The sequence below is a fragment of the Prosopis cineraria genome, unplaced genomic scaffold (genome assembly GCF_029017545.1).
Source record: "Prosopis cineraria cultivar Desert tree isolate PC_DT_omini unplaced genomic scaffold, ASM2901754v1 PC11, whole genome shotgun sequence".
Classification (NCBI taxonomy): Eukaryota; Viridiplantae; Streptophyta; class Magnoliopsida; order Fabales; family Fabaceae; genus Prosopis; species Prosopis cineraria.
This window is the reverse complement of record NW_026555342.1, coordinates 5,745,627-5,806,574: the sequence shown is the minus strand read 5'-3', so window position 1 is coordinate 5,806,574 and position 60,948 is coordinate 5,745,627. Positions and strand designations below refer to the sequence as shown.

Sequence of the window (60,948 nt, the reverse complement as noted above, 5' to 3'; positions counted from 1 at the left end):
AAATTACTTCAGTTATCGATTCAACTTTAATTTCTGACTCAATAACAACTTAACTCCGATCCAATCCAATTCAATTATAAAAATAATTTTTTAATTCAAATTGAGTAATTAACAATTTCAATCACATGTCCGACTGTCTAATTCAGTCTAATTTTTTAATTATTACTAAAATCTTTTCATATGATATAATTACTGTTGAATTTTGTTTGTCCATGCTGCTGGGTTATATGTAATAAATGTTAAGAGTTAACATTCTCCCATTCTCAAGTCTGTGATGCTTTTCGGAGCCCTACTTAGCTTTCGTATATGGCTAGATGTCCTGCCACTAGACAGAAAACGAGTCAAGGGGAAGAGCCTGTAAAGTTGTAATTTTCTCTTTGCTTGGGCAGACGCCACAAGACAAACTCACAAAAGAGAGGCTCCAAGATAATCGCATAAAAGTTTAAAAGAAAAAAAATAGCACAAAAGAAAAAACAGAGGGAAAAAAAAAACGTTAGACACGTAAGGCTTGTTGATTGGCCAATCCCAATTGACATTGTAAAGCTGGAAGCAAGGGAAATTGAGGATTATTATTGTTGTGTTTTATTATTATTATTGTTAAAATTATTATTATATGTTATATGAGATATTAAGCCTTAGATTTAAGTGAATGAATTAAGGATTAGTGCATTTTTAATTAAATTATATTATTTTATAAAGACCGGTCTGATTTCAGGTTGACCTCCAATTCTACCTTGGTTGAACTTTTGACTCCTAATATTGATCAATTCAATAATCAATCTGGTTTTCAATACCTTGCATAAAACATCAAGCATAAAATTTTCTTGTCAGCAATTTTGCACTGTCAAATTACCAGAGACAACCAACATGCTTATTTGAACGAGTACAGCATGACAACAACGCTTTGTCTATGAAAAAAAAGCATGAAAATATATCAAAAACGGGCACCTATATATATGTGGACAGTTGATAATAAATCATAACACTGTTTTATCTTTTTAGACTAGCATATGAATGGCAGAACATATAATTAAGATTGTCAGAACTCAACTGAGAACTAACAGCCACAAGAACATTGAACACGAGAAACTCAGCTGTCAACATGCAAAACTTAAGAGAAGAGAAAGTTCAAGAGAGTTAAACGTGTTAGAAAACCAACCCGGCGCAAATGATGAGTCAATTCCCAGCAGAAAGAGGCAGCAAAACTCCCAAAGGAACAGATAATCTGCTCCGTGAAGAACCTTCGCACTGTGATGCTGCTCTTCAATGGATGTGGAAGAAACTCCACCAAATTAGTAAAAAATATATAAGGCACAAAGCTTTTACTAATTTTGAAACTCAGAATTTAACACACATAAACTCCAGTTCGCATTCTTTTAATCCTAAGTCGAGCAGTCCATCTTCTAAACTCGCAGCATTAACTTCTTGCAGCCTTTTTTGAGTGAAAATATTAATAAGAACACAAAGCTACAACCAAGGGGAACAAAGAAAAGAGAGACAAAATTTACAGGAAAAAAACATCAGTCATTTTCCCCAAACCTATCATTGACGCTCATAGATATGACAAACACTATTCAAGTTAAAAGCACAAATAGCCTAAGCTTCCACTTCTTTCATATCCTCCCTATATACAAAGCCTAATTTGCAACGTTCCAATTCTGGCTCAAGAGGTGCCTCGCGTCTTCAACGATATCAAAACAAGGGTGTCTACTAAGATAGTCTCTAGCAACCATGCTGATAGTAGTTGCTCATCCTATCTTAGGCTGGAAATCTGAGCCTCTTTTCCCAGCAGAGTTGAAGTCCACGCTGGATAGCTTCAATCTTGGTGATCATTGGAGGTAAAGGGACACTTTTACCACAAATGCCCACCATCCATCTAGCTTCCCCATTTTTCAAACTTCCACCGCATAAGCAAATTTTTTCATGAAATGACCATAATGCTCCTAAAGATAAAGGACGACTTCAAAGTAGCAAATAACTACTTTCATTAATGTCATATATGAGCAAATACAGCTTTTCAAGGTAAATTTTTTGTGAACAATCTCTGAGCCTCTCTTTTCGCATTCCACTCAAACCAACTAATACCTTGTGAACTGCAGAACTGCTCCCACAGTTCCGGTGAGACAATCTTCTTCGATCTCTCTTTAACATGATGAATCCTGAACTAAATGAATGATGTCCTCCTCTTCTCCACAACCCCAAGGGCTTCGGACAATTTCAAGAGGTTGAAAGAATTTCTCACAGCAAGCACCGTGCTTCTCTATCCATCACTCTAATCCAAGAATAGTGGCTTAGAAGCACTTACAGTGTTGCATGTTAGAAAAACTGAATTCAAGATCAGAAGAGTCTCACGCCTCTGGACTTAAAACCAGAGGTGAGGATCAAGAAAAGAATCTATTCTTGGGAATGGAAGTGCAATCCATTCAACAAAATCTTGTATGTCTTATCATTCATTGAAATGTCTCTCTTCCTCCATTCATCGAGTAATTCTAAGGCCTCATTGCCTCTCCCTTCTCGACATAATCCTTCCAAAACAGTCTTGTAAGTCAAATGATCAGGGGACCTAGAATTACCCAACATGTCAAACACAATCTCAATAGCATCCTCAAACCTCCTCTCCAAAGCAAGACTACAAATGATTATCATATACGTACTGGTGCTTGGCACCAAACACTTGCTTCTCATTTCCTTAAAAAACCCTAAGCCTTGATTCACCCTCCCTTTCTCACACAGACCCTTTGCAATATAACCATAAGTATAAGCATTAGGCTCGCACCCATATAATCCCATTTCACGGAAAACCCTGATGGCCTCGTCAACTTCCAAACACTTCGCATAAGCTTTTATGATCATATTCAACACAAAAGTGTCGGGAATAACCCCAGACGCCTTCATCTGCCTGGTCATTGATCTAACGGCATGTAAATACACATAACACACATTCAATTTATTAAACCTCCTGAGAAGCGAATTGAGCAACAAAGAGTAAGTTTCGAGTGTGGGCTTACAATCCTCGGACTTCAACATTTTCTTGTACACATCGAATGCGCGATTAAAAAGGAACTTCCGACCACAACAGAATCTAATAATAGAGTTGTATAAAGGAACACTCGCACCACAAGCACCGGCAATTACCTCCTCAACCAGGGTTTCTGCGTGTCGATACCGCCTACCTGCGATGAGTTGCTTGATCATCGTGAGATACGTGACATTGGTATGCTTATACCCGCGTTGCTGGGCAGTCCACCGGAAGATGTCGAGCGCGAGATCAACGTCCGATTGAGCACGCAAGGCTTCGTCGACATCAGAAGGAGTAAATCCGGGTTTGAGCTTCTGAACCCATGTCTCGAATTGCTTCTCCAATGGTGTTCTGGTACGAGGGTTAGGGTTTGTGAATCGGGGTTCGAGGTTTTGATCTTGCTGGGGCGAGGAGGAAACTGAGCGAGCACACAGGAACGAGCATGCTAGAGAACGAGAAGGTTGTGGGTATAGGAGACGAGGGGAAGAAGAAGCAGATAGGATGTGGAAGCTTCTGGAAATGGAAGAAAGAAAGCGTTTCGAAGGCACATGCATAGTTTCTTCCACAAAAGAGACGAAGTAGCAGAAGCAGCTGGCTATCAAATGAGCTGAGACCAGTCGGAAATCGAATCTCTATTACCACATACGGTGCTTCCTCTCTGCATCCGGATCAAAAACGACGTCACGTGGAATCAATGTATTAAGTTTAGCAGTATTTAAAGGTCTAATTTCAGATCATTCATGTAGCAATTAAATGATATTAAAAAAAAGCAGCAAAGAGAAATGGAAAATCGAAGAAGCCATTAGTTGGTATAAAAAGATGAAGCAAAAGCAAGAGAAAAATCAAAGACAGAGTTAGATGGTATCAAATCAGATCAATTCAAATTTCAATTCGGAAGAAAAGATCAGTTCAGATATCCAGAACAAGCTATTCAGCATTCGGGGTTAACTTAACCGCACCTACCACCTGCATATTTCGATTGAAGAATCAAATCTTCAACGTCAAGTTCCGAACCAAGATCTAAGCCTCAGCCTCAAATGCAGCCTTCATGCACCGTCGTCGAAGTCGAACCCACGCCTCTGCTCATCCTCCGTCGAAGGCTTCCGTTCGTCGGCCATCGAGGAGAGGATGAGTGCTTGATTTCGTGGGGTTGAAGACAACGGTTAGGATTGAAGATTCTCATTCAACGATTCAGATTTGGATTTGGATTATATTAGCTAAACGGTGCGTTCTATATCAGGTTCCAGCCGACTAGGCGGTTGCCTCAATTTGACCGTGGTGATTACCAAAGTTAATAAATTTAGAGAAAATTAATATTCTAATTTTAACTCATTTACAGTCTCTTCCCATACCACTCAGCCTCTAAATTTTTAATTCACTTAAAATTTGGTCTCTAATTTTTTAACCATTTGTAATTTTGTCTTCTCACCATCACTCATTCTACATAGCACAATTTTTTCTTAAATCAGTTAAAATTGCTCCTGTGGCTTTCACCTCAACTATTTGTGGATTTTATAAAAATTTCCCCGGGGGGTGGTGGAGCTGTTTCCAACATTGACTTCAAATAAAAAAGTTGACAAAAAAAGGTAAAAATGTTTTGTTTTGATAATGTCAAGGGCAAAATTGTTTCAACAAGATGCTAGTAAAATTTTTATAAAAAATTATGATATGATCCTATGTGACAACTTAGTTAACATCCAAGATGTCATCCTATTTGGCAATCTAGTTTTAGATTACAGTATATGTGACAACAAAGTTCTAGGTGGCATCCTGCATCATCTAGTTACCCAAAGTCATGCCATTCAAGTAGAAGAAATATAACATCTTAAAAATTTTAAGACTCAAATTTATTTTAAAAAATAAAATAAAATATCTATAATTAAATTAAAATTAGAATAATTTAATAGAGGCCCAGAGTTTGAGTTTTACTAAGTAAAAGTTTGGTTTTATTTAATTTTTAACTATGAGAAAAATTACCAAAGTGACCCGGGCTTTTGTGCAATAATAAAAAATATTGGGCCATTTATTGTAATTGTCCCCAAACTTTTGGACTAGCTTTTATAAAGAGAAAACAGACGTAGAAATGTAGAGAAAGGAAACGCACGAGAGGGAGAGAGGAAGAAGAGAAGATAAAGGGAGGGAGTTAGGCTTGAATCTAGGAGTCTTTGCAATCGTTGCGAGCTCGGTTACATGATAGGTAAACTCCCTACTTCAATCCTCTTCTCGTTCTCTTGATTTTCTTCAATTTTTGGAAGAGGAGATTTTTGAATTTTGATTCCAAAGGCTTTATTCTTGTAAGCTTTTGTTTCTTTGGATCCTAGGAAGCATGTTTTAAGTTTCTATATAGTGATCTAATGTTTTGAGTGGATAATTGGATGAAAAGAGGTGTTTTGGGCACAAAATAAATCCTAAGAAATTGGGTTTTTGCTCTTCAATGGTTTAAGCTTATTGATTTAGTTATAATTTTGCTATTTAAGCCCAATAAGATTTAAATTAAGGTTTAGTTTTTATTATAAGGGCTAATGGTGAAAGTTGGTGGCACTAAGTAAAGGTTTTTAATTGATTAAAAATTATATAAATTGGAAATTTAACCTAGTGATGGCTAATAAATGGTTTTGGTGGTTAAGTGATACTATGTGAATGGTTGGTTAAATATATGGACCATTGGGATGGATTATGGCTTATAGATCCAAGTTGTGTGGTATGAGTTATAGTCTTCATTAATGCTATTTGACATGATAAGTGATGTGGATCACTTATACATTATAGGAATTATTGATGGAATTTGTTCGAAAGTTAAGGAATAAGCCAAGTTCTATTTTGTACAAAAGGAACCCTTTTGGTACCAAAGGGTCGAGGTAACAGGGGAAATTTATATTTTTTATTACTCTGTTTTAGCTATTTTTGAATAAATATTACTAGCTATCATGCATTACATGTTTTAAAAGATTAAATGTGCTTTATAAGGGATTATGGGGTACTAATTTGATTATAGTGCAAATATGTTTTCTAATTATTTAATAACAATGTTTTTATGGAAACGTGATTTGTTTACATCTATTTTAATCATAAGGAATAAAAGTTGCACTTAAGGAAGTGTAACTAAGTAAGGTACCTTAGATAGGCTAAGGAATCGTTTAAGGGAGATTTATAAATGTTATACTACCTTAGAGTGTTGAATTGGTCAATACTCGGGAAAGGTAGACAAGAGTAAAAAGCATGATCTCGATGGGAGTTCACCAATGAGAAGGTGTGAATTTTTGATATTCTATGACACACTGTCAGTACTCAGTGTTGTCTTACGTATTATGGGCTCAGTGCACTAAAGTGGTTAGTGTATTGAGTGTTCGACACAAGGTACGTAAAACCGGACCGGTCATTAAACCGGTCATAGTACTGGGTCACGGGTTAGTGGTTCAATCAGGGTTGAACCGGAGGTTGAACCGGTGGCAAACCGGTCATGATTAAAATAATACAATTTAAATAAAAAGACATTAATTATAAAAACATTCAACCAAATCCAACCACTCAAAAGTCTAACAATAATAAAATACTATATTTTTAGACTTAGCATGCTCTATCTCTAATTTTTTATTTTTTGACTTCAATTTTACTTTTTTTTGTTATTTTTTTCCGAACTCAGAGCTCTGAAAAATTAAAAATGAAAAAAAAAATCAAAAACGACGTCGTTTTGGGGTAAAAGTCTGAAAAAATATTAACCCGGTTAACCCAGTCAACCCACCGGGTTATCCGGGTTATACCGGGTTGAACCCGGGTTGACCGGGTTACACCGGTTCACTCCCTCACCGGGTTAAGTGCAAACCCAGACCGGACAGGGGACCGGTTCACCGGTTTCCGGGTTGACCCGGCCGGTCCGGTCCGGTTTTCAATACCATGGTTCGACACCTCTCAGTGGGGGAGGGAATCTGACATATGAAGTGTGAGGTTGAGTGCCTAGGCTAAGATAGCCCTCACATGGAGAGTAAATCAAGCTGGCTCTGGGAGGGAGTTAGCTTTGACTGCTCAGGATTCACGTCGAAGGGGCATAGGCAGTTCGGTGGATTAGATCATGTCTTAGATTATGTTTTGTGCCTGTGGAGGTACAAGTAGGTATAAGGTTTACCTGCGAGTTAAAGAGTGTCAGGGGGCATTCTGTTGGTCATGAAAGGCCATACCGGCCTAGGTCATGCATTCATACATTTTAAATGGCTAGATTATATACTATGTTGAATTTATTATTCGTTTATTTGATTATGGCTTACTTTGTAATAATCAATGTAGATTTCTCTGTTATTGAGACTATGGTTGTCTCACCCCTTTCTTTTCAATATTCTAGGTCCAGGTGAAGGATCCAGTGGTGGACGGGAAAAGGAGCAAAGCTAGGGGTTTGCTTGTGATTTGTAAAGAACTGCAACCCCTTTCTTTTGAGCAAATATATTGTAATGTATTTAGAATTAGGGTGCTAGTAGGATATGATTATGTATGTGTGTTTGAATATGTGTGGATTGTGTGCTTGTGTATGAATTTTTGTTTGTTTACAGACTTGTGGCTAAGAAACTTGGTTATGGTGTGTGGTTTTGATGGATTTACTTAGTAGACCAAGTTTCTATTACAAATAGATATTTATTTTGATATATATATATATATATATATATGATTATACAAGCAAATACAAAGTGGTTGCATTGCAAATGGTGTACTATGGGCAAACATATACCTTGGATAGAGAGAGTGGGTGCGTAGGCCCCACAAGGAGCTCTAAGCCAAGTGAAAATGTTTAACATATGTATTTATATAAATACATGGTATTTGGATTGATTTGTGACCACTCTTGTATGATTTATGCATTTTGGGGGTTTAGGGTCCATTTTGGGAAATGACACCTGAGTGGTCAAATTTTGATGTATGGGGGTTTTTCATCATTTGAATGTTCTATCAGGTGTTTTTAGTCTTATTTGATGTGTCCAAAATGTTCTCACATGTTTGTAACCATTAGGATGAGATTTGGACAATTTTGAAAATGGTTTTTTTTTAAAAAGCTGTACTTTTACATTTGAGTGTTCAAATCTTAATCCAACCGTTGGATTTCTCTAAAATTTGGGTCACAAGTAAAACCTTTTATAAGCTTCGTGTGAGATTTGGAATTATGTCGATTGGATATCAGATGGAGAAACGGCGCACTCCAGAATTTGGTCTGGAGGTGCTGTCACAATGCTGTCATGACAGCTACAATAATTATATCATAACCTGCACAAAATTCAATCTGTCTGTTAGATATTTTTCAAATTTGGTATGCTAATAGTATTCTTAAAAAGTGATATGTGGGCTTTGGAATCACTCCGATCGGAGGTCGGGTGATGAAATGGTACACTCCGGAAGTTGGTCCGGAAGTGCTGTCATGACAGCTTTAGCAAAAGTAACCAAATTTGTAACATGTCAAATTTTTAATCCGACCATTGGATTTTTTTGAAATTTGGTACACTTATAGTACCTTTTGAATGTAATGTGTGAGCTTTAAAATTTCTTTGATCGGAGATTGAAAGACAGAACGGTGTCTCCCTGAAGTTGATTTAGGAGAGCTGTCATGACAACAATTTAATGCTCATGACAGTATATTTTTACCCTTCTTTCGTCTAACTTGCTTCCGTGCGCTATAGGTAGAACCTATAAAAATTTTTAAAGGCTTTAAATGTTTAATTTGCAATTGTGTATTTGCTTAGTGATTTAAATGGTTTGTTTCCTAAGTTGATTTTAGGATTAATTCCTCAACCACACTTAGTTTATTTGAATTATGTGATTTTTGGATAACACTCGGGGCAAGTGTTACAAGAAAGCTCAAGCAAAGAAATTCATAATTAAAAAGCTATAACATATATGGAGAGCCCAAATCAATACATTAAAGTCCAATACATAAGTATACACCTGGAGGAGGTAAATTTGACCATAATCTTACTTTAAACCTAAACACATATTCTACGTCTTATTCTTTTTTGAGGTAAAGGTTTCAATTGAAGGGAGAAATGAGCAATATGATAAGTGAGCTAACAAAAGGCACAAAAATGTTGTCTCTGAGCCTAAAGATTAGGTTTGAGTACATCTCAGGCATGAGAGATTTCTAAGTATGAGGAAGATAAAGTTGCATCCAAAAGGCAATGAACCTTTTCAAGTGCTAGAATAAATTAATAATAATGCCTACAAGATAGATCTTCCTAGCTCATATGGAAATGTGTCAGTTATATTCAACGTTACAAACCTTTCTTTATTTGATACGTATGGTTCAAGGGCGAATCCTCTTTAAGAGAGAGTGAATGATTGGAATCAAGGGGTCAAACTTCAACATTTAGTATCTTTGATTTGTTGCAAGATATCGGAGGATTAATGACTAGATCCAAAGCTAAAAAGATAAAAGTAGCCATAAATTTATTAATCAGGGATGTTCTAAATGATCATTGAGTCATAAAGGCAATCGGAGTTTTAGAAGACCTAAAAAAAACTTTTAACATATTGGATATCACTCAAGATACTCAAGCTCATGAGTTCATTTATTTTAGTTAATATTGTTTTTTTAATTTAAGAAATTAGTTTATCTTATTTTATTTTAATATTCAAGTCTAGAAAAATTAGTTTATTTCGTTTTAAATTCAAATAAGGATAACATATATCCATTTGAATATGATTTATCCATTTGGAACCTTAGATTAACTAAGAATGTGTCATTTGAGTTCTTAGAACTCTATTTAAATAGTTTAACCCTTTTTATTTTGAGAATATTTGATTGAATTTATGAATTAATTTTTTTTTCAATTGTAAGACTTATTTGAATAGTGTTATTCTCAGTGAGATAACACATTGTAAAATTTTGAATTATTATGAGCTATCACTTAATTATTTTGTGTTAAATTGTGATGGAGGTTTAAGCATTAGATTCCACACAAGCCTCTTTCTAAATGCATGAACCCCCTTTTTTTTTTAAGAAGCACAGACACTTTTGAGTTTCACGAATAAGAAGTTATGAAAAATGTGGTCCTCTGATCGCTTCAACTTCTTTGGCATCAGTCTAAAAGCAGTGAGTTTTTTAAGCTCAAGCATTTATGGGTTTTCTCGATTTCTCCTTCGATTTCCCTTTGCCACTCATGGATTTCAACAAAATCAAGCACTAAATCATAGCGCATAGACTTCCTTGACTTTTGGGTTGCTTCTTCAACTTCGTCCGCTTGGCCTTCTTCACTACCTCTACTTTCCCATTCTCTAGGTGCACAGACATTGGCTGCCCTTTGTGCTTCAAGAATTCTCTAGCGTCGATCCTCCAATTGTTACTCGAATGATTGGAAAACATAATAAATGCCAGAGTTGCAAGTGGGCTTCGACATTTGGTCTTCCTCTATTGCTTTGTGTATTGCTAAATGGGCATATTTTCAATTCAAGGAAAAAAAAGAGGGTGAATGATCACCTAAGCATGCTCATCTAGGCACAGCTAAGTCAATTAATGGTCAAACACATACATTTATTAAAATTGTACGATATTGTTATGTTTTAAAAAAGTCAGACAAAATATTACACTTTTTAAAAGTTAAGAATATCAATTGTGACTTATAAAAAACATTTAGGGGTAAATACAAATTTTAGCTCAATTTATTAAACACAATAAAATAATTTCAAGCAAAATTATGAAAAAAATAGTTAAGCTATCCTCTCATGCCAATAAAACTAAAAAAAAAAAAAAGCATGGCAACAAAATTCAACCCATATTCTTTCTGCCTCATAAATATTTTAAATTTTATTTTTTAAAAAAGGGAAGAAGAAAGTTAAATGAATTTGTTAGTTGGGCATTTAACCTACTAATATACACAATTTGAATTGGGTTGGATTTTAAGTTGATTTTTCTCTTTAATCCACATGAGCTAAACTATGACGTGATTCGGGATGGCCTATATTCTCTAATCTCACCTCTAAATTGCTCTTTTCGTGTTATTGTCATATTCTCTAATCTCACCTCTAAATTGCTCTTTTCGTGTTATTGTCACATATGTTTTGTACAGTATTTATTCTTTTATTAGTATTAAAATTATAATTGAGTGGAAGTGTGAAGCCGATGTCCATGGCTTTCTTTAAAACCCCAACAAGAGTATCGTTTCCCTCCTGAAGCTCCAAGATCAGACGCACCCCGTTTCAAACTTTGCCGAAAAATGTCATCTTCAACACCAGACATGCTCATTAAGAATCGCTTTCTGGGATTCTTAATCTGGCAATCGATCCCCTCTACCGTGGTCTACTTCTTCCTTAAAGCCTTTATCTCAACTATTGCCAATTCCATTGCTGGTACTGATACCCCCAACTTATACACGTCAAGCAGTTTCAGAAAAAGCTCGTTATTTTGGGCTTTTGTACCTTCATTCAGGGGTTTTATCTCATTCATCACATTCCATTTCTCTCAGCTCCTTTTCTCCTCCACGCTCTCCGTCATCGCTTCTCCGCATCCTGAGCGACCAGCCTCCATGTTTGAGCTTGCAACTGGGCTTATTCGCCTCCTATATGTTCCCGGAGGCGGCAGGGGGTTTCCGGCGGCTGATTCTGACGATTTTCGCCGTCGAGCAAAGGTTTCTTTGAGCTTTGTATTGTTTGTGGCAGCATCAGCAGCTTCGGGTTTCACAGCATCGGTGTCGCTTTGTGGAGTGAGAGCAATCAGAGAGCATGATGATGGGTTTTGGATGATTGGACGACTGGGTTTAAGGGGCTTCTTCGTGGGTTTACTTTTTGGGTTGCATTATGTTTATAAACGCTTGTGGGTTTTGGAGTTTCCTATTATTCAGGTCAGTCTGCGATTTTTTTTCTTACTATATGTTTGTCACAAACATTTGTTTTGTGCTATTTAAGTTTTCTGGGCAGTCTTCCTGGCCTGTTCTAAATGCACAAGTAATAATTAATGCAATGTTATCTCTTGCTTGGGGTGGAATTGATAAAACTACTTCACGACATACCCACTGTGTTACCCCTGGCTCTTAACCTAGATGGATACTGCAAATTTTAATCATGGGAAGATGATTTCTTCATAAAACACCAAAAACGTGTACGGAAGTAACGTGTTAATGGGTTGCTGGAAATATATCAGTTATAATTGTGTTATTAACATGCCATCTAGATATATCTGGGTTCTAAAAGGGAGGGCAATTGGATGTTCTCGGATGTGAATCAAATGTATAGATTTGTTCTGATGGTAGGTCATGATAATACTATTTATTTTTCTTCGTGGAAGATGCGTTAATTCAGTTGACTTGAAGCAAAATGTGTCTAATAAACCATTGCTGCCATCGGCATCTTTGTTTCTTCCTAAGCAATGCTTTTTTTCAGTCTGGTCTAACTTATATTTGGTCTGTAACTGCTCTTCCCATATTCTGGGGCTTTGCTGTTCGATTTTCTAGTTTGTTCTATATTCAAGACTGTAACATGTCCTTACTTCCACTGTGATGTGCATTCACTCCAAGAAGTTCTCTATTTTCTGAACAGTCTTCTAGGGGCTTTTTCACTATTTCCCTAACAAGGTTACGCTATCAAGCTCCACTTGTTTTTTCTGAACTATACTGATTTCCATAAATTATGGAATTTACATTTGTGCATGAAAAAATTGATTTATTACCTTTTCTTCTCGGTAATCATAAGCGCCAACTTCAATTGCTTGCATGAGCAGCGTCTTCCTTACTTCAGCTTCAAAATGGGACTTCCTTCAGCTGCTAGACAAGCTTTGAAGCTTTCCTTTGTGGCTTTCATATTTTCAACTACTTTGGTTGAGTTTCTTCCACATCCATTGAAGACCAGCATCACAATGCGAAGGTTTTTCATGGAGCAGATTATCTGTTTCATTGGGAGCTTTGCTGTCCTTATCTGCTGGGAATTGACTCATCATTTGCACCGGGTTGGTTTTCTAACATGCTTAACTTCGTTGAACTTTCACTGCTCTTAAGTTTTGCATATTGACAGCTGAGTTTCTCATGTTCAACATTCTTATGGTTGTTAGTTCTCAGTTGAGTTTTGACAATCTTAATAATATGTTCTGCCATTCATATGCTAATCCAAAAAATAGAACAGTGTTATGATGTATTATCAACTGTCACATATATGTAGGCGCATGTTTTTCTTATATTTCCATGCTTTTTTTAGACAAAACGTTGTTGTCCAGCTGTGCTCGTTCAAATAAGCATGTTGGTTGTCTCTTGTTAGTGCACAATTGTTGAAATGAATATTTTTATGCTAGATGTTTTATTTCACAATTGTTAGATTTAATTGAGTACTTCCGTAGTTATGATAGCAAGATGACATGAAATGCAAAAATGGCATATGTATTATGAATATCTGCATGGACTAATAGAGTACATGTACTTCTTTGGCAATGAACCCTGTATATATGATACTTTGTATTATCAATAGCAACATATACAATGATGAATATCTGGAGTTTGACATCTTTTTCCTTTTAACCCATGGACTAAACATTTGGAGGGCAATTGTTACCTACTGAATGAATTTTCTATTGATTGAATATGATATGTAGGTTTTACTGGTACTTAAAAGGTTATGTTTGCACCCCCTAAAGGGTGAAGCTTGGGCAGCAAAAACAGACTCACGACTAGATATGAAGTACTCAGAACCACTAAATAACTTAAAGGTATGGACATACTTTTGATCCTTTTATACTTTTACAATTAATTAATAGATTTCAAACTTCATTGCTTGGACCAAGTTGTGGGGATTCATGTCTTAAACTAATTTTATATTCTATTCTGTATGTAAATCATCTTACACTGATGAGAGACAAAATATGTAAGGTCTATCCATAGGCTGGAAATTCTATAACTTCAGAAGTTAGTTATCTAGAACTCTGCTAGGCTTCTGACATTAGCATCACAATTGTGTTTTCAATTCCTTTAAAAGAGTGCTAAGATGGGGTATAGGAAATCCCCCAGAACAAACGTTCGAGGAGAAACAAAGAAAAGAAAATCTGTTAATGTGTGGATTCCATAAAGAAGCTAGTTGCTTTCTTGTTTTCACCATTTGAACTTTGTTTTTTTTTCGTTCAAGTGAAATTTATTGAATTGCAAATCCAGCATGGCCCACTCTGCATGAAGTGTACAAAGAAATGTGCCACTTCAGAAAGAAACAAGACATACTTAGGAACAAGATTAATGAGTTTAAAATCTGAAGAAACTCTAAGAAAAACTTACTGCAATGCAACAACTGCTGGATCAGATAATCCCAGAAAGTGTATGTAAAACGCTGGTGTTTGAAACGCCATGAAAGCTTCTCCTAGCATTTTATAGTGTTGCTTGCTCACCCGCACACATGACATATTCATTTTCTTGTACTTTTTGTTTGTACTTAAGTGATTTGCATAGTAATAGAATATATATTAAGGTTTTGTTGGAATATTTGTACAGTTTTCACAATCAAATTCATGGGTTGTCATAGATGTATGCCTCTGCTATGTATGTTCCTAGTCTTGGCTGCATATATGGACAACTGTAAAGTGTATTCATCTATAAAGATGGCATAACTAGTGTTTATGTTCACTTAGAATGTCAATTCTTGAACATGAATATTTGCAGAAACTGACTGAGCACACCTGAAATAGTTTTTCCTATAGCTCATGTTATCTTATGAATGCACGTGAAGTTAAATGAAAATAGAAAACAATGAAAGGGTCATTTTGGGTGAAAGCTTTTCAGACCCTTTTCTACAAGCGGCTGTTAGTCCTGGCTCTCCATCATCTTTTTGTGTGTGCGTGTGCTTGCGTCTTTTTATTTGACTGAAATTTAGCAGGGGAGTCAGATATGCACAGCACTCATACTCATAACTAATCATTCTGGGCCAAGAAGAAGCCAGATCTTTCTTAATGAATTGCCTTATTTATTGATTATTGATGATTGGGTTAAGGGTACTTTTAAAGCGTTGACCTGAGGTCTCGAAGTCATTCTCTGCTTTCTTATATCGTAGCATCTGATTGCAGTTCCTCTATGATGACTCTGTCCACCTTATGTTTTGGGCAAATGCTTGTACGTTGCATTGATTTGATTATAGTATATCTGTTTCCACATCTGAATCAAGATAGAAAAGCTTTGTGCTCTCAAATTCTGCTATGATTTCTATTTCCCTAAGCAGAATTTGGACTGTAAGGAGTTCTGCTTCAAGATCAACTAAGGTCAATGCAGGAGTTTGTCCCGAGAAATTCTTTCTTTTTTTGCCTTGGGTTCCACCCTGAGACCTAGTTTTCTGTAGCTTTTCAGCTTGATTGGACAATACTTGTAGACTTTGAAATGAAAAGTCATTTCAGAAGTTTGGCAATAGGCAGACAATTGTGAAGGAATTTTTTGGATGAGCTAGCATCCGTGAACAAAAAACCCCGCCAGCATGAATTCGTTTTGACTTGGTAAAACTATTTTGAATTAGTATTTGACATATTAGTAGCTACTGGTTTGCTTGTATGCAGCTTTATACGTGGTGTTCCAAGACTGTTGCCTCACTGACTTCCTGCTCACACAGAGAGGATAAGTTCGGAGTTGCTCAGCTTTCCGGGAGTAACGCAGCTGTCGTGTCGACGTTGATATCTTGCCTTCTTGCAGTTGAAACATTCATGGGAAAGAAAACGAATCTACAATCTTCGAATCAGCTGTTAGGACCTGCCAATATCCGGTGGCTGCCAGCAAATAGTGGAAGAGCTGGTGTTACAACTGTTAAAGGAGGAGTGGGCCTGAAATTCAAAAGCTTATGCTGTTGCTGATGTCCTCAAGACCTCAATCTACCAGATTGTCTCCACGTTCCATGATGAGATGTTGGCCAGTGCTAAAGCTGGTCTTCTTGAGAAGGACTGGATCACTAGTGGGAAACCCTTTTTCGGTACCCACGAGCTCATCATACAAAAATTTGCGCCTATTCCTCGATTTCCGAGCCACGTAGCTGGAATTTTCAGGTTTTGGTGCTACTTTCCTCAATTCCTTATCAACCTATTGGTGAGATATCCTTTGATCTACCAACATGGTTTCAGACATTATAATTACACACAGGTTGTTTGCTTGAGGAGGAGAGGATCAATTTTGCTGTCTGAATATTGAGATGAATGGTATGAATCCCTTGCTGTTTTCTTGAATGCACTCGGTTTGGCAGTTGAATTCATAGCAACAAGATTTGGTAGGATTGATCTTTGGCTGACCTGACTATCGAGTATGAGTATAATTTTTATAGCCTTATTCTGTTCTTTGGTCTTCAAATTATTCTTGTTTTAGCTTTCGCTTGTGCTGTAAGGCAAGTGCTTTTATGGGCAAAAATTCACTCGGATCATCTAAAACCAATGGTTAATTGATGGATATGACAAAACCGTTTTAATTTGATTGGCTATTATTTGAACTATTTTTTTGGGCTATTATTTTTACTAATTAATCCATTGATTAAATTGGATTTGGTTGAGTGGTTGGTTTTCTTTTTCGAAGAATTGCTTGCAATATACTTTAAAATTTTATATTTGTATAATATTAATTAATTTTATGATGATATTTTACATATTTGTTTGTGAAAAAACATTAGAAATTACCCTAGAGAGTGGAAAATTTATGAGAAAGTGTGTACTATATACTCCATTCCTTAATAAAAATTTAGGGCATTTTAATTGAATTTTATTTTAATAAATAATACTTATTTTAACATGATTTTATTTTTTTTATATTTATCCTTTATTTAATAAAGTATTTTATTTTAAAAAATATAAATAATTTATTGAGTACTTTTGGAGAAAAAAAAGTGTTGATTGTATATGAAAAGATTTAAAATGTTTTATATTTTTAATATTTAATTTTTAAAAAATATTTTATATTTTTAACAGAAAAAAAATATTTTTTAACGGAAAGGGTATAATATAATTAATATAATGCATGTTTGTATGTCTCTAATCGAATGTCCTAGAGCTTGTAAACGTGTTGTCTATGAGCATTGAAGTTGAAATTTGGAGCTTGAACTAAACGAGGGTTTCATATTTTGTAGGGATTGATAAATAAGTATTATCCATGACTTATGTTATACTCCAAACTTTAAAAATATAAAGTATTTTTAAAAAGTTGAATGTTAAAAAATATAAGGTATTTTTAATCTTTTGAGGTGTAATCATTGTTTTTTTTTAAGTGCTCTTATTGATAATAATTTTATATTTATTGTAGAGTGTTTAATAATATAAAAAAATATAATTAATTAAAAATAAATAATTATTTTATTAGAGGATAAAATTTAATTAAAAATATTTTATATTATTAATAAAAGAAGTATTAAATAAATAAAGATATCTAAAAATGTGGAAAGAACCAATCACTGATGTGAACATTGGCCCGAGACAAACATTACATCTTTTTACAATCAATCTATTTCTCAAGATTTAATAACAGCATTCCAATTTCTTTATTTATTCTGAAAATGTTTATATACTTAATTAAGATATATTTTTTTAATTAAATTAAGATATAGGTATATTTTATTATTAATATTATTCACGTATTAAAATTCATATGCTTTAATTTAATTAGATAAATATATTAAATATGTAAAATTAAGTGTATAAATTTTGCCCATATTTTAAACCTCAGCCATTATTTTTTGTCATGAATAGATGAACGTTTGAGGCATATTTATGTATTGTTTTTCTGTAATGAATTGATCAAACCAAAATTGTTAAATTCAACCTAAGAAGTACAGAGGAACTGGCTGGGTCTCAAAATAACAGCAGACGGCAGTATCGACGCCTGACATGGCGATAGCGTCCTTCTCCGTCGACGGCAACGCCTCCAAGATCCAATAGAAGGAATTCAAGCCCCTGAGGATCCGATTCTGATAGTGCGCCACATTATTCCCAGAATCCCAGGGCGAATAGAAGGATCAACAGTACACCACGAAAATCACACACGACGTCGCCAGCAACGTCGGGAACGAAGACAAATCCATCTCGAAGGCCCTAATTCACCTTCTTCAACAGAATGATTCAAATGTGGTTGATCGAGACAGAATTTTGGCGAATCAAGTATTGTTCTTTATTATTATTATTATTATTTTTGGGGGGGGGGGGGGGATTCGTCCAAATTCTAGTAAGTTGTTGAGGTACAACTGAGGGACGCATGGACGTGCCTGTTTGATCTCAATTATAAACTCCACAAGGGGAATCAAATTACGCGCCCGTTTGATGGCCTAGCTGCTTCTGCTACTTCGTCTCTTTTGTGGAAGAAACTATGCATGTGCCTTCGAAACGCTTTCTTTCTTCCATTTCCGGAAGCTTCCACATCCTATCTTCTTCTTCTTCCCCTCGTCTCCTATACCCACAACCCTCTCGTTCTCTAGCATGCTCGTTCCTTTGTGCTCGCTCAGTTTCCTCCTTGCCCCACCAAGATAAAAACCTCGAATCCCGATTCAATTCGAGACATGGGTTCAGAAGCTCAAACCCGAGTTTCCTCCTTCTGATGTCTACGAAGCCTTTCGTGCTCAATCGGACCCTGATCTCGCGCTCGACATCTTCCGGTGGATTGCTCAGCAACGTGGGTATAAGCATAACAATGTCACGTATCTCACGATGATCAAGCAACTCATCGCAGGTAGGCGGTATGGACACGCAGAAACCCTCGTTGAGGAGGTAATTGCCAGTGGCTGTGGTGCTAGTGTTCCTCTATACAACTCTATTATTAGATTCTGTTGTGGCGGAAGTTCCTTTTTAATCGCGCATTCGATGTGTACAAGAAAATGTTGAAGTCCGAGGATTGTAAGCCCACACTCGAAACTTACTCTTTGTTGCTCAATTCGCTTCTCAGGAGGTTTAATAAATTGAATGCGTGTTATGTGTATTTACATGCCGTTAGATCAATGACTAGGCAGATGAAGGCGTCTGGGGTTATTCCCGACATTTATGTGTTGACGATGATCATAAAAGCTTATGCGAAGTGTTTGGAAGTTGACGAGGCCATCAGGGGTTTTCCGTGAAATGGGATTATATGGGTGCGAGCCTAATGCTTATACTTATGGTTATATTGCAAAGGGTCTGTGTGAGGAAGGGAGGGTGAATCAAGGTTTAGGGCTTTTTTAAGTAGATAAGGACCAAGCGTTTGGTGCCAAGCACCAGTACGTATATGATAATCATTTGTAGTCTTGCTTTGGAGAGGAGGTTTGAGGATGCTATTGAGATTGTGTTTGACATGTTGGTAATTCTAGGTGCCCTGATCATTTGACTGACAAGACTGTTTTGGAAGGATTATGTCGAGAACGGAGAGGGAATGAAGCCTTTGAATTACTCGATGAATGGAGGAAGAGAAACATTTCAATGAATGATAAGACATACAAGATTTTGTTGAATGGATTGCATTTCCATTCTCAGCAATAGATTCTTTTCTTGATCCTCACCTTTGGTTTTAAGTCCAGATGCGTGAGGCTTTTCTGATCTGGAATTCAGTTTTTCTAACAAGCAAAACTTGTTGATGCTTCTAAGCCCTGGTTGTGTTGTATCAGTTGATACTATTCGTTGATAAGAGTGACGGATACAGATAAATGGAAGCACTGTGCTTGTTGTGAGAAATTCTTTCAACCTCTTTTTGAAATTGTCTTCAGAGGGTAGTATTCCATAGAGTGGGAACGAGAGTTATTTAGTTTCTTTACAACTGAATATCCCCATTCTCTCGCATAAAATTTGATCTTGCCTCCACGGACGAAGAGTGTCCTTTGTTTTGAAATGCACCATGGGTTGCAAGAAATAAGAACCTTTATGATCAAACACGAGGAGGCCGCATTACAGTCCCGTTGAAGTAGATACAGGTGAACAATTTTTTCCCTATATCACAGAGGCAGAACCTTTCAAACCTGGCTTGCGGATGACTTGTTGGATGGGCAATTCTACCAAATAACCAGCTCAAGCTGCACAGAGGTCATCTGATTGTTGTTTTTTCCCTGGTATTTACCCCCATGAATTCATCTGAAAATGGTTGTGGTGTCGACACTTGTCAACTTGCTGTTGAAGTGACAAACTTTCATCTTCAGCTTCGTATCTCCATTGTTTGGACATCCCAGCTTGTGTTGGTGGCATGAGGAGTGATACTTGAGGATTAATCATCTGAAGATGGCTGAGCAAAGGCATCTGATGTCTGATGATAGAATTGCCAATTTTTCTGGTGGTAATCATGTTTACAAAATGAAATTGTGTATTTTAGGTACATTCTGTATTTGTTATTCTTAAGCTCCACGACCACATGATGAGTGGTGAGAGGTTTCTTACCTGAAGGGAAAGAAAACATGCTTGACAACATACTACAAAAATTGGAGCTGGCTGGAAGCTAGAAGGAAAATAATGGCTTCAAACGCTCTCATTTTCTAGGGCATGGAGAAGGCACAAAAAGGCAATGGTGGCACACGAATACACTTTGCCAGTTTCATTTATTCAACGAATAAGTGTGAACATGTCAAGGTTTAATATGTTCAATTCTATTACAGATTACAGGATAATATCAGACTTTGGGACCAATCTAAGCTTGGCTACCCTAGACGGCAAATCACCAGATTCTCGACCTTGTAGTCACATATGTGAAATCACTTTTGGCTGAGTCAAAAGGGTCATATTCCTTCAGCGGAAACACCTAAATCAAAAGAGGGGATATATGTTCTGGTATAGATTTTTCAACAGAATCAAATAAGATCATTTTCCATCTGTGTACACACCTAAAACAAAAGAGGAAAAAAAAAATGGATACATGTTACAATGTGCGTATAAAGCTTAAGTTTTATATCCACACATAAAGCTTAAGCTTTCGTACCCGCTTGCAAAAGATTAAGCAGCGCCAACAGGTTGAAAATCGAGACCTTGTATTTGAAGCGTGCAAGAAAATGAAGTTCTCCTTTTGGTAATTGAGCATGGTTATACTCATCCCTATCCACAGTCCACAACTATCAACAAATCTCATGGCCTACAATTTGCACACCAACTTGAGAACGTTTGCGCTTAAAATATTTTCAAGCCACCAATCTTACATGACTGTATGTAATAATGTCACAACTTACAAGATGCACAAACAATCAACAAACTTGGTTCCTAATGCCTATTATCAACAATTAATCATTAACCAGCAAAATACAAAATGAAAACATCACTATTCACAACAACATTACAATTACCAAATAAACGCAGATATGTAATTAACATAAATTACACACATCAGACAAACGATGTTGATCTTGAAACCTGGGACAGAGCATCATCAAAATGATCATCATCAACCTTGTCAGAACTCAAGCTTGGTGGAATGAATGATCTGAAAATCTGCTCCAAGTTTGGTTGCTCCTTCAGACTATGGGCTGCGACCTCAAGTGTAGGATGCTGAAATGCGGGGTAGAATTTCTTGGCACAGACGAAACCGAAGATTAACGACAAGATAGGAAGAGGAATTAGCAATGGTGTGTAAACGAATTTCTGCACCCCGAAGTAACCAGCCATGGTAACTTGGAAAAGTACTAAAGATGCCAGTACACGGTTGTTAATGTGGGGCCACATTCTTCCATAACTTTCATACGATGGAACATACACTTTCAGTGCCTGTTGATACAGGGATAAGAACTGAATGTTAAAAACTAGATTAAATCATGAGATTTTATTGATATAACTCAAGGAAAGGCTCAGTAGTAGCCAAATGTTTTACTCTAGAATTTGACAACATCGTACTCTTTCATATTTTATATGGTTTTTTTAAAGCTACAACTAAGAAATCGTCAAAGAAAAAAGTTGAAGTACAGTGCAACAAAGTTCAAAGAACTTCACCTGATTTCTAAGTATAAGCCATCCTAGGCCAAAATAGAGAACTCCAAATGGGATTATTAAAGGAGCAATAACGGAGTAGCAGAGGACAATTGTAACAATCAGCATGTCTCCAGGAACTCTAGTCCCATAGCCAAGATCTCCAGGAAACCAAGCTTCTTTCAACTCAGCTTCAGTCTTACAAAGGAACTTCCTCTTCAAATGGTAAATGATTAGAGGAACTATGCGAGACAGTTCAAGCCCATAGCCAACGAAAAATCTGAGACAAACATGTTTAAAAATTAAAAAAAAAAAATCAGTGAAGCTGCATCCAAAGAAAAGGTAAATTTTTGTTATGGAAAAAGAAAGAAAGAATGACAAGGTAAAAATTTATTCCAGTGTTCGGTAGGAATAATTCAAATTTTGTAGTGAAACCAAATCATGAGAGAAAATAGCTAGTTGTTACAGCCATGTTTCAAAACAGTCATACTATCTCCTCCTTCAAGTGGCTCTAGGAAAAGGGAACAAGAGGTATTGTGAAACAGCGGTCGCTGATAAAAGCACCAGACTTGTGTTAATTTTCTCTGGTGATAACTCTTAGTACTTCAATAAAAACTTACAATGTGATGCTAATTTGTCATATTTTATTTTTGAACCTAAGGGTTATTCTATATGCTCTTAGTGAGTAATATAAATAGAAGAAACCAAGCATTGGGAGGATAACTTACTTGAGAGCCACAAAGGTCAGAAAGAACGTAGCATTGCCAGGGAGCTTTTGAGCAAGCAAGGACACAATTTGGTTTGGGTTCTTCTGAATGGTCTTGAATGTGCTGAACAAGGTACCGCCCACAGTAACTCCGATGAAAACATTAAGCACAGTAAAATAGAAATATTTCCCAGAAGCGGCCCTGATTGCCTGACTTTCGGTTGGAATGCCCTCAAGTTTAGACAGACAAAAGAGGAGCTTGGGCAATAAAGCTAAGAAGACGAGCAATGCAATTTGAGGGAGGTAAGCTTCCAACACTGTCTTCAGAACAGTTATACGCGCAAGTGGCTTTATGAATGGTAGAAGTTTCATCAAATTCTTCAGAGTTGTGAAAGCAGAAATAAATGTAATTGGAATCATGTAGAAGAATATTGTTAGCGCAACAATAATATACACCACATACTGCCTAAGCTCTCTTTCAAAAAATTTGATATTCAAATTCGACCATATAATTTGTCGTGGTTCAGGAGCATCAAACACTGTCCACGTGTCCACCATTTGTGCATGTAAACTCTGAGCCGCAGATGCTGCAGTTACTCTATCTGTGAAGAACACCAGAGCAGCACCTTGCTGTTTTTCTTTGAGAGTGATGTTTTGCTCAGATTCCAATTTAGCAACTAATTCATTTATTTTCTCATTGCAATAATTTATGCTATCAACCTTTTCACCAACAAGTCCAAGGAAGCCAGTCTTGTTAGTTGGCCTTGTTCCTTCTGGTTTGGATGTTGTTTTTGAGCCCCCGTATACAGCTTCTGCACGTGCTAGCTTCTTCTTATACCCTTCTAACTCCTCCCAAATCTTGTTCACCTGTTAGCGTTAATCTTAAAGTTATTAAATTACATATTACAATACTTGAAAAGGAAGGAAAAAATTGGAAAGAAGCACCATAGACAAATTAAGTTACAAAGAACAAATTCTAAATGCCACAGCAATTATAAATTGTAAAGACAAACTCTCTAAGGTACGGAATCAGGGATAGGAAAGGTAATTCAGAGCACATGAGTAAGGACAATGAAATGAACACCATACCTCTTGTTGTCCGTGACAATCAAAGATCTGTAAAATGTCTCAGGATAGATGGTTTTAAAATACGAGTCAACCTGCTCTTTCCTTGTCTGATCTTCAGGTAGATGAGGTATATCTCTCACAATTACAGCAAATTGCTCAGGTTTCACTTCAGGAGACCTAAGAGCTTCTGATCGCAGCCACGACACATGATTGTAGGACTTCCATAAGAGGTACAATGAAACAAACGAGACCCAGTAGGTGGCAACAAAAAATGCCCACAACCTTGGACTCTTTCCTGTGATATTTCCCATAGAAAACTTGTCAAGTTCATTGAACGTCCCGTTGCTAACAGTATTTGAATTAGACTTTGCTCCATTATCAGTAATAGCAACCGGCAGAAGAACTGGTAGCAGTATGATGCCGGATAACACCAGGATACCCAACACTGGAATATCACAAGAAGAAAACAGTTACAAGCAGGCTAAGTTTATTCGCAAATCACCAGATATACGGATACCACAATGTAATGATGCAGTTGAGCATAGGCCGTCAGCTTGGCTTCGTTAATTAAGGCAAACGAAAGCTTATGATTAGAGGGCATGCATGCGATTACTAAAACAAAGACAATGTATATCATGCAACGAGAGACTTGGAAACTTGTTTTTGTCACCCAGGAAATAGAAAGGAGAGGGACAGTCTGCATTCACATTTTTTGGTCATACAATATACTCCCGGTCCCTCCTCCGTTACTTTTTATAAGAAAGGAACTAATTCTCAAGATAAAAAATATATAGTTAAAGCTAGTTGGATTAATAAATATGTTAAAAATACAAGTTTCTTTTCCAAAATGTTCTCATTTAATAATTGGTCAATGGCTTTTAATCATTAATCTCGTTTAACAATTTTTTTTTTTTGATGATGGTATAAAAAATTTAATAAATACCCCAACGGTGCAACCAAACAAGAGGTCATTGTTTTTTACTACAAATATAATCCAAAAAAACCTTTAAAAAAATTCTCTTCTAAAAAGGCCCACACGGACTCAAGGAGTAGTAGCCAAAAAGTCTTTAAATGATACCGTTTCCAATTATTAAAGGACCCCACATTTTTTTTTAATAAAATTTTCAAGAGTCAAATAATATTTACAATAGTGTGTGTGGACCAGCTTCTCTTTATTTTTTTCTCTCTCCACTTCCTCTCTACTTTTCATCTCAACCGTCAGATTCATTTTTGAACGGTTAAAATTTAATGTTTTATAAAATTATTATTATATTCATTTTTTATAAAATTTTATATTTTAATAATAATTTTATGAAACATCAAATCTCAATCGTTCAAAAATAAATCTAACAGTTGAGATGAAAAGTAAAGAGGAAGTGAAGAGAGAAAAAAATGAAGAGAAGCCAAATCCGTGTGTGTGTAAGCATGTGTAACTTTGAAATGCAAATGACCTTATAAATTGGTCAAAAAATGTCCTTATAAATTATATAAATAAAATTTCTCCAGGGAGAGAAGGCTTTAACCAAAAAAGTTTGTTCCTTAAATAATTAAATGTATTTTAAATTGTAATGCTATTATTTGAAACTGAAAATTAATCAGTACATAATTTGATTTTTATAAATACAAACTTAGTATTAATTTTCTTAAAAATTACATATTTTTCTTAAAATAAAGTTACACAACTTTTTAATCTAATATTAAATCTTTTACCAAAAATATCTTCCATCTATTCAAATGTATTATTATATAGTTATTGAACACTAATTTTTAATTTCAACACAGAATTAGGTAATTTTGAAAATAAAAAATGGCGATTGTAATTTTAACGAAATTCATAATGTATATTTATCAAACTTGCTCCTCCTTTTGTCATGTAAATCTCTGAATTGAAAAGAAAATAATCATCAGATTCTAAGATCGAGGCCCTAAAAACTGATACAAAGCGAAAAAAGTATGTAGTAGTTCATTTTGTCTATTTTTCACCCAATCTTAATTGGTTTTTTTTTTACAATAAATATTTTATATTTTACTTACCTGTAAACTAACTGATTGGAAAGAAATTTGCTACTTCTAAATATTGTATCTATTTTATTTTTAATCAAACTTTTAAATGGAGAGGAAGTTCTAGGGAAGAGCATGGGAAAAACAAGTATAGAAAAACTTGGTCTAAAATTAGCTAAATCGAGAAGAAGTCAGGAAGTGGATGGGAAAAGAACTAGAGAGAAACTCTCTTGAAATGAGAGGAGGAGGAAAAAACGACAAACCAACCAGTGCTCAAGAACACGAAGTAAACGGCAGTATCGACGCCAGACATGGCGATCACGTCCTTCTCCGTCGACGACAACGCCTCCAAGATCCAGGAGAAGGGATTCCTAATTCGGGATCTGCTTTCCACCGGATCCAAACCCTTGAGTATCCGATTCGGATAGTACACAACGTTATTCCCAACTCTAGCCGATAAGCACGTGAAAAGAAGCATCAACACCACGAATATCACGAACGACGTCGCCAGCGATGTCAGGAACGAAGACAAATCCATTTCGTAGGCCCTAATTCACCTTCTTCAACGGGACGATTCAAATGCGAGTCATCAACCGACAAATCAATTGCAGGTGGCGAAGAAGCAGCACTTTCAGAGAGACAGACTAGAAGAGAAAAAGGATATATACGGTCGAATGTGGACGAGCAAGGTAGTTGTTGTGGGACAGTATAATCTTTTCATTTCGGGAGCACCATTTTGATGCAGTTTTAGAAACCCTACGTGCGCGTGCCCTTTTCAGTTTCTGAATCTGATGCGCAGAGAGAGAGAGAGAGAGAGAGAGAGCGCGGGGGGGAAATATGGATTGGAGGGATTTTTTTTTTTTTAATTGGAGCAACGTTCAAATTCGACAGATTGAGAATCGATAACGGAAAAGGACTCGAGATTTGAATCCTTGTATGACGCAGCTGCCCTCAGCTTATATACAAATTTCCCATATTGCCCGTTAATGAATTTTATATCATAATTAATTATTTCAAAAAGATAATAAAACTTTTAATCCTTCATACTTATTTTCATTATTAATTTAATCCTTTATATATATATATATTTTAATTATTACAGTAATCTTTTAAATTTTAAAATATAAGTTAATTTTTAAATTAATCTCATGTGTAAAGTATGTTAATACTTTAAATGTATATATAATTAAATAAAAAAATTAATTTTTAAATCAATATAATTTTTATTAATATGTAGTCGGTTGTGCTGTTTTTTTTTTTTTTTGCTTTTTAAAATTTTTAAGCATGTTCTTTCACCTGCCTAGATAATTAGACTTTTGTTCATTGATTTACATAATTGCTATCATGATTTTAATATTCGTGTCACCACATTTTAACAGTTTTATATTATTTTTTAGACAATAAAGATTAAATTAATGATTATGACAAATTTAAAGGATCGAGTTGATAATTAAGATAAATTTGAGGGATTAAAAATTTTATTATCCTTATGTTAAATTTATTGATGAATTATATTTGTAATTATTTTATAAAAATATCAATAAAAAATAAAAAATATACTCAAGCCCAATCTAACAGCTGTGTCACTTTTAGTGTTTAGTAATTAAGGAAGAAACATGTGAAGTGGAATGATTAAAGTAAATAGTAGCGTGCAATTATTCTTATAAACTGGATCAGTTGCTTCAAAATGAAACCACGAAACTGGGCTGTCAATTGCTTCAAATTGATTTAACATGATTTTAAAAGGGGGGAAAAAAGATACAATGGAAGTGATGGTATCCATGACCATGAGACGCTCAAACAATCCAATGAATCGAATTGAGGATTGAGTTGACAGAGTTTACACTCTAATGGTACACACACGCGATGACTGAAGTATAACCAAGAAAATGATAATATACTGTAGAGACATCACTTGTATGCTGAATATTTTAATAAAAAAGAGGGCATGGAGGTCACTTACATCATGAATATCTGTTTTGATTTTAAATATTGCTACCGGCTCCGCTGTGGCAGTGTTAGTATCTATCATAAAGCATTGACAGCCCAGTTTATTTGCCGTTTGTTTCAATGAAATGAAGCATTGCTTTGCGGGCCCAAAAAATATCCATTATAAAGCACTTTCTAAACAGATTTTTTATCCTTAACATTAAGCATATAAAGGATTATTTATTGTCATTTTATAATTTTTATTTAATTGTAAATTTAATTGTATAGCTCATTGTATAATATATATCTTACTTTTAATAGAGGTAAAGTTAATTTTTTTTATTTAAAATATTTTTAATAAATTAATTGTCTTTAATTTCAGTAAAATAGTTGAGAGTGTAATAGGTGTGTCTGAAGAAACGTAGACTGAAGAAAGTATGGTTTACCAATTCTCTGGCCTTTTTGTCTAATGAATAATGAGCTCTGGCTGCCACGAGGCAAGTGCATCCATTTTAAAATATGAAAATTGTCACGAGACAAAATTTGAAGTACATAAGGAACCAATTTAATAAAAAAATTTAGAAGGCAAATGGCCTGTGGCGATGAGGAGGCTAATACTGTCATTTGATCAGGAATGTAATAGACGTAGTAACTACTAACTGTAACTGTCATGCGAAGATATTTTTGTGACCCTGGCTAAAGTAGATATTTTGGGCAAGTTACACGTGACACGTGTCGAGACGAGAGGTGTGTGAGCCACGTGGCGGATGGATGTGTTGCCGACAGGTTCAAGAGAGGTCCGACCTACTTTGTTCTGCTCGTTGCAACTTGCAGAGCCTTTTCTTTCTTTTCTCACTTTCGTTGGGATTCGAATTTTGTGCGGGAAGTCGGCACGTGATAGTGGCCCAGTCACGTGCCAGCAAGGGAAAATCCAATGCAAGGTAAAGTGGGACCCAGACGTCCTGGACACGCATGTGCCAAGAGATAAGGGGAAACAGGCGCCAACAATAGAAAAAGTATCTGACCAGGCGAAAAAAAAAAAAAAAAAACACAAAAACACAAAAACACAAAAAGTTTCGTCAGAGAGAAATAAAAAAATGACAGAAAATGAAACCAAAAACAAAAAAATACGTTATTCATTATAATTCAATCACGAGATCAAGCAACTTCGATGTTGGACAAAATAGAGGGCTATTTAAAATTATTTTTATTTTATTATTTTAAAAATTAATATTTTATAAAATATGTTTTGAGAATAAGAATAATCAAAAAAATATATTTTTTCATTCTTCCTGATTCCCCAAAACAATAATTTTAAAATATTTAAAAGTTATTTCTATTTTTCTATTCTCCATAATAATATTTACTTTTTTTATTCTCTAAAATATTTTTTAAAAATCTGTTATCAAATAATTTTTTTTATTTTTTTTATTCTGAAGAATAGAAAATTATTTCCTAAACAAGGCCTTGATTGTTTAGAGTCTGGCTTCTTCTTCTTTTTTTCCCCCAAATGGACAATAACTCGCACGCTTAAAGGTTACCAGGGATGATTGGCATTCCATTGATTCAACTGATGTAAGAGAATAAAATTGATTTATCTCGGAGTCTCCAGTTCGAATCCTAAGACATGTAATCACATTAATAATACTCAAATTTTAAATTTATCCAGTGATAAAATAATAAAAATTATATCTATGACTTTTTTTTCGATGACAAAAGAAGCTTCCACACACCGCACACTTGCATTTGGCATTTCATCTCACAAGTCTTTAACATTATGAGCCCTCTAGAATTGAAGTCAAACATAATGGGAATTAACAACTTTTTTATGTATGCGTGGGACTTAAGAGTATCCACTTAATCAATCCAGATCTTACCAAAACAAGAAATCTAGCTTGATTCTTAACTATAAAAGTATAAAACCAAAAATCTACATTGATTCTTGACCTATCCAGATCGACCAAAACCAGAAATCTACTAACATTCTTGGATACAGACAACGCATCTCTCAATTATACACCGAACCAGCAAGAATTAACTCTGTCACAGCCGCGACTACACTGTGCACTCGAGAATTCAATGCCTCTCATTTTCATTTTCTACAACACGCACACGCACACACCCACCCAAAAAGCATCTCTCCCCCTTGAAAAATCTCCAATTCATTGGTCTCATTTCCAGGGACATGTCCGTGTTAATTCCTATTTCGTGATTGAAACTCATTCTGCTAACACTATTCTTGGCCGGACATCAGTGGTGGTGTCTTACATAAATGATACCAAAAAGGCTGAGAGTCGAGTGGTGTCGATCGCCACATGTCATCTAAAGTTGCAGCAGTGAGCTCTACCTCTTGTCAATTTGTCCCACAGACAGATCATCTGCCTTGGTGATTGGTAGTGTGCTGTGAAGTAGCCCTCCATGCAGCCATACTGACAAAATTTCCAGTTATGGGAATACTGTACAGTTCTCATGGTACTGTTAAATCGCTCCACCCACATCCCCATGCTTACATCTTCCATCTTAAAGAGCTGCCATAAGAAACAAATATAAGGAGGATCAGCATGGTGAGTACTGGTATAATAATCTGTTGTGTTCATGGAAGTAAGAGTAAGAGACATTGGGAAAAGCAAATGTGAACTCGAGATACAGTTTAGAATGACCAACCCTGAGCCTCCTCTGCTGGTGTTGAGATATGACGAAAACAACAATGTCACTGGAAATCACGTATGCAGGTCCATTTGCATAAGGGGGATACACTTCTTCTGGCCACTCCTGTGAGATCAAAACATTATCCTTAAAGTTGGGATTGCGAAATGAGAGCTGGTATGTGAATGAACAGGATATACAGTTCTCTGTTAACTTTCAGTTTCGACTATAAGATGCAGTTACCATACCTCATAAGTGACAGCCCATTTGCCATTTCTCAGAGGCCGATGCAAAAGATTGAGATTGCCCATATAAAGCGACTTTTTCTGAGGGACTCGTTCAATTTCTTTCAAGACAGTATCCACCCTAACAAACGCATCATCATCACATTTCATGATATATGCAGCACTCACATTGTGAACCTGCATGGAGAAACAACGGTATGGTACCAGAGAGAATCAAAGGCCAGCAGCTAGAAAAATAGCACCTCTTAGGGGGGGTGGGCGGAGGGAGGGGGGGAATTAGATCCCTTTTCAGTTATTTTGAGAGGGAGAGGAGGATGGAAAGCAACCAAAAGGCTTAAAATCAACTCACCCCAAACTCACAGATGGCAATGGTTTTAAGAACAACAAGCTCATAGCGGTCCATAAAAGGCAAAATGACAATATCACCGAAGTAAGTGGCCTCTTTCTTCAACACAGCATTTACTTCCTTCCTCGGATTCTTCATGTTGATTATACATAACAGCCACAATACACAGATGAGTTAGCAATGCCATGGTAAGAGAGAGAATATTTGTGGCAAAAAGAAATGAAAACGGACAGAGCCACTGAAGAATGACAAAGAACACAAAGCCAAATTTTCACATGCAACCACCAATTAGACAGCAGAAGTATGACTAAGCATAACAGATAAGCTACTAAATTGTTCTTCAGCAATTACAATGCCTCATACATGGAAAATTTCTCACGACCCCCAATGTCACCACATGAATTTGTATTATCACCCAATCCAAAGAAATCATCAGTACAAACAAATGATCCTGAAATAAACTAGTCAAATGGTAAATGTTACTGGCTTAATCCACTACAATTAGGACACCTTAACAGTTCAAGCAAACCTACAACAAGGACAGAGGTGACAGATTACAAATCAAAGTTGTCATTAATAAAAATATTAGAATAAATCATGATTAAATAAAAGCCTCATAAAACCCAATATAACTTTCCAAGTTGATGCCCAAGTCTCAACTTAGGTTTGATCATGTTCACATTGCTTGCTTTAAGATCAAATGGATTCATCAATCTATGATCATCAAAACTCATCATTTATCCTTCTAGGGAAGGAAATAGTTGGGTTGCCAATATAGACAAAACTTTAAAAAGATTTTCAAGAACTATGAAGCCCCATGCCTATGGCTATGAAGCCTTACGAACACTCTGGCCATAGAGCAAATTTGATCTTATTCGCTCTCTAAAATCAATTTACATAAGTCCACAGGTCAGGTCAAACTTAACCAGATCCAAAGCATTTCATCAATTAATTGAAACCATTCAACACCCAAACCCAACTTTGCCTGAAAAATAATTGCACAAAAAAAAAATGTTTTTTACATTTTCAAGTGAAACAAGAGTCACTGAATTGCTGCAGCAATTATAAACCAATAATCTGCCTGAACATTAATGCTCCTCCTTCTCACTTTTTAAACAACTTCAATGCCCAAAAGATAATTTATGCCACTTTCCATCTTTTGTTAACTTGCGGTTCTCTAGGTATGCATGCCCTTTGACTCTGCTAGTGAATCTGATCCTAGCTCTACAAAAACCCTAAGAAGCTGCTGATTAGAAGCCACGACATAAGGCAATTCCAATTCCATTAACAGTAGCACTTTAGCAATCATACCAAAAACCTCACAAGACTTAAAACACTTCTACAGGACTTAAAACCAATATTTCCCCCCAAAATTTCCATCATACCAACCCCTTGAGAGTTTTTCATATCTTAACAAGTTTTTAACAATGTACCATACCATTCTTGAGGCCATGCATTCCTTTAAGCTCATGTCTAGAGTGAATCCTGACATCCTTCTATTGCCAGAGAATACTTTTTCTTTTTTCACATAAACTAATAGCATTTTTGTCCTGAGAAATATGAAGGCAGAAAGCTTACCAATGCAACAAAGAATCGTACTACTACATCTGAAGATTTGATGGCAGCTGATTGCATCCATGTTTTCCTAATTGCCATGCGTTCAGCAAAGTGATTTGAGGCAGAAAGAACTCCAATAAAAAGTTTAATAGGACTTTTTGGTAGAGGACTGGCTCTCCAAGTCTCTGACATTTCCAGCACTCTTTGAGGTGAGAAACTTGGATGAGATCTAGGGAGAGCGGTAGCATAAACTGAATGAATATCCACCTCTCCTTTGATGGCCAATCCAGTGGCATCTTCAAGTGTAAATCCCTGAAAATTATCAACTCAGACGAAAAGAAAAGGCTTCTGGGGCCAGAAAAAGCCTGGACAGTAATAAGATAAAATCCAACTATTCTCAAAGCTTATGCTTTTAGCCCTTTACGTTGAGTAACCCTTCGAGCTATTACCATCATTATGAGAAATAAAATAAAAAATGATTACATAAAATAAAAGCAATTGTATGATGAAATAAAAAGTAGATGAAATAAAAAGTATGTTTCTAAACTCCAAGACAGTATAGTAAAAGCAATTATGTGAAGGAACTTGTCATCATCACAGATTTTTAAAAAAATAAAGTATTAAAATAAGAGAAAATATATACATGGCAGAGAGGGAATCCCCAAGGAAAAAAATATACAGATACTCAATACAGAAAAGCATATCAAAATTATTAAACAAGGGACCAATAACTGGTGTGATGCCATCCAACTTCCACAACAGATAACTGTTGCAAATCAGCTAGAAATGCAATTTCACACAGTCAAAGCATTTAATGCAAACATCAAGTATAATAATTTATAATAGTTTCATCTCAATTAACTTACCGTCCGATATGGAAATGAAGTTACATGGCGACCTCCAACATTGATATGGTATCCTTCAACACCAGCAAGCAGTGTAAGGACAAACATTCTACCTTCTACAAAAGCAAATGGCCAGGTCACTTCTGGCTTTTGCTCACGTCCTATAAATCGCTTGAACCATGATGTTGTCTTGGACTCTTTTGAGTCTACAATATCATTACGCATCCACTTTTCACATCGTCTATGTCCATCAACTGTTAAATTTAAGAAAATTAATTTATGTATTAGAGTGCAAAAAAAAGAAGGCATAAAGTTCGACATCGTAAACAGCTGGAACATGTGTAATGGTAGCAAGAGTTATACATTTTAGAAAAGAAAACTATTTATCAACTATTTTTTTTTTTCTTAATTTATTTTTTTAAAAAGTCTATTGATGAAAATAGGAAACAATAGAACACCAGAGGACAAGTAGTCCGTGAAACAAGGACTAAAGACTATAGCCCAAGAGCTTTTTCTAAACCATCTTAAATATCCCCAATAGATACTGCCTAGAAGAACAATCTTCTGAAATCAACCCAAAGAAGAATCCTCTTATTAAAAACTTATTCACTCCAACCAAAAACATCATCCTACAAATACAGACTATGCATTAAAATATACGTGTGTATTAACTAATGAGCATAGACAATTTTGATATGTGGTCTAGCAGAACAGTCCAGAGTACTCCCTTTGATTCTATTTATAGGGCAGAGAGAAAAAATTTTTTTTATCCTATTTATAAGTCAACCTCATTAAATTTTTATTGCAAATTTTCCCATTTGACCTCCATTGGAATGTTGAGAAGAGAACATATGTTGTTAAAATATGAATATTTAATAAGTGCAAAGTTGAGAAATTATTAAATTTCTAGACAGAGTTAACGAATTTTAAGATTTTCTTTAATTCTCATGAAACATGTTGGGAGTACCTTATAAATAAGACCAAAAGTAACACAAAAGATGTTCACTCCATAACGTAGAATGCACAGATATAATAAAGATCTGACATGGATATACGAACTAGGAGAGTTCTTAAAACAAAGGATACAACAAGGTTAGCATATGAAAACACACACAAAAACAAGAAGAAGAAGAAGCAAAAATACATAGAAAATGTAAAATCAACTAAAGAAGACACATTTAAAAGGTAAGTACCAATGCATCAATTGTTACAAATTCACGGTAACGCTAGAACAAAACTATAATTAGAAGTTGCAACTGCAAAAGTACCTGTAGTCATTATTCGTAAGTTTTTCTGCCACATCTTCTTTGGTAGAGAATTATTTTTTAGGCTTACATGAGTATTTCAGTTAATGATTTTTAGATGGAATGCCCCAAAGGAAATGCTAAACTCCATCATCTTTAGAGATAATTGGTATCTTGTTTTAAATCATGGTTTGGAAGGATCATTAATCTTTTCTAAGGAACCATCACGGCTAAATCTTTTGTGTCATGTCTCCATCTTGTTTGGAAATGGAGACTCCATTCTATAACACACTATATCTAAATATGATAAACATACCGAGCATTTCTTCATCATCACTGCTTGTCAAACCATCACATCTTTGAGCTTTACCCCACTGCATTCTGTAACAAGTATTGTGCTCAATTACAGGTTGTTTGCTCCAATCCCCTCTTAAACGAGGATTCAAATGCAAAATCTTTGGAGGATCCTCCCCATCCACTGACTTCAACCCTTGCAATTCAACCATAAACTGTGAAACTGAAACCAACCCAGAGCCTCCTCTCAACCTTGCAAGCTGGGGTACATACTCCTTGTGAGCATAATGAGGTGTACCCACCACAGTGATTGAAGAACCTGCGGCAAGTCCACAAGGAAGAAACATCAACCGGTCTCCCTTCACCAATTCTTCTCCACTCACTGAAATCCAAGAAGGGCATGACTCAGGCTTTCCTTCAATGATAGAACTTTCTCCCGACTCTTTCTCGTCAACCTTATCTAATTCTCTCCAAGCCTTTAACCCTAATGTCCATGCCTCGTCTGCCATCTTCTCAAAAACAGTCAAATCACTAGTCCTGTTCCATCGACGCATGATTTCTCCAGTAATCCTGCCATACCGCTGTGGAATCTGCTTCACATTTTCTGGGGCATGTTCCTCTTTCATCGGTTCCTTGTTTGGCCTCGACGGAGCGTCCTGGTCTTCATTATCTTCTAAGCTCCGGTGAAATACATCTTTATAAGCAGAACTGAAAAACGGTTTGCTTAAATCTCCATCATTAGTGCCCTCTACAGCTGTCCCATCCAGCGTAGCGTAGCTTTCATCCCCACTTAACTGTGATACAATCTTTAGAAATTGCGGAAACTTACATGATATAAAAATCAAATATAACACCCCAATACCAAGTAAAAAATGCGACAATTTGAACCTCCTCGAATTGGGAGGTTCACTTTTCGGTCTCTTCATCCTTAACACACGAATTGGTGCACAATATTCCAAAACAAAATTTCCCTCAGAATCACGCACTATCTAATCAGAAGAAACCAAAAACAAGTTCCGAACTCGGCAAAGCTCGCCCACAGAGACAATGCCAAATCTTTAGGGCCAGAACACGTCCAATTTTAGGAAAAAGTCGATATAGTTAGGTATTGGACAATGGGAGTGGGTTTCTCGGGCAGAATGGAAAGAATCGAACCTCCGAGAAACGGGAAGAATCAAGTTCAGAAATGAACCAGTATTGCGATGCAGCAAGAAATTGCAAGAAACCCCAATACAATCTGAGATGCAGAATCCTGAATAATTCAAAATTTAGCCAGCATTTCACAGAAAACTTGACATAAGGAACAATGAAAGAAGCAGTGAATGCCGAGATTAATGACTGCCCAAGAATAGAAACGCAGATCTTTGATCACGGTTGAAGATGCCAGGGATATAGGCAGCATTGAATGATAGAAAGAACAAGATGAAGAAGAAAGACGACGGGTATTTAGCATGGATGTGGAGGACACCCGACTGAACACTCGAAACGAGATTATTACTAGAAAATGAATTTAAATCATTGTGGTAATTAGATTGTTGAATTTTATTTAGAAAAATGTCATCTTTCTGATTACAATGAAAAATACCCCAGCTGTTTTAACTTTTAACTTCTTTAAAAAATAATAATAATAAATTTTTAAATTATGTAAATAATATTTTATATTATAATCCTTTTAAAGATTTTTTTATTATTAAATAAAAATTTCAAACTTCAAAACAAATATTTCACATCCTTGACTGACAAGTTTTATTTTAAAATTTATAATTTTTTTTAAATTATAAAAATTAACAACATTTGTAAATTTATATTTAAAATTTTAATATTTTTTAAATATTATAAATATCAATTGACATTTATAACTTTTTATTTTAAATTTATAAAAATTTAATATCAATTTATAAATTTACATTTAAAATTATGATATATCTTAGGTGTTATAAATATCAATTGTTATTTATAAATTTTGTTTTAATATTCATAACTTTTTTTTTAATTTATAAGAACAGCAATTTGCAAACTTATATTTAGATTTTAATATTCTTTAAATATTGTAAATATCAATTATCATTCACAAATTTTATTTAATATTCACAATTTTTTTAAAAAAAATACAAAAATTCAACAGCAATTCTTAAGTTTACAAGTATATGTTCCAATGTTTGAGATTTTTATTTCAATTAAAGGTAATTTAATCTTTTATATTAATTTTTTAATGATAAAAAAATTAAAAAATAGAATTATAATACTTTAAGAGATTAAAATATTTTTTAAATAATTAAAAAAAAAGTAATGTTATTTTCCCAAAATTTTACTCCCACGACACGCAACAAATATCAGTGCAGGGTTGGAACTCAGGACCGGAAAAATGTGACATTGCCAATGCCAATGGGATAATTAACCATTTAACTTTTAATGTTTTAACTATTGAAGTATTGTTGGCATAAAAAGTAAAAAAAAAAACTATTGAAGTGTCTTTTTTTTAGGTAAATCGTCTAAACATTTAACATAATTATTTGTCGAACAATATAATACAACCCCTCTGTTTAATATTATAAGACTTTTTTAAAATACCATGTTAAAAAAATATAAGAAATTTTGAATTGTTTTTTAGAAATAATCTTATTTAATGGTATAATTAATAAGATTTTTTTAATTGAAATGCCTTTTAAATAACAGCAAACATAAAAAATCTCCATTGGAGTTGTAATTCGATTAAGATATCTTCTAATATTGAATGGATAAAGTGTTCTTATTTATTGGTGAAGATGCTATTACTCTCACCACTCTCCAACATGTTTTAGTAAAATTGAGAAAATTGTTAAAACTCATTAAATTTGTCTACTAAATTTTTAATTTTATTCTTATAAAATATTCTTACTTTAATTATATAATTTGTCTTGCTAATGTTTAATGAGGTAAGGGATAAAATTTATGATGAAAATTTAACAATATAATTTAAAAATAAAACTAAAAAAAATCCTTTTATCCCACCTTTATAAATAATACTGGAGGGACATGTTAAATGTTCTACGTAGTGCAAAGATATACATTAATTGGTTTTATAAGAAACAATATGTTAATGATGTGGTGACTTGTCATCAAGTTTGTGTTGAAGTTTTTTTTTTTTTTATGAGGCTAATGCCCCCCTTGTTCGTTTTAGATGAGGAATGAATATGATTCTACGTGTGACAATAAAAAATTGAGAAATATTTAAATAAATTGATGTATCATGTTATTTATAATCTATTCAATTAAAATATTTTAAGTAATATAATTAAAATATTATGTGATGTTATTTATTAAAAAAAATTATGTGATATTTTTTTAATTATTTTTATTCATATAATATAATTCACATTTAATTTCTTCCCTTTTATCTCTTTATTATTATTAATATCAAAATTAATTTATATTTAATATTATTCAAATGTTATATTTTTATTGAATAGATCACAAATAACATGATGCACCTAACCTACTTAAAAATTTTCATAAAAAAATGATAATGTTGTCAATTTTAAGAGAAAAAGGTTCTCTAATTTTTATGTCAAATTTATAAAAACAGTGTAATAAATATATTTAATAAAAATATACATGTATGAAAAAGGAAAGCATTGTCCTCCATATCTTAGCCTCAATAGCATCCTTTGCTTTGTCGTTTCATTTTGTGTCCATATCATATGCTTTGCTTAGATGTAACTTCCCTTGCATTTAAGCCTAGTTTAACTTTTTTCCGTGCTCATCCTTCGTTAACGGGAAACGCGGAAAGAAAGGCAATCGTGAAATTAAAATATTAGTATTAGTATTAAATAATATTTATTACCTTTTGTTATATTATATATAATATTTATTCTATCTGAATTACAATGTAAGGTGTTTTCAAAAGCCCTACTCCATCCAAAATATTTTTCCATTCTAAATTATATGACACTTTTAGGAGAAATTTATTATCCTAAAATATAAAACACTTTAAAAAAATTAATAGGCTTATTTCAATATTACCTTCTATCTCTCTATTTAATACTAATTAAACATAGATTCAATGTTATTAAATGAAGGATATTTTTAAAATTTTATATTTTTATTTTAAAAAAATAAATTTGTTGCATATATTTAATTAAGTTTATTAATATGTAAAATTTTATTTAAAAATGTCTTATAATTTAAAATAAGGGAAATATTAAATATAGGCATTTGATAGATTATGTATATTTCTTTTTCAATTATATTCTTATTTTATTATATTTCACTCAAGTGCTTAATAAGGGTGTTTTAAACAAGACAAATATTATATCTATTTTACTCCATAATACAGTTGGAAATATATAAAAAAATGAGATAATCAAAATTTTAACTAACTTTTTAAAAATAAATAAATTAATTAAAAATAATTTATATCGTGGTCCGAAAAGATTATTATATTGATATCATTATCACTTCTTGATTGCACATTAAGTTATTTTTACTATTATACACTATCTGAGGATTATGTCTTCGTATATTTAATTTTTTTTTTAATCCTACAACACACAAACATGTTTCGTCAGGTACGGCTTGATCTGTATTCTATGACATTTTTATCAGCGACATGATTAAATTAAATGAATAAGTAAGAAGAAGAAAACCATAATGTTACATGTGAATTTGAATTTAATTTAGAAATCCAAACCCACACATTTTAAGTTATCCAAACTATTAATCTAGCACAAATTCAAATCCTACTTCAATTTTTTTATAATTTTAATTTTTTTTTAAATTCTATTATTTTAAATTTTTAAGGAAGTTTCTTTTTTTTTTCTTCATGTTCATGTGTCGATTTCACTACCTTTTTGACCTTGACATTGCTGCCTCCAGCTAACTTCCACCGAAACCACACAGCTGGCTTTGACCAAGACCGTACAGCCAATTTTAACTGGGATCGAAGAGCTAGAATTGATTGGTGGACTGTCAGCTGTGACCAAGACTGGACCGCCTATTGTTATTAAGACCAAATCAGCAGCGATGATTGGGATCACATGATCGGAACCAACAGGACCGCACGACCAACACTGATTGAGACTGGACTATTTGTTGTAGTTTGGAACATGTCTTTGATCGTTATTTTTGATTCATCCACCTTTATTGTTGGGCGCCAAATGTTGTTGTTAACAGGAAATAAGCTAGTCTCATCATCCAAGACTAAGTCCAATCCATAGTCCTCGGACTATTATAATCATCATTTGTTAATTCATAAGTATTGTTTAGGATTAAGGCTGGCGAAATCAATCAAGATCAAGCTACTGTTGCTAATCAAGATTGGACCACTAGCATTATTTGAGTTGAGACAGCTAGAGTCAATCAAGATCAATCTATCACCCTTGATTTAGACTAGATCATCGATTTTCACTAAGATGAATTTTGAATTTTATTTGAAATTTAAACAAAAAAAATTAATATTATAATTTAAATTTTTTATATCATTCAAATAAAAAATTTAAAATTTATATATTTTAAATGGAAGGTTTTAAATTTGATTTTTTAATTTAAATCCTCCTGTCTAAACGTAATCTAAGTATTTGTGTTCATTGATTAATATCTTATTTTTTATATACCATATATAAATAGAGATTATGTGTAATTTTTCACAGCCTGGTGTGATTGCAATGCCACACCTTCATTATGTCAAGTCCGATGTGACATATCACGAAATTTGACCATGATGAATAAGATTTGACATCTAACTATGCAATTGAATTTGTATTTTGTCCACAAGAAAAAAAGCCCAATATATCTTTGGATGTCATGGTAGATCCTGAATTTGATTAATCAGACTTAACCTCTGCATGGTAGGAGGAACGTTGGTGAGGTCGTGAAAATTTATGACATTTTAAAAATTAAAAAAATTACGAGTAGTTTATTTTTCAAATAAATAAGCAGATGATTGGTGAAAAAAAAATTGGCCAAAAATAAAAGGGGAAAATTTGGTGTGTGTTTTTAATGAAAAAGCAAAAGAAAATGACAGTAAAGTAAAGTCTTAAAAGAATAAATTTATGATAATTAAATTTTCAATAAAATTTTTTAAAATAAGTTGTAGGCATCAATTTCAACAACTGAAAATGAAAATTTTAATTAACATTTAAGAATTATATTTAAAATTTAAATATTTTATTTATAATTGAAACTTCTAAATTTACAGTTATCTAAATTAATATTTGTAAGTTATGTTTTTAAGAAAATTATCGAAACCTGATTATTGTTAATTAAGTCTTTTAAGACTTAACTATATGTCATTCTCCTAGAAAACTATGAAACTCACCATGCAAAAGCAAAAAGAATTACAAGAGAATTATTGTCTTTACTCATCAAAATTCACCAATATTTGAAATATAAGATAATAATATCCAGAATGTCAATTTTATTACATGGATGAATTATTTTTTGGATCCTAGATGTAGGAGCCAGTTAGGGTCAGTTTTGATTCTAATTTCTGAAAATAAGACTTCAATTTGATTGGTAGAAATTATAATACTTCAATTTATTTTATCTTCTATATGTACTACTTTCTCCTCAAACTATCCTTACAGCATGTCTAATATGTTGCCATTAATATAAATGAATGAGAGTGGGAGTGGGATGAGAGTGAAAAAACAATGTTTAATACTTTACCAATGAGAATTGAAATTATAAGAAATATTCACTATTTAATACCTAACAGTGTTTCGAACAAAATTATATTTAATAAAAAGGTATTTGTAAATGACAAAAAAAAGATGTTTGGTACTTTGGTTTGTATGAAAAATGAGGGGGAATTCTTATACATAGACACTAGGTATGATGGAAAATTGGAAATATAGAATGAACACGAATAAGTGATGATTAAAATTACTAAAATACCTAGCTTTAAAAAGTAAAAAGCTTATGGAATGCACAGGTTGAAGGATAAAATGGACTTTTTGAAGAGTATTCCTGCGTGCGCTATTCTTTGCCTTTATGATGCAATGAAATTTGATGAAAATTTTGTTTCAAATAACGATGCAAGTTGAGATACTCATGCAAAGTGTAAACCAAACAAAATAATTTTCTCAGTTTTCTTTCCTCTTCCTTTCCTTTTGAATGATTTCTTTTGAACCAATTAAGCCAAATATAACGTCATAGTTAGATTTTCATATGATACATACAATATGTTGATAATATTCCAAAAAATGATAAAAAAGAAAGGTTGTTCTTAAAAAACAAGAAAACATTTTTTCTCTAAATGACTAACTTATTTAAATTTTTTTTAATTCATACTCCCTCCAGTATTTTTTTTTTTGGAAATGATTAATTTAAACGCACAACTTACGTACCCAAGCGCCAAAACATGGTATGAACCTTGGACCACGCTCTTGGGGAGGTGGCCTTCCCGTTGAGATAATTTGCCATTAGCTACTCCCTCCAATTATTGATATAAGATATTTTTTTATAAACTTTATTTGGTCTTGAATATAAAATAAAGTATTTTATAAAATTCAATAAAATATTGATGAGTTATTTTAAAAAATATCCACATATCTAATTAGTATATTTGAGTGACATATTTGACTTTAAATTTTAAAGGTAAAGTTAACAATTTTAATCAAGGACAATTTATAATTTCTATACAAAATTTTGAAAAAAATAAGACTCTTAACTAATTTTATTCATATGTTTTAATTTATATGATTTAATTAAAAATATTTTATAAATTGAAGTGAAGTAATTGGTTACTTATAATAACCAACATATACCTTTTCTTTTTAAAAAATATAAGATACTTTTGTAAGATTAGATATTGAGAAATATCAAGCGTTTTTATTTTTTAGTGTCCAATTAATGTGTGTGTGTTTTTTTTAAATACCTTAAATAAGTAAACAACTCAACTCTTTTTTTTAAATGAAAAATATAATTAAATAAAAATAAATATAAAAATAAGATTTTATACCATTAATATAAAAAATTAATATTAGTTTAAAAATAATTAATTAAGAGTATAATTCGGTTATACCGTTAAAGCCGAGGGTGTGTGCACATTTTCTTGGGAAGGTAAGTTTGGGCACCACATGTCAAGTTTGGGCACTTTTGTTGTGTAATGTAACATCTCTTTTTTCAGGCCCAAAAAAAACAAAAAAATTGTAACATCTCACGAGCTACTCCTTTTCAACTTTGCGGAAGTCACAGAAATGTGATAAGGGGACGATAGAGGCAGCGTTTGCCAGTTCCAGTGAAACTCTCCCTCCGCCCCCGGGCTCTCCACCCATCGGAACTGCAGTTCGTTATCGTTTCAGTTCTGACGCAAAGATCGCTTCCTTTTTTGGCCCTCTCTCCCATTCGCTAATCTTGCTTTGCTCTGGAACGCCTTGATGCGACGCCACTTCTGAGTTCTGACCACCTTGTGCTATCCCCATCTTCTTCCAAACCCAGAAGCGATCCTTAGTGGGACCTTATGGCATCTATTCATGGCAATGTTGGGGGCAACTTGTGCTTCAATCACTTCCGGGTTCCTTTTTTCTCCTCTCAACAACTTCTATTTCTGTGGCTGTGTGTTTCTTTTCTTGAAGGGTGTCACTAAATTTTTAGTTTTTAGCACGTGGGTTGCTTTGGATTTCATATACACTGCACTGTATCTTGGTGATATATTCGTTAGCTTGAATTTCAAAAGAAGTTTAATGCGGTAAACTGATAAATTACACATCTTTCTCTGTTTCTTTTGCCCTTTTAATGTCATCATTTAATTATCTCACTTTGTCATGCTTCTTCGGTTTTTAATGTTATAAGGGGCTAATCTGTATGATTCTTGAAACCTGTAGACGCCATACCTAGGTTCATTTCCAGCTGGAATCTTGCAAGTAAGACTTGGTTTTAGTAATTCACGAAGGAGGGTTACTTCATATACTTGTATAAAGTGTGAAAAGAAAGATGACTTTGTTGAATATGAATATGTTGAACGTCCACCTTACCATGTATACAAAGACTCAACCTCTGGCGAGCTTGAGCCAGCCTCGGGTGCTCGAGCAAGTATTCCTGAGCAAGAGTATTGGCCTGAGGGTACTGCTAATCAAGTTAGGGCTGCTAGAGCTCCTGAACCAACTGGTGAGTCGTTAGGATCACCATCTTATGGCCAAAAGCCTGGAAGTAGGAGGAAGAATTACAAATCATCTGCGGCTGCTTCGTCTGAGGTCTATATGGAATCAAATGACCCTAACCCTCCTGAATCTTCAGTGGGGTCTGCAGATGATTCTCAAGATTTCTCATCTGACTATGTTGTTTATCAATCTGAACCTGAGGATGAAGAGACTGGATATGAACTGGACAAGAAACTAGGACGTCCCCATCCATTTATTGATCCAAAAGTTAAAAAGCCAATAGTGGAGCCACGTTCAAGTGAAGAATTGTGGTGGCATTGGAGAAAGCCAGAAAAAGAGCAATGGTCCAGATGGCAAAGGAGGCGGCCTGATGTTGAAACGGTTAGTGTATATGATATGATTCTGGAAAATGTTTTTTAATTGTAATTATCACATCTATTATTGCTGAACTACACCATGTAAATTGGTGTATATTCTTGTGCACAATGTGAGGAAGGAGAAAACTTTTGTCTTGCAGCATAAGTATATATTTTTTTCAATGGTCAGAAAGGGCATAAGTTTCACATCCATGTTCAGCCGCATGAGTCATATGTCACTTCCTTTATGGCTTGCAACTAATGGATATTTTTCACGTTTATAAATTGTATGCTTTAAAATCTTGATTCATATCTGAACGGTTGTTCTGCTAAATCAGTTTAATGTTTCAATGGGTCATATTTCCTTTTTTTGGGCGATAATTCCTGTTGATATTAGCACATGCTATTAAGAAGCAAACATTTTTTACAGAACTCAGTCCGAAATCATCATCTTGGATGTAGATGCCCTCATTCCCCATACCATGTTAGATTCCATTTTTAGATCCCCTATGCTTATATTCATCAAAAGAGGTCTACAAGCTCATTAGATATGATGCAAATTATGAATTTTATTGTTGATAATGGTGTCTTCCATTTGGACTGTGAGCTTCTTTATCAACTCTTTCAGGTTTTCCTGAAAGCCATGGCAGAGACTGGGCAAGTAAAGCTTTATGGTGAACATCCAACATTAACAGAAACTTCTCTTTACCGAGCAAGACGCCACATTTTTAAGGAAGAAAGGTATTGTTGATTATTATACTAGCAGAGTAGTTCTAATAATAAGTCTTGAAATGAAATTGTTATTGTTTAGCATATCCTGTAGGTACAAGTGCTTGAGTGAGTATTTGAGTAGAAACTTTGATGTAGAGTTCCTTGGACAGTGAGAAATTCTAAAAGGACTGAGCAGATTCATCAAAATTATTTCATGCTTCTTGTCTTGGAGGACCAGCTATTAATGTTATTTGTATTATATATTTAAGGGAGTAACCTAAATTAAGCATTCACTGCTCAGGTCACTGGCCAACCATGTGTGGTCTAAGTTTGAGCTTCTCCATTTAAACTATTTTCTGCGAAGTCAACTCTATTTTAATGGCAATTGGTAAAAACCTGAAGAGAGTTGGGCCCCAAAACTTAAGCTCATGAAGTTAGAAAATCCAAGGTCTCTATAAACCCAACCAAAAACCCCACGCTTCCATTGTGAAACTCAACTCCCCTTGCAATTAGATCCTAACAAAATAACTCCTTTTGTGTTCAGGCTTCAAGCTGAACGGGAGAGACTGGAAAGGATAGGTCCAATGGCATATTATTCAGAATGGGTAAAAGCTTGGAAGAGGGACACTTCTCGCAAAGCAGTTCAGAAACATTTTGAGGAGACTGGTGAAGATGAAAACACTCAATTAATTGAAATGTTTAGCCATCAAACAGATCGAGAGTATCGCATAATGATGGGGACTGATGTTCGTATCCGTAGGGATCCTTTAGCAATGCGAATGAGGGAAGATCAAATAAAGCAAAGTACCTACATCAACACCAAAACCTTTGTGTGTTGTGTCTAGATCTTTCTTTTGTAGTTTTCTTCTTTCGTCTGCCTATATTTTTAAAACTATATGCTTAGCTTGCACAGTTTCATATGTCATTATTTGTCATGACAATTTGAACTAAAACTTTTAAGGCAACAACCTGTTAGGTAAATTCTATATAATGTGTTTTATCTTGAAGGGCATTCATACCCACAAAATTTCATTAGGCTTGAGAAGTAACAGTGTAGAGAATCGCCATTACCCTAGCTGTGAGTATTTGTCTCTTAACACTTCCATGTATCAGAATTTCAAATAAAAGTCTAGGGTAATGGCGATTCTCTACACTGTTTCTAGGCGGAAAAGATTGAACTGTAAACCGGCTAGTTGTTTCTAGGCTTTCATTCCATGTCAAAGAATTGCTTGACGTAATAGTGTTGAGTGAAGGAATGGTAAGTACATTTACCAATGCAATTTTCAAATACATGCTTGTTATAATGCCCTCATATCAGCCATCCACTTTCTTCCTTTGGCCTCAATGTCAGTTTCTTCTTTTTATCCTTGTCCTTTGTATGGTTATCTATGTCTGTTTCACAACAATTCACTGGCGAAAGTACTCTTTCTGAAGTTTCATTTTATTTGTTTTGTGAGTCTTCAATTTCATTCTTCCATGCATATCCTGATACTTTGTGCAATGGCTTTGACTGTTCTTTCTGGCATGTTACTTAAACAAGTCACGGCCATTTACAATAATGATATCTACCATATTCAGACACGATTACTGTTGCATCTTTTACTGCTTGTATTTAGTTTTTAACCCAGGATGGCGGTTAAATTCTCTCTTTCTTCTTGCAGTTTGGGGTGGAGATCCAGTTTACCCTACTATAAACTATATTCAAGATCCAAATGAAGTGATTGACTATAGAGGACCAGATTTTCATGAACCAACGCCAAACATGCTGTCTTATCTTAAAGAGGTTATTTATCAGATAGTATATTCCACTGCATTGGTTTAACTCTTGCTTAAAAGTTCCATTCGTTTGAAATTGAAATGAATTGGACACCTCAATGGGACTGTGTAAGTCAAAATTGTTCTCTTTGCCACATATGTCCAGGTCAGCGTAGTCAAGGGATGTGTAGAATAATTTTCTTCTACTTGCTTTATGTGAAAGGAAGGAAGTAATGCCATATATCTATGGGCTATTTTGTCGCCAACTCATAAGCCTCTTATAATCATCGATAGTTAGTTTTGTCATGCTATAACCAAATGTCTCTTTGTCAATGGATCTTAACATGAGATTAGATATCAAAAGATCCAAACAACTAAAATAAGTGACAAAACTGCAATTAAATAAACTGTAAACTTAAATTACAATTTTATCATAATTGAAATACTATAGTTTAATAGCATCATGCAATCCATGTAGCCGACCTCACTTAGTGAAATTAGACTTGTTGTAATTGTTGAAATACTAGAGTTAATGTCCCCTCATACTGCATCTTTTGTTTGAAGCTTCAATCTGCATTAGTGGAATGTTGGATCCCAAAGAGAATCCAACCTAGATATCTTTATAAGTAGAATTTTGTCTAAAACTGTAAATTTTACGTCTTAATCTTGTCATTGTGAAATCAGATCAAGGTGCTAAGACCTCTTGTTTTGCTGTATCCCTCTAACATAAAGTGAAAAGTAATTCTATTTTGTTGGTCTAAATGATAAATCGAGTATGTAAAATTTCTAAATTCTAACCGTTTCCAGATAGCTCCTGCCGGTTGCTGCTGTTAGGATAATTCCTTTTTCCTGATAACAGTTCCAAGCAAAAGAACCACAGAAGCCAACTTGCTTGTAATTATATTAAGCTTTAAATTCATCTTCCGTCTCTCAAGTGGCTAAAGTTTGTTCTCAAATTTATATTAGCGTTTCCATTTCTCCTTTCCATTTGTACTTATTGCTGACATTTTCAAGTTTCACGCTTACAAGGGTAATGTCAGATCTTTAATGATATGTTTGGCTATTTATCTCTATGGTGAAGTACTGAACTTTTCCTTCATATGATCAGCATGGAAATATCATTTCAAGGGAAGAACTTGACAAGATTCTGGCAAAGGAAAAGACGGAACAAATTGAGGTAAGGAAGTCATAAGGAAGAACTGTACTGTACTAAGTCTAATCTTGCAGCATATCACCTCTCTGAAGCTTTTGTTTTTTTTTTCCTTGCCTGTTCAAATGCTTCCTGGTTTAAAAGCTGTAATTTTGTTATAGATGTGTGGTTTGATACCTTTTATTTGCATTATGACAGATGACAGATATGGATGAAGCTATGGCAAAAGCTGTTGACATTGGTGAAAATGATGTGAGCCTTCACAGACCATCTTTTATGAGATTTTATTTGTTCTCTTTAACTAAAGACCCAAACCATTGACTTATAGTTGCCTGGTAATGGCTTGATGGCAACTTGCAAATTTCATTTCTACTGTTCTTTTCACTTTCTTACAACAGGACGAAGAGGACAGTGAGCTTGAGGGTGTAGGAGAAGAGGAAGAGGAAGAGGAAGGGGAGGAGGATGAGGAAGAGGGAGAGGGAGAGAAGATTACTCGCAATTGGAGTGTCTTAAAAACTAGCCCTCAACTTCACAAGTCAAAGGTATTCATTCTTATATTTCTCTTGGCTTCATAACATGCTATCATGGACTGTTTGGATTGTTTAGAATGAGCAATTATTGGAGACCCTGGTTCTAATAGCATTACTGGCAATGAAATGATAGCTGAAATACCGCAAATGGCTTTAATAGGATTGCTATATTACTTTGAATGGAATATCCTTACTAATAGTCATAGGAATGTCATCTTGGTTTCCATGTCTGTGTCTGGTAGGGTCCTAGGATTGGTTTGGTATGCATAATAAAATGAAATGAAGAATAACTTCAGGTGGATGAGAAATATCCTTCATGCCCTGGGACTTGAAAAGGTAGCAAAATTTATGGTTAAGTAATGATAATAGGAATGCAATTAAATACTGTATATTTTGATTTTTGTGCAATAAAAAAGGAATGATTTTTCAATGTGCGAATCAAAAGAGGCCTTGATTCCTGCAAACAAGTTTCATTGTTTTGTACTCTTATTGAAATATTAGCCTCAGGTAGATAAAAGTAAAAGGAGTGGCACCTTCAATTGGTATAAGGCTTTGCGATCTGAAATCTATATTTTGAAATTATTTGGCAGATTTCACTTGTTTCTTTTTTTTTTCATCAAGAACAATGTATGAACAAATAAACATTTTTTTTGCCCTTCTCAAACCTGCAGCCTAAGCCCAAGAAGGATGAGCCATTGTCCTTGGAAGAGGCTGTAGATGATTCTGAGAACTTAACTGATTTCCTCCTGGACTTCGAAGAAGAATAATTTGTCTCATGAAGAGTTCATGTTCTTCCAAACTGTATTATGTAAGAGGAAGACATGTATCAGTGTAATTATCATTTGAAAAATGAGGGTTAGTAATTTGGACTGGAGGAAAAACTTTGAGATTTAATTAGGGTTTTGAATAGAAAACTCGAAAAATTTTGGATGTGGGGTCATCTTACCCTCTGCGTGTCCCTTCAATATGCCTCTTGTCTATCATCCTTTTTTTATTAGGATGTTGAACGCATATTTGAATTGAAAAATTTATTGTCATTAAATTAAGGACAAAACTTGCGGTTTAGGATATTTCTTATCTTCTTTTTAACATGAATTATGATGTGATGTTTAGGCTTTTTTTTTATTTTTTCCTTTGTAGAAAGAATTATAGATGTGCTAAATTGAGGGGAAATTTTTATCGATATGTATTTTATTAATTAGATAGCAGACAGGAGAAGACACTGGAAAGAAACCGTAGAAACAGGATGTTTCCTAATAAAAAAGATGAAAAATAAGAAATTGCAAGAGTAATAAATTGCTTAGTATGTGTGTCGAGAAAAGAACGAAAAAAGTAAGTGAAAATATAATGTCATCGTGTTAGTAATTGAAATCACTTGTATGCTTACCTTTACTCATTCTATTTTTCATTGTTTCTTTCAAGCTACAACAATTTATGCGGGGATTTTCTTTCGGGGAGAGAAATATTTACGTGCGAAAGGGACAATGATACAAATATATGGCAATTAAATTAAATATGGCCACGTGCATAAAGGTTGATATGAAGATTGTAAGTTTAAATTCTACTACCCATTGTGGCCCAAAAAAATAAAATTTTTTACTGCCCATGTGAAAGTGGGGAGCGACGTTAACCCCCCTCAAGTTCTTGAAGCTTACATGTACATAGTCCTTCTTATCTTATAATTCTATCGTCTGCACCCAATGGTCAAATCTAATGTAGAGGGGAGAATCTCCTTAGAGAGAAACAAAGTGGAAAGTTAAAGCAACTAAAGACTAATGATATAGCATATGGGACGAATATGATTTTTGTATTTATTTTTCTAACAAGGAAAAATATGGTTCTATTATTTTTCTAGACCGTAAATAGTAACATTATAATCTGTTTTGTATGCATCTAAATTTCACAAGATCATTGTTTTCACTCCGTTGTTTGGGAAATACAAGTCAATATTAATATATGTTTTTGTTTCAGAAATTTAAAAAAAAAATTGCAGTTTCTTTTGAACTAATATGTATAAATTAATGTATTGTATATATAATTACATAATTTTACTAGATATCCTAAAAAATTTTAATTAGAAAAAAAAACCTCTAGATTTTAAAACCAAGTTAGGAATATTTTTGAAAAAAATTGCTATTGTAACAACAACAACAACAAAAAAAGCTTTCTTTCAAATTGATTTTCTTATACTTTATATCAGAAGATATATTTTCAATTTTATTGACAATAAATTTATTATACATAAATTTTAAAAGATAAAATCATGAAGAGAATAATTGTAACACATATAATTAAATTTTTATAATTATTCATATTTTAAATTAAATTGTACCTGCTAACCTGGGGTCTGGTTGTGTAACTATATAAAGATCTTGTTAGTATGTAAAGTACATTTGTAAGCATTTTTTTTTAAAATCTTGTCTGATGAACTCTCCAAATCTAACTTATCTAAACTTTCTTTTGTAATAAATAAAATATGACCACAGCAATGAAAATAGGGGGAATGACACCTTAGTCACAAATGAATGATTTTATTAAAGCAAAGTCTTTTAACAAATTTTAAAATGTGAAGTTTCTAAAGTCTTTAATTGATATTTTTATATAATACAATATGTTTTCAATTTTAAAATAGAAAAAACAAGTTACAAGTTCAAGATAATGAAATTGCAAATTATTGAAAATGTTCAAGTAATGATGTGATTCTTTTCAAATTTTAGGAATTTTTAATTTTATCTCCCAAATTTGTAATTTTATCATTTTGAATTGCAACTTGCTTTTCTGATTTTGAGGAGGAACATATATGTTAATGATTGAGTAAAGTAACACATCACTCGCAACTTTATCTCTTAAGTTTGCAATTTTGTCTTGATAAATTTACAACTTATTTTTTAATTTTAAAATTAAAAACAGATGGCATTATATGAAAATACTAATTAAGAAACTAAAGGTTTTACTTTATATTTTAAAATTTATTGAGACTTTACTTAAATAAAATCATTCCTTTGAGACTTAAGTATCATTTTTCCAAGAAACTATGAAGTCGGACTTGAGAGATTGTGCCAGGGATGGGTGCTTGGGCCCCATGACTCGAACCGAGCTTACTTGTCGGGCTTAACAAGTGAAGTGGACTTGAAAGATGGTGCTATTGAAGTCTGCTTCCATAAGCCCAATTACATGGGCCTCACCAGCCCACTTTTACTCAAAATGGCTAAAACTCATCAACCTCGCTTGTTGGGCTTATCTAAACTACTAGTAATTTGATTTTACTTAGTGGCAGTTCTTCATATTCAAATTCTTAGCACAAGCATTAAGGGAAGATGCTAGTCGTTTTCAACGGAGCAAATCAATGTTCAAATTTCCATCGAAGGAGATATTTACATTTAGTACCTAACTATATCTCTATATCTCGAACAAGATTAGCTTTACTAGTAAAATACCGGAGCACAAACAATCAACAAATTCTTAGCATAAATCATGCTCTTTGCATGTTGTTTTGGGAATAAGCTGCGCTGTTGAGGATTCTTAGTAATGTGATTTGGTTAAGTTTTTTTATTATATATAAATGAGATATTTAATATGTACACTGGAATCGAAGTTTCTGGAGCTAATGATATATATATATATATATATATATATATTGTGCAACCCATTCTATTTTGAGAGTCCTGAAAAGTTAGAATTATAATTAGAAGTAGTAGGATTAAATTATAGTGAAATTGCACAAAACAATGCAAAAAATATGGGATGAGATTGAGTCTGGTCCCAAGCCCACGAAATAGAAGTATTCAATTAATTTGTCTCAAAAACCACAAGGATCTCTCCGTGGCCCTCAAACTCGGGAGAGTTGAGACCAATCATTAATCTATTAGCAAGAGACAAATACGAATGAGTTTCCTTAAATTATATGTTTTGTGTAAACAATACATATTTTAAGTTCTCACGATTCAAGGATCTTTCTGTTGAACTAAAACAAAGAGCATTATTATAAGGGGGCGTTGTAAGTCTTAATGGAACTTGTGCCATTTAGCGTTTGACTTGTTTTGGAAACTCCAACTGCTCTTAATTATGAATCCTACCAAATGCATAAGCTACCTTTCTTTTATATTTAGGCTTGGCCCATTTTATTTGATACCATTTTTTACTTATCCTAAATTGTAATACTTCTACCACTACTAAGATTAAGAAATTGTATCAATTTAATTAGAGGTCTTGAGTTGAGTCCTAAGAATATAACAACATTAAATGTTTTGTGGGAGAATTTATGACTCAAAAATTTCATACAAGTGCTTCATCTGGATTAATTTGAATCTCCATAAAGTCATGCCAGCTTGAGTCAAGCAATCTCAAGATAATGAGTGAAACAAAAAAAAAAATGTAAGACTCCCTTCTGCCCTGTATAAGAAATAAAAAAAATTTATTTTTTTTAGAGCTCTAAGAAAAATTTAGTTTTGTTGGTTAAATGCTTTTAAATATGTCAAAATTTTCTTTATCTTTCTGAAAATGTCCTAGCAAAGTCATTGAGTGGTCACACGTTAATTAATTCATGAGAATTAAATGAAGGGTAAAATTGGGGGAAGCATTGATTACACCACTAACTTTCCCCGATTCTGTTATATTTTGGAGCAAAATAAGAGTCCAATAATTCTCTTATAAATGAGGACTGAGGGAGAAGTACTTAAGATTATTTTGTATTCTTCTTTCAATTACTATATCTAAACCACAATATAAATTATTATTAATTAATTTACATTTTTAAAAAATTGGTTAACATTTTCTAAATTTTTTTACATATTTTCAATTGTGGCATTGAATATAATAAATATAGTACTTAACTTATTCAAAATGCTCTTATTAATTACCCAATAGAATAAGAGTATAATTAAAATATATATATATATATATATATATAACACTTATCCAATGTGTTATATTTTCAACAACAAAAAAATTAAAAAGAAAAAAAAAACGACTTTTACCATGGCCCTGAGGGAGCATATCATTGATTGGCAGTCAGAATGAGATTTCTTTATTTTTTATTTCCTTTTCTCCAAGAGTCATGCAACAACACCTCTCCCTGCTCTTCTTATTACAAGGCAAGTTTTGAAAAATATTCGTCCAATTTTACCTTATTTTTTATTTAATTATCATTTGAATTTTGAACTAACCATTTATTATAGTTATTAATTGTAAAAAAAAGTGAAAAGTGGCATATTTTTTAATAGTTTTAAGGGTGCAACTATCATTTTTTTTTATTAGCATGGAGCTAATTAACTATCATTTTTTTTTTATGTGCATTTCATGAGTTCTCAAGGGTCACGCATCCCCTTAAAAAAAAAAAAATGGTGATGATTTCGTTGAACATAGTCAAAAATTATGGCTTCTCTTGATGGTGATGATTCCAAGTTTGACTAAAAAATAATAATGCCTTTCTTCTCTTGTCGTTACGTGAAGAAGAAACACTTTAGCACATTCTTCTTTTTCTCAAGCCACCAATCAAAGCCTATGAGCTCAATGTTCAAACATTCACACCACAAGCTTAGTACTGACTAATCATTTCTAATTCCTTAGACTCGTCTAATGTATTAGATTCCTTCTCATATTCTACTAAATCTCAATATTATTTATGATTTTGTTAACGATACACTTTGTTATGAAATTTATTTTTGCTACAAAAAAATATTTATAATTTAATTTAATAATATTTATAAGTCCTAAACATTATGAATCTGTTAGACAATAGACAAAATAAATTGTACAAAATCCTGCCTCTACCATGTGATTGTCAATATATCAATTCATTCAATTCAACATATTTGTGGCTGTAATATTTTAATCTCTGAATTTTTTTTCCAGTAATTTCATCAGATTTAAATTTGGTTAGTGGTCTAAATTCACTTACTCAACAAGCACCTCAATTACAATTATTGTATTTCTTTACCACTTAAAAATTATTAGAGTATATTTTTTTCAAAAAGTTTAAAGTAACTATCACAATTAAAACATGTCTCATACATGCTATCCCATTTAAAAATTTAAAATGTAATGCTTTATAAATATCATATAATAAAATCTTTGACAATCATTCGATTATATTAACTATTGTTACCATGTTACGTATCACACGGATAAGTGAATTTGTGCATCAGAGTAAATTTAAATCCAATTTCATCCTTGAAAATGATTCCAGCACCAGGAGATGGCAGCAATATAGAGAGACTCGTGAGCCTTTTTGTCATGGCTATCTTTAAACCTAGCTTCACTTCAACCACATCTCATTAGGAGCCTTTTTCATTGCTTTCTTTTTATTTATCATTAAAAAATAATTATACTGTTTTTTTTCACTTTCAAAATATTCTTAAAAATTATACGCACCTACTCTGAATATTGTCAAACCCACTAAATTTATCTCCTAATTTTAAAAAAATATTTATAGAAAAAGTGTGTAATTTTAAAAAAGTTAAATAATATATATTAAAACAGTCAAAAGTGAAAAATTGTAATTCTAATTTATTAAAAAACATAGTTTTTTCTTTTGTTTTGGAGGTTAGTGATGTCCAGAACATGTTTAAATAAAATATTAACATTAAAATAAACCTCAGGGAGTGTCGTGTTCTTCCCTACCTTTACTTCATTTTTTCTTTAATTGTAATATTCTCTATGGCCCTACACAATCCCCCTGATTCCTCTGCTACATCTTAAAAGTTCTCACGACATTATTATATCATACTTTATAATACTTAAAAAAAGATTAAAGCCTAACAATATTATTATTATGCATATAATACGAAACTTTTTATAATCATGATAATAAATAGCACCATTAATGCCTAACATTTTCTAAACCAAGAAATGCGCCTAACCCACTTGCTTTGCTTGGCATGTGGCCCCATTAACTTAATGCATCGATTCTTTTCTTTCAACACCTTCTTATTTTCAAATCTATCACTTCGCACACTCACTGTCAAACTTTATGAGATATATATTTAAAAGTGAGAAGATATTACAGACCATGTTTTTCTTTAATTTTTTAATTTGAAGAAAAGAAAGAAGCACATAAAAGTAATAAGGATAAAATGTAAACCTTGCACGAAATCACATTCTTTAGGATCAAATTCTTTCTCTCTCCTTATATTAAAAAAAAATCTTTCTCTCTCCCTTAGGTTTAAGAAGAAAATAGAGATGAGAGAGAAAACTAGAGGAGTACAGTTCCAAAAATAATAATATTTTTCATATTTTTAAGAGTTTTTTTCCTAATTTTCTCTCCATCCAAACCAAAGGTTAGAGTATATAAGAATATATAAAGGCTTTTTTATTAACTTTTAGTTTACTAAACTAATTTTTAAGAAAAAAATATCAAAAAACAAATTTCATTACAATATAATAAATGATACTTTTGTTGAATAGAGATAAACTGGCTTTTAGCAAAAAAAAAAAAAACTGGCACCATGCATGGTATAATTTCTTTTCCACCACCCTTAAGAAATTTGTGTTCAATGGTTCAAAATATTCAAAAAAAAAATAAATGAAATAAAAATACATGTAAGAGAATTATTCAAGATATCGTGTATTGTTAAAAAAAATTATTCGCTTAAATTTTTAAATAAAAATAGTCTTCAACAAGTTATATGGTATATATATGTGGAGTCCGCTGACGGTGGCTCTTTATTGTTTACTTAATTAAATTAAATCTTAATAAACATAACTTTCTTGTTAAAAAAATACTAACTTTCCATTTAATTATTAATTAATTATGAAAAATCTCAATAATCAATCGATTACTGTTTAAAAAACACATCATTGACTAAATGTTGCGCGCAGCGTATGGAGGCCGCTGGGGGACTTTCGTGGAGTAGTATTCTACTATTCTCACATGCAGATACAGTTACGTTTGTGTAGGCAATGGAATGTTGCCACGTGGAGATATCTACACGAGAGGGACAAAAGGAGAGAGAGTAATAATATTAGAGAACAAAGCTGAACAATGATTAATTATGCAAATGACAGGGAATTAAGGATTTGACGTGGAAAGACAAGAATGTTTAAGGTAGGTCCATTTCACTAAGCCTAGATGATAAAGAAATGATTAGGAGGGTCTCGTGAATACCCAACATCCATAATTATCATTAAAAACACAACTGCTGTTGCTATTAGGGTTTGTTTGTTCCTCATGTTGGATCCTATGTCACCCCAGAACATGACCAGGGAAGAAAAAATAAACCCTAAAAAGGCTGCTTCTTCGCTTTCTTGCTTTCGAAAATGGCAACCCTAGACGAGAGGAACACAGACATTTCGTCAACATGTTTCATTCTCTGTTCTTTCTCTCTCTCCCCCCTCTCTTTAGAAATGTTATATGCTAACTAGCACAATAAACTTCTTTGAGGGGTTTACTGCGTTTATATTCACAAGGCTAAAATTAATTAATCGTTTTTTATTACAAATCAATAATTAGGGTTCAGATAAACTATTATCATTAACAGCTGCATGGGCTCCACACTGATATATTCTGTTACTGTTAGACTGTTAGTATCGCCTCTCTGTTTTTTTTTTTTTTTAAGGTTGTGTGTCAAAGAACCTTGTCTTGTGATTACTCGAACTTTTGTACGTGGTCCTGCATGTTGCTGATTGTGATGATTTAAATTTTGAATTTTGTTGTATAATATTGTCAAATATTGATATTGATAACCCATATTGTATCTATATATATATTCTATCCGGTTTTTATTATATATAAGACATTTTTTTATAATTCTCAATCTAAGGTTCTTTGCCCTAAATATTAATTTTTTTAATGTCTTTTGCTTTGATTATATAATATTCCTTAACTAACCGGCCAAACAATAACTTCTAATTAATGAATTTTACTGGGGCAATAAATATAATAAGAAGTAATATAAAAACTATATTAGGCTGTATCATTTAAGAGTTGTAAATTATAAAGAATTTAACTCATTTTTTAGTCTCTGTGTAATGCACCGCACTTTTAGTAGTTTGTACTCTAAACAATGATTGATTTGAGAGTTACAATTCGTGATTTCTTAAATAGTCTCTTAATTTCTTGAAGAGCCCACTAATTTGTCTAAATGATGATTTTTCCCTCATATCAATTATTGACTTTGTGACCTGAACGCTGAAGATACTTGTTTTTTTTTTAGAATGAATAAAATATATTATGTATAGCACTGTTCTTTTCGTTTGTATTAATTAACATTTGATTTTGTTTGGGTATAGGAGAGATCAATTTTGCTGAATCAATAGTTAGAATAAAGCCAGTTTGAGATGCAAGTAAGATATCTCATGCTTTGCCATGAACGATGTTGAAAGACGAGGCGATTTTTTTAGTCACACCGACATTTATATTTATCAATTAACCGACATTGTAGTTTATTTTTTCTTGGGCCAGAACCCTCAACATAATATGTAATATATATTTTTGATAATATAATTGTATTTATTTAGATTTATATGACAATATTGGGCATTATTCCCTTAAATGATGAAAAATATTATTCATTACTGACAACTTAATCACATAGCTTGGTATGATTAAATTTACAGTGAAGAACATCTTCTGGCTATATGTGACTGGATATATAATCAATAATTCATTTTTGGGGAGAAATTAATATTATTTTTCATTTGTCATAAATTATAATTACTGGAAATTTTGGAGAGAAAAAGGTCAAAGACACGGTTTTTTTGGGCCTTAACAATCGTCACTTGGTGTTTACACGCAGGGAAGTTCTACTGTTTTTCTGGGCTTCCAAAATCCTAATAAGATCTCACAATTTCTTTCTTTCTTTCTTTGTTTTTATTATTTATATTTTTTTTGTATCGGAAAAATTAATATACACAAAAAAGCAAAGGCTTCAAAACTTTATGAATATCATGTTATTTAATTAAATCAATTACAGACACAATTGGCCCAAAAAAAAAGCATGCCAAAAAATTGGTTAAAAATACTAGAAATTGTTGCCGCGAGAGAGGGACCCATGTCCTCTAAGAGAACGAGCTTTCTCTTTACAATTTAATATCTATTTAGTTTATCGAATTAACAAATTATAAAAACTAAATAATTCTGAATCAAGAAACTAAGAAAACTTAATTGTTTTACATATAAAAAATAAAAATTTAATTAAAAATCAAGAGTAACTTTAAAAAATCAAAGACTACGGGCCTGTTGAAACTGTTTTTTTTTTCTTCTAAAAACTGATATTTTATATAATATATTTGGAAAACAGAAAAATAATGAAAAGATATGTTTCTTCAGTTTCTTTTTTTTTTAGAACTATAATCTCAAAACAGCTAAAAGATATTTATATTTTTTTATTCTTTAAAATAATATTTTATTTTTTGTTCTCTAAAATACCTTTTAAAAACACATTATCAAACAAATTTTTTATCTTTTTTATTTTGAAAAATTATAAAAATTATTTTTAAAACAGTTATCAAGTAAGTCCAATATTTTACATGAAAATAAAATATCACATGCAATGCTGCAGTAATCTCCTGAGAGCACGGAAAAAGAAAGTATTTATTTTATGTCTATATTTATCCTTTTGCCTCTATTAAATATTGAGAAAGTTATCAAATGTTAAATTACTTTCTCCAATTTTTTTACAAGTCATATTTTAGAAAATTTATGTAGTCATTTATATAAGTCACTTTCTCTTGATTTTTGTAATATTTGGCCCACAATTTGAAAAATATTCTTTAAAAAATTATAAAATAAAAGTGAAATAATTCAATTTTTTTAAAAAAAATTCAACACATAAAATACTCTTTTTTTAAATATATGAGTAAAAATAAAAATTAATTTATTTTCAAGATAATTTTATAATTTGATGAATTAATTAAAAGTGACTCATAAAAAAATTGAAGAGAGTATTTTTTTAAAAAAATTATATATGTTTAATAGGAAGAGTATTAGATAAACTTGTTGAATTTATAAACATAATTAATAAAATTAAAATTTTTAATAATTTGAATGAAATATAATAAAAAAATAATTTACAGTAAAAATAAGATGGAAAAGAAAGAAAATTAGTTAATGGGAGGTAAGGCTAATTGGCGGGTGCTAGGTGACAAGAAATCACGAGTGGGAAAGAAACAAAGCGAGTGGACACATAAGAGTCACAAATTCCGTGAGATCCTCGAAATTATTGCAAAGATAAGAGAACTCTCTCTCTCTCTCTCTCTCAATTATCTGTCACGTCCTTTTTCTACCCACATTATTGCCACTACCCTATCATCCACCTCCTCCTCCCCGATGTGATGTTCTTTCCCTACTTATTCTTCCCTCCCACCTATCACCTCCCTGCATGCTCCCTCTGCTTCTATTCATTCAACCAAGAGTTGATGCTCTATTTTTTCATATATAAATTATGTTATTAATTTTTTAATCATAATTTTCTCTCTTCACTTACCCTTAAATATTTGTCAGAAAAAGTAGGTTGTTTAAAAATATTTATTTAATAAAATAAAATTAAAAACTCATTAAATTTTTAAACATAGTCAATAAATTTTAAAAAATTTTTTAATTCTGATGAAATATGTTAAAAATTATTTATAAATATAATTAATAAAATAAGTAATCACTTTTTTCTGTCGTGCTTTGTTTGATTCAAAATATATAACATTAAGTAATTTTTATAATTATTTTTTCAACCATACCTCTATTTTATTTATTATTCTTTCTAAACAAATAATTTCAATTGTCATTGTTATTCACTTTTAAAAAGTATTTAATGAAGGCACAATTAAAAATATGTACAGTTTTTTAATGAATTAAAGTTTGGCATAGTTTTTTTCATAATAGTAAAATAGCTAACAATCCCATGTATCATGCTTCATAAGGAGTGTAAGATATTTTGAGGCTCCCTCTGATTATTAAAAGGGAATTGAATGAATTGAATTGAAAACATAAAGGTGAAAATAAAATGATCAAAATGTGAAGAGGGATGGGTAAATCATATTCATAAAAAGATAAAGTAATTTAATTTATGGGGTTGAAAATCGTAATTCATAAAATTTTTTTAAGGGTATAGTAATTGTTACATTTTGTAATATATAGTACTACGTTATATCATATTTACTATGAAGGGAAAGCATGATTTAAATTATTTTTATTTTAATTTTTTAATTCATTACATTATCATCATTTCTAGCAACCAAACGAGGCTTGAGTCTTTCAAGGCATACTTAATGCGTGGTATGTTTTATAAAATATTTAATCAAGGGTGTAGTTAATTGATCTCTAATTAAAATAACTTTTTAAACAACGGTAAGCGTATAGTATAATTTTAAATGCAATTATAGTAACTAATTGGAGATGTAAAGTAATTAAAAGTACCTTATAATATTAAACAGATGGAATACTAAAGTGATCTCTATTATAAGTTATCTCTAACTTTCTCATTAAAGTCAAGAACATGGTGATTAATTCATTAAATTTTGTGTGATAATAAAATAAATTTTTGATTTTACTTGTGTTTAAGCAAAAAAATTCTCATATTTGGTAGAATCATGGATAAGGAGCTTGTAAGAATATTGACGCCAAATTTAAAACTTTAATACTGAAATATAATAAAAAAATAATGAAATTTACAAATATCAGTGTTAAAAAATTATAATTTGATGTTAATATTTTGATCCTTATTTGTTACCCGATATTTTCTTTTCATGG

General features: G+C 33.1%; 5 protein-coding genes and 1 pseudogene across 7 annotated transcripts; 3 read left to right on the top strand and 3 right to left on the bottom strand.

Annotated features, from left to right (window-relative positions):
- Positions 1-1,296: 1,296 nt before the first annotated feature.
- On the bottom strand, positions 1,297-4,197 carry LOC129287216 (pentatricopeptide repeat-containing protein At3g25210, mitochondrial-like). 3 transcript variants are annotated; one of them, XM_054923402.1, is made up of 2 exons: positions 3,979-4,197; positions 1,297-3,677 (listed from the first exon to the last, which is right to left on the bottom strand). In XM_054923402.1, the coding sequence occupies exon 2, from the start codon at positions 3,571-3,573 to the stop codon at positions 2,395-2,397; it is 1,179 nt and encodes a 392-aa protein (XP_054779377.1). In that variant the 5' UTR covers positions 3,574-3,677; positions 3,979-4,197; the 3' UTR covers positions 1,297-2,394. The 3 variants fall into 3 exon arrangements, with proteins under 3 accessions (XP_054779377.1, XP_054779378.1, XP_054779379.1); XM_054923403.1 differs by having other exon boundaries at positions 3,983-4,197; XM_054923404.1 differs by having other exon boundaries at positions 3,986-4,197.
- Positions 4,198-11,099: 6,902 nt separating this feature from the next.
- Positions 11,100-16,261, top strand: LOC129286043 (uncharacterized). The gene is given in 6 exon segments (XM_054922084.1): positions 11,100-11,829; positions 12,705-12,955; positions 13,586-13,679; positions 15,498-15,769; positions 15,771-15,930; positions 15,932-16,261. Coding segments are annotated over 6 exon segments (1,434 nt in total). The 5' UTR covers positions 11,100-11,205; the 3' UTR covers positions 15,965-16,261.
- Positions 16,262-18,431: 2,170 nt separating this feature from the next.
- Positions 18,432-20,721, top strand: LOC129286042 (pentatricopeptide repeat-containing protein At3g25210, mitochondrial-like; annotated as a pseudogene).
- A 277-nt stretch (positions 20,722-20,998) lies between these two features.
- Positions 20,999-26,415, bottom strand: LOC129285568 (CSC1-like protein ERD4). The gene is made up of 5 exons (XM_054921306.1): positions 25,846-26,415; positions 23,592-24,022; positions 22,532-23,376; positions 21,828-22,083; positions 20,999-21,605 (listed from the first exon to the last, which is right to left on the bottom strand). Exons 1-5 carry the CDS (start codon positions 26,114-26,116, stop codon positions 21,228-21,230), a joined length of 2,181 nt encoding a protein of 726 aa, XP_054777281.1. The 5' UTR covers positions 26,117-26,415; the 3' UTR covers positions 20,999-21,227.
- A 2,897-nt stretch (positions 26,416-29,312) lies between these two features.
- LOC129285994 (hydroxyproline O-galactosyltransferase GALT2) lies at positions 29,313-36,156 on the bottom strand. The gene is made up of 7 exons (XM_054922021.1): positions 34,707-36,156; positions 33,168-33,400; positions 32,323-32,613; positions 30,748-30,876; positions 30,402-30,575; positions 30,172-30,279; positions 29,313-30,035 (listed from the first exon to the last, which is right to left on the bottom strand). The coding sequence occupies exons 1-7, from the start codon at positions 35,608-35,610 to the stop codon at positions 29,826-29,828; spliced, it is 2,049 nt and encodes a 682-aa protein (XP_054777996.1). The 5' UTR covers positions 35,611-36,156; the 3' UTR covers positions 29,313-29,825.
- A 6,679-nt stretch (positions 36,157-42,835) lies between these two features.
- Positions 42,836-49,336, top strand: LOC129285914 (protein PLASTID TRANSCRIPTIONALLY ACTIVE 12, chloroplastic). Its single transcript, XM_054921892.1, has 9 exons — positions 42,836-43,178; positions 43,489-44,145; positions 44,749-44,861; positions 45,376-45,635; positions 46,493-46,614; positions 47,695-47,763; positions 47,935-47,988; positions 48,135-48,278; positions 48,938-49,336. The coding sequence occupies exons 1-9, from the start codon at positions 43,125-43,127 to the stop codon at positions 49,031-49,033; spliced, it is 1,569 nt and encodes a 522-aa protein (XP_054777867.1). The 5' UTR covers positions 42,836-43,124; the 3' UTR covers positions 49,034-49,336.
- Positions 49,337-60,948: the final 11,612 nt, after the last annotated feature.

Coding starts and splice junctions, on each gene's coding strand:
- LOC129287216 (XM_054923402.1), bottom strand. CDS start 3,573: ATGCATGTGCCTTCGAAACGCTTTCTTTCTTCCATTTCCAGAAGCTTC.
- LOC129285568 (XM_054921306.1), bottom strand. CDS start 26,116: ATGGATTTGTCTTCGTTCCTGACATCGCTGGCGACGTCGTTCGTGATA. Junction 24,023..25,845: donor CTTCGTGTTCTTGAGCACTG/GTTGGTTTGTCG, acceptor GTGATATTCCAG/TGTTGGGTATCCTGGTGTTA. Junction 22,084..22,531: donor CTGACCTTTGTGGCTCTCAA/GTAAGTTATCCT, acceptor TGTTTGTCTCAG/ATTTTTCGTTGGCTATGGGC.
- LOC129285994 (XM_054922021.1), bottom strand. CDS start 35,610: ATGAAGAGACCGAAAAGTGAACCTCCCAATTCGAGGAGGTTCAAATTG. Junction 33,401..34,706: donor TGATGATGAAGAAATGCTCG/GTATGTTTATCA, acceptor TAAATTTAACAG/TTGATGGACATAGACGATGT. Junction 30,036..30,171: donor ACCAGCAGAGGAGGCTCAGG/GTTGGTCATTCT, acceptor TTCTTATGGCAG/CTCTTTAAGATGGAAGATGT.
- LOC129285914 (XM_054921892.1), top strand. CDS start 43,125: ATGGCATCTATTCATGGCAATGTTGGGGGCAACTTGTGCTTCAATCAC. Junction 46,615..47,694: donor TGCTGTCTTATCTTAAAGAG/GTTATTTATCAG, acceptor TCATATGATCAG/CATGGAAATATCATTTCAAG. Junction 47,989..48,134: donor TTGACATTGGTGAAAATGAT/GTGAGCCTTCAC, acceptor TTCTTACAACAG/GACGAAGAGGACAGTGAGCT.